At 35.6% G+C, this 72,089-nt stretch overlaps 3 protein-coding genes across 4 annotated transcripts; all 3 read left to right on the plus strand.

The window, feature by feature from the left end:
* The first annotated feature begins 7,737 nt into the window (after positions 1–7,737).
* cxcl11.3 (chemokine (C-X-C motif) ligand 11, duplicate 3) lies at positions 7,738–8,714 on the plus strand. Its single transcript, XM_056456982.1, has 4 exons — positions 7,738–7,832; positions 7,947–8,073; positions 8,175–8,264; positions 8,392–8,714. Exons 1-4 carry the CDS (start codon positions 7,775–7,777, stop codon positions 8,480–8,482), a joined length of 366 nt encoding a protein of 121 aa, XP_056312957.1. The 5' UTR covers positions 7,738–7,774; the 3' UTR covers positions 8,483–8,714.
* Positions 8,715–13,851: 5,137 nt separating this feature from the next.
* On the plus strand, positions 13,852–14,904 carry cxcl11.4 (chemokine (C-X-C motif) ligand 11, duplicate 4). The gene is made up of 4 exons (XM_056456983.1): positions 13,852–13,932; positions 14,164–14,290; positions 14,568–14,657; positions 14,745–14,904. The coding sequence occupies exons 1-4, from the start codon at positions 13,875–13,877 to the stop codon at positions 14,758–14,760; spliced, it is 291 nt and encodes a 96-aa protein (XP_056312958.1). The 5' UTR covers positions 13,852–13,874; the 3' UTR covers positions 14,761–14,904.
* Positions 14,905–18,189: 3,285 nt separating this feature from the next.
* On the plus strand, positions 18,190–52,424 carry flot2a (flotillin 2a). Of its 2 annotated transcripts, none has more exons than XM_056458208.1 (11): positions 18,190–18,411; positions 25,263–25,344; positions 31,271–31,361; positions 41,193–41,316; positions 41,539–41,657; positions 42,570–42,683; positions 42,796–42,915; positions 43,017–43,231; positions 45,835–46,018; positions 48,393–48,542; positions 50,839–52,424. In XM_056458208.1, exons 1-11 carry the CDS (start codon positions 18,363–18,365, stop codon positions 50,875–50,877), a joined length of 1,287 nt encoding a protein of 428 aa, XP_056314183.1. In that variant the 5' UTR covers positions 18,190–18,362; the 3' UTR covers positions 50,878–52,424. The 2 variants fall into 2 exon arrangements, with proteins under 2 accessions (XP_056314183.1, XP_056314182.1); XM_056458207.1 differs by lacking the exon at positions 31,271–31,361 and adding an exon at positions 31,945–32,035 and having other exon boundaries at positions 18,193–18,411.
* Positions 52,425–72,089: the final 19,665 nt, after the last annotated feature.

The raw sequence follows: 72,089 nt of genomic DNA on the forward strand, positions 1-72,089 counted from the left end.
GGTAAAGGCCTGGACATGGTTTTACTGAGGAACATTGAGAAGTTTGAAATCATCAATCCAAGTCCATCTTGTGGAAAACAGGAGATCATGTAAGGACAAAAACAATGAGTATATGGATATATTAACACATTCATACTGCTATTTTAACACATTTAGCTGATCTTTCCTTTATTTCCAGTGTGACCATGAAGAGCTCAGAGAAGAAATGCTTAAACCCAGAGTCTAAATTCACCCAGGAATTAATCAGGAGAGCTCTTGAGAAGATGTTAGTATTTTAACACTTTTTGTTGTCTGTAGTAATCAAATATGAATCTTATGGCTACTTCTGAAATTAAGCAATTAAATAAAAAGTCTAAAATGACATCTGATAAGGTGTTTGAGGTCTTTTCAGAATCCAGTAACAAGCCATTGAAGAACATCCTGATATCCACAAAAGCAGATGCTGTAAAACCACCATGGATGACAGTTAACACAATGTTGAGTGTGACTAGTTCTGTATAAACTGTTTAGTATTGTAAAAATGAGATTGATAATATATGCAACAGACTGTAGCATTATTATATAATATATTAAAGTCATTTTTGCATTTCATTTTTATTCCTGTTTTTATTCCCCAATAAATAGCACTGTTATACAGTCCACTTAAGAAGATTAATTGTGTTATTGTACATCTGAATGTCTACACTTTGTCAATAAATGTGATTTTCTTTGATTAAAGATATCTGTTCTTTTTTTAACTGAATTATCCAGATAATAAGTGTGCCCTTATAAAGATTATTTAAATTTCCAAATAGATATCAGACCACCACTCCAGACTTAAAGTACCTTTCACAAAGCACAAAGTATGTGAAATAAGAAGTATATATGAATGATGAACATGTAATGAGCAAAAAGAGTGAAACATGTCAGACATGGCATGGTCAATGTACAGTATTTATACACTGTATATGTACACAACATTTTGTGTTGGATGCTTCAACTTTCTAACATGGACAATTCTGACAATATTTTATATTTAGGTTAATAATTATATGGGATGATTACATGCTAAGACTGGTTACCATATTTACAATCCAAATATGTTAGGGATTATCAAACCATTTTAATCATCTTCAGTCATCAAACGTACAAATCGACATGCATTCTCCACTATATGTTAGCTGGTAATATTTATTGGATACAATGCCATTGTAGGGGTGGCGCAGTGGGTAGCACATTCACCTCACAGCAAGAAGGTCGCTGGTTCGAGCCCAGGCTGGGTCAGTTGGCATTTCTGTGTGGAGTTTGCATGTTCTCCCCGTGTTCACGTGGGTTTTCTCTGGGTGCTCTGATTTCCCCCACAAGTCCAAAGGTATACAGTAGGTGAATTGGGTAAGCTAAATTGTCTGTAGTGTATGTATGTGTGTGAATGAGTGTATATGGGTGTTTCCCAGTGATGGCTTGCAGCTTGTGTAAAACATATGCTGAATAAGTTGGCGGTTCATTCCACTGTGACGACCCCAGATTAATAACACTAAGCCGAAAAAGACATTTGGAAATTTGTTATTGCACATCATATCCAAATATCTTTTTAATATACAACTAAATATATAAACAACAACATCGATTGCATGATCATTCTTATGTGTAATAATAAGTATTCAAAGCAAAACCTTGGGGCATTTTGCCCCCAATAACTGACATATCTCACATTGGAGGCATTTTTATTATTTGATATTTAACAATTTTTTAGACACTGGTTTGTTTTGTGTCCTCTTTGAAGTCAAGTCTAGTTGCAGGTCAAGTGAAGTACTTGGTCAATCATCTTTTTGTAGTTTTGTTTTTGGTGCTTGTTTTATTTTTCCCATTTTGCGCCCGATAACGGCTGTCTTTTGTTTTCCAGCTCTGTTGGGTGCAGTTTGGGCTTGTTTTGTTTTCAGATAATTATTAATTTTGGTAATAAATACTTTTTGGGGGAAATTCCCTGGCTGTTCTGTTCTGTGACAGTGGCTGGAGGTCAGTTTGTGCATAAATGTGCTTTTTTTTAAAAAACACTACCCATCATTTCTGGCAAGAAATTGATATAGTAATTTAATATTTAAAGAGCTTATTGTTTTGTTTGGAATTTAGTTTTGTGAGTTGCTGTTGTCCCCAAAGTCACTTGCTGGCCAAAATATGAAGAAAGTAAAACACATGTTTATCTGCCGAGTTTGAAGAGAGCTGCACACCAAACAAAATATTGACCGCTTAAAACTTAATCTCTGCTTAGACTTTAGACTCTGCAAACAGTTCATTACAAATCTGCATAGTGCAACAGTAAAATATATAGTCATGCTTTATTTTGATGGTCTGTTTGTTGAATTTAGGTTACATACCAATTAATTCTCATTAGATTATAAGTAGACTGTTACTGTAGGTTGGGGTTAGGGTTAGTAAGTTGTCATGTACTTGCAAAGTTACTTATAGTCAGTTAAATGTCTGTTTAGCAGCACTATCAACATATATTAAGCAGACAGTCTACTAATACTCAAATAGACCATCAGAATAAAGTGTTACCAAATATCTAACAATATAATGAAAAAACATCTGTAATGAAAAAGGTTTATTGTGTAGAGCATGCATTATCACTTTATGAAGATGCAGAAATTGAAAGGGCATTTCCAGATTCCCAAAAGGACTTTCAGTCTCTGTTTCATTTTCATCTCTCATGTCTGATTGTGAAATTCAAAATGACTTCAGCACAACTGGTCAAAGTCCTATATAAAGAATTAGGTAGTGAAAATACTTGATGATTTTCCAGTTAAGAGAGAAGTGATTTCCAATATCCTGATTTGATGTTTGTTTATGCCGAAATTATTTGGTATTCCAGTATTTGAACTCTGATTAGTAACTGCATTTCATCAGTAAAATACTTTCATTTTTGAAATATTCAATCAACTCAATAAAACATTATTTTAAACTGTAATTGTTGCTAAACTGTAATATTTTTCTAAGCATATGTTGGTAACACTTTATAATAACTACACACTATGAATCATTTATTAAGCATTAACATCTAGTGAGTTCATTATTTGAATAACTGCAGCTACAAATGCTGTGTTCTTGACTTATAACCACATTTATAATGTGCTTAAAATTTTCTATTTTTCACCTTTATTGGATAAGACAGTAGAGAGAATTAAAAGGAAAGCATAGGGAGCAGAGAGAGGGGAAGGATCGGCATATAGGACCGCGAGGCAGGATTCAAACTCAGGTCACCATGATCACCGGAGTGCATGTGTCGACGCATTAACCACTACACCACTGGCACCTGAGGTTTTTAAGATCATTCAGAATAAGTTAGTAAATTATTAATAAACTTTTGAAATTAACATTTATATATCTTATGATTCAGGCATATAGTACTGGTTACCATGTATGTTAATAAATGTAAATAAATAAAATGTATTAACTGAACTTCAAGCAGTTTTGTGACCTAATCTAAAGTGAGGACTATTTATGCCTTATAAATCCATGACAATTAAAGGCTTGGTATCAAATGAACAATAATCTTTGCAATCTTATCTGAAAAGTAAAATTACTGTAAAGTTGAAACTGCTGAATAACAGGAGTGTCAAAATTGGATAAAGCAACAACAACATACTAATTTAACAATGTAATAGGATGCGATGTCTAAACTGTACAGTAATTTAATTTTAGATATTGCAAAGATTTATTTTTTATTTGATACAGTTTAATTTGTGTGTCGTTTATTTTCTATTTCCTAGAATTTAACTGAGCCTTTAAATGTACTTTATAAGGGATTTATAAAGCATAGCCCTCACTTAGATTAGGTCACAAAACTGCATGAGGTTGAGTTAATAAAGCATTTATTAACATACAAATTAACTATTAGTATATGCCTGAATAATAAGAATTATAAATGTTAATTTAAGTTAAATAACTCATTCTGCATGATCTTTAAAAACCAGCAACTTCCCTCAATAACTGGTTTGTAAATAAAGCAATATTTATTTAGTAATGAAAAATAAATACGTAACAAAGAATGAAAGTGCAATCATTAATCACATTATAAATGTGGATGTAATTCAAGAATACAGCATTGCATTGATACAATACATACTATACTGATAATGCCTGAAGCTCAGACACACTCTCGCAGTTCAAAACTAGATTAAAGACCTATCTTTTTAGTAAAGCATACACTCAGTGCATCACTTAGCGGTATGATGCATGAATGTGCTCCACACAGGTTTTTGCATCTCGTTTATATACACGATAAACAGAAGCTACGCTAATTATTCTCTTTATTCTCTATTTCCACCTGGGGATACTCATCCTGAGGCCCTCAGACAATGCAGCGCCACTGATTCGATCCAAGACCAGCGACGAGATGATCCCAAAGTTTCCATAATCCTGGACCAGGCCGTTTCCTGAGCAGCTGCTGTGGTGGTCATGGAGGAGTGGAGAACATGAGACTGATCCCTGTGATCCCTGGGATAGACGAGTCTCGCTGACGTCCAGCTTCTCCAGCGCCTAGACTGCAGCTCTGCACAAGACGTTTGGTCATTTCTCCAATGGTCATGCCCAACTGAGCCTGGTTTCTCTCGAGGTTTTTGAATTCTCCACTTTCGCCAATTGGTAAAGTTTTTTCCTCACCGCTGTTGCCACTGGCTTGCATGGTTCGGAATCTGTAGAGCTGCACATAGATGGATTTGCTCTTCAGATTATTAAACCACACTGAACTGAGCTAAACTGAACTGAACTTAAACTCTGAAAACTGGACTGACACTGTTTCGATTTACTATGATCTTCTATGTAAAGCTGCTTTAACAATGTACATTGTAGAAGCGCTATACAAATAAAGGGGAACTGAATTGAAAATGTGCTAATGCTTAATAAATAGTTCATAGGGTGTAGTTATTATAAAGTGTTACACATATGTTTTTTTGGTTCTTCTAAATAATACGACTCATCTCATGATCCAGGGGTAATTAGAGAAATCATATTGTTCAAATGCTCACATTTTGACCAAAACTGAGGTCAGCATTTCTTTCTCTTCACCAAATGACCTACAGTATAATGTTTATAGTGACTTATGAAAATAAAGAGGTAGTGAAATTATTTGACCATCATCCACAGAAAACACGCTTGGTCCCGCATGCTAGTTTGCCATTTCTTACTGACATTGCAAAATAAATTAAACATTTACAATCAAACCAGCAAATCCAGCTGATCTCAACCACACTTTTAAAGATCTTTAATTCAAGCATGTGTTGAGTATGTACAGTGAGTAAAAAAAAATATGTTGTCAGCAGTGGTGAAAAGTAACACATTACAAATACTCAAATTACTGTAATCGAGTAGATTTTCTCAGGAATTGTAATTTACTAAGTAGGTTAAAAATATGTACTTTTACTTTCCCTTGAGTACATTTTTAGTGCTATTTCAGTAATTTTACTACAGTTTCCATTACTCTGCAGTCACTACTATATTTTTCTTGTCTATGGAGATTTTAAGTAGAAAAATCAGTCCTGTGATTCCTGTCCAGTCAAATAGTACATAGACAGTAAATCGCTTACAAGCATGGGCACTTTAAAAATGCAGCAAACTGTTTGGAAGCATTAAAAGTGTCTAAGAAGATGTCCAAAATCACAGTGATCCAGAGAAATTTCCAAATAGTTTTAAAACAATAACTAAATGCACTACAGAATGTTACGTTTACCCATCCCTGCACAAATTTCATTAATGCATCAGCCTTTCACATTGTAATACTCACTACTCTTGAGTACTTTTAAAAGGACTATACGTTTTACTTATGCTTTGAGGAATATTTACAACAGATACTTTTACTCCACAGTACCTGCACTACATTTTGGGGCAAATAATGGTACTTTTACTTGAGGATGATTTTTCAGTACACTTTCCTCCACTGGTTTTCAGTCATTAGACAGCAGATAAATATTCGTCAAAATCATCTAGAAAGTTTTTCTAATTAGAAACGAAGACTTTCCAAAAAATCATTCTTGGTTCACACTGAAAATGATGACCAGCAGTCAGACAGAGTTAAGTCTGGTTTAGAGATAGATGCGAGATTGAGAAAAACTAAAGCTGTTTGAATAATGTTTCATATGCAGTATATACAGATCTTGAAGTTATTGAACGTATAGCAGATGGAATTATCTCAGATGTGTATCATGTGGAGTCATGAGGAAAAGGAAGATCCATTTTGTTATAAACAAGATGCAATCTATACACCAAAAACCTCAAAATTAAAGTAAAAACGTTAAAATGTTAATGTTTGTCATTTTGAAAATAAAATTCAAGATTATACTAGCAATCATGTATGTTTTTTTTTTGTTGTTGTTTTGTATTTTATGTTGGTATAATATTAAGGAAGTACAACTGTTCTGACCTCCATTGAAATGGACAAAAATATATATACTTGTTTTTTTTTTGTGGGGGGGGGGGTGGTCATCTTTAATGTATAGGACAGTAGAGATTACTGACAGGAAAGCATGGGGAGCAGAGAGAGGGGAAGGATCGGCATAGGACCACGAGGTGGGAATCGAACTCGGGTCACCGTGAGCACCGGAGGGCATGTGTCGACGCATTAACCACTACACCACTGGCGCCGGCAAAAAATTATTTATGTGTATGTGTATATATATATATATATATATATATATATATATATATATATATATATATATATATATATATATATATATATATATATATATATATATATATATATATATATATATATATATATACATATATACATACACATAAATAATTTTTTGCCGGCGCCAGTGGTGTAGTGGTTAATGCGTCGACACATATATATATATATTTAAAGGGTGTTGAATGTTTTTTTTTTATTTTTATTATTTGGTCTCATTTATAGGAGCCTCAAGAACTGTGAAAACATAATTTTACATTTCTCAGAAACTTGGAACAAAATTCAGCTCTGAAGGGGTTGCTCTGCAGAGTAGAACTTTCAACAATAAAAGTGAATAAAGCAGAGATCAAGATCCCATAATGCACAACCTTAAATAATTGGAAATCTCTTGTGAATCACAAAATACAGAAACTGTTAATGAACAGATATTTTTTCCAATGTAGATTAATCATCTTGTTTTCCATATCAGTTGTCTCTCTGAGATAATGCCATCCTCTATACTCATTCTTGACTTCAGTTCTCTGTCAATAAATTAATTTAAATTCTCTCATTTTGTCTTTTGGTCTGATGTTCTAACATGAGTCTTTGGTTATTTAGTCCGTTTGATTTCATCTCAATCTTAGTGGGTCTGTTTCTTTATGCAAACTACAAAGTTCATGTATAAAAGATGAGGGTTGACATAAATGCATCTGCATGTGTTGCTTCGTCAAAAGTCATAGTGAAAAATCAATCAGTTAATGTTTTTAATTATTTATTGTGTAATTTAAGAGTTTTGCTTTTGCAGAGGTTTGGCCTATGATGGTTTCCCACCAAAGAAAATTTTGCATTAGTATTTTAGTGTAATTATGAAACATTTTCTTCTTCATTCAGGGAAAGTTCAGCTCAGGGTGCCCTAAATCATATACCTTTTCTTCAAGAAGGTTCAGGTTGGTGTTTCTGAGAAATCATAATGAAAAAAGAAAAAGCAGAGGAAGTTGGGGCACAAATGGGAAGTAAAACTGAGGGGAAGCCCCTGATGCTCCAGTATTTAAGTGAGCGTCTTCAGTTCTTCAGTCATAATCTGACTGACCCAGACAAGCTCAGTTCATCCAGAACAAGAACAAGATAACCATGAAGACTCTTGCAGCTTTTCTTCTTCTGGCCTGCCTGATCGCTGGAAAGGTGAATGGTGAGTTTCAAAAACACATCAGGATCATTTCGCTCATGTATCTTTGCTCATGCTGAGGTTTTAAAGATAAATTAAATATGAAACATATTAAATATATATATATCTCATTTCCAGGTCAAGACAACACTTCGAGAGGCAGGTGCTTCTGTGCTGACAAAGGCATTAACATGGTTTTAATGAAGAATATTGAGAAGGTGGAAATCTTCCCTCCAAGTCCATCTTGCAACAAAAATGAGATTGTGTAAGCATATGGCATAACTTTTACATACATGTTTTTAAATTTATTTTCAATGAAGTTGATCAGCTTCATGTAATATCTGCATCACTTTTAATCTTTCACAGTGTGACTCTGAAAAACAGGGCAGGACAGAAATGCTTGAATCCAGAGTCAAAATTCACCCAAAATGTCGTCTTAAAGGCTATTGGAAAAAGGTGAGAATTTCTGCTTAAGTATATTTATGTATGCTTCACAGATATATTCACCATACACAAAACAGGCAAATTAAACGGACCCCCAAACTAAAATAATTATTAATTTAATTGTTTCTTGTGTTTGCAGGATGCAGCAGTCTGTGCCACACAGTACAACAACTGGCACAGTGGAGAGCTCCATGACTTCAGCAACATCAGCACCGACTGCCTTTAAATGATTCCTGACATGTCTGCTGTGTTTATACAATGCCAAAGCCAATTGTCTTTTACTTAAGTAAGCTTCAAAATATTTAAAATGTTTGCTAATGCATTAGCTAATTTTTTTCCTGACCACTGAACTTTGAAAATTCTTTAAATAGAAACATGTGCTCTTGAAACAAATAACTGAACAATGTGTCATATGTACAGTTTTTTTAATAGTTTGCCAAATGATAGTATTTTTGTAAAAAAAAAAAAAAAAGGGGGGGGGGGGTCAAATAAAGCTTTTTCTATCTACAAATGATGTGTTCTCTCCTATTTCAGTGTTGTTCTTGCATTCTACGATTCTAAAATGTAATTAAAACTATGTTCATAGTAAACAATAGCTCTGTGAGCATCAGGCTTTCATGATTATTACTAATGTAAACAGTGTTTAATAATAAATTAAGTGAATTGAACTCTCCTGTTTTGATGTCTCTTTACAGCACATACAGAATGTAATATTTAAGAATAACAAATAAATTCCCACAACAGTTTTACATATTCAAATAAGTTTTAAACCCCCTCTCAAGAGTGGAGTTCATGAAAGAAAAAGAAAACTTCAAAGTTTAGCCAAAGCTAACAGTGAAATTTAGTCTTAGTGTTCTATTTTAACAATCTTGACGCAAAGTTTAAAGCGCATGTCGCAAAAGCATTAAGGGCATGTCTGAATCCACTTTTGCTGTTTTAAAGACAGAGAAATATGGTCTGCGCCTTGGTGCATGGTCTAACAGAGTTGTGCTTATTCTCTTAATGATTTATGGGTGTGTTTTGAGCATAACGTACATTAAACAAATCAGAGTCTCATCTCCCATTAAAAGTCAGTCGTGTCACGCCATGACGCATTTGTAATTTACATGGCGGACTTCATAAGAGGAAAACTGAATGCTTCACTAATGAGAAAACAGTTAAACAGACCATCTGCAGTGCGAGGATAAAGAATGAGCCTCTTCTTTTCAGCCGCTTTACTTTCTCTTTACTTTTACTCCTTTACTTTTGTGGAGTAAGGAAACGGTAAAAACTCACTCCACTGAAGACATCAATTAGCCTGAATATTCAATTTTGTTTGTTAAGCGCAAAAGATTTGTTTCAAAACTATTTTTAAATTCAGTTCTAATTTTTCAGCAAACGAATAAATGAACAATAATAATGAAGTGTGGTCAAAAAACTGAGTTACATCCAAACACACGTCCTATTCTAATGCTCTATATCAGTGGTAGGGAACCTATGGCTCACAGGCCACATGTGGCTCTTCGGCCAAAAGTACGTGGCTCTCCAGCTCCAGTTGTCTCCCTTCAATAATATTTTACAGTTTAAAAAAATTATAACCATCGCTAGAAATCAGTTTTCTATTGAAAATACAATTACAATTTTTACATTTCGACCAATGTACGTGTGCGGTGCTGTGGATAAAATTGAATCGCGACACCAATGAAGGGCAAATGCGTGTGCGTGGTTACCATAAAAATATACGTTGTTTTGCACTTTATTTACTCAATAACAGTAAAATATAATTTTTTGTTCTTCGATAGCAATAATATATGTTCTTGAAAACTAGCCAAAATGATTGCCGCATACTTTATTATGAATTATTTGAAGTGTAATTTTTTTATAGTAGTAAAATGTTTGTTTATTTTAAATTATGTTGCTTTTCAGAAAAAAAACACGAGTTTATTTACCAGAAATTTAATTAAATTGTCCTTTCTTCATTCATGGACTTGCTCAACATGTGTTGCTTCATATTTGTTTAATTTTAGTTGTGCATGAGGAAAAGTAAAGGTTTTATTTAAACCTGTATTATTTAGAGTAGTAGTATATCTTGGGGTGCATATATGAGTATATATCCCCCAATAGCTCTTTACAAAAATGCATTTGCCAAAAATATCAGAAATGACTCTTTGCCTAAAAAAGGTTCCAGATCCCTGCTCTATATGGTGATGCACATGTCTCCAAAATCCAACAGGAGGACAAATCTGAACTTGTTTTTATTAAAACAAATATAAATATGCATAAAATAAATAAGACTGCAAATAATAATAACATTATACAAATGCAAATTGTCATGATTAAACAGAAAAAGCCCCTTGCGATGAAGCAGGTAGCTGCTTTTATATTTATGTAGATAATAATCATTTTTGTAACATTTTAATCCTTCATTTTTCTTCATATGTAAAGAAACTGTTGCTGTACATCCTGTGTGCATTAAGCAATGTGTAAGCGTTTGGACCAGCATAGGCGCATAACTAAAGCACTGTGTGTGGTGGACTTTAGACCAGCTTTCAGTTGGTCAATGGTGCAGCCTATTTCACTTCCTCAAAAATAGCAAGCACAAGCAATGCGCCTCAACACACCTCTTTTTTGGACAGGAGCACCCATGAGTCCACAAAGTGGTGCAAATAGATTTGCTATTTAAACAACGTGACACAAAATGTGAAACTTAAATTGTGCTGAAAACAGCAACAAATCAGGTCTGAAAATAGCAACACATCGTGCCAAACACGTCTTACGCCTTATTGCGCTGCATGATAGGGCCCTTAAAGTTTGAGCAAGAGTCTAATTCAAAATCAGAAGATAACAAATGCTCACTCCAAATGCAAAGAGTACAGCCTGCAATAGCATGGTAATAATCATATTTATTCACATTTAATCTTTTGTATTTGTGCTATATATAAAGGATCTGCAATAATGCACAATAATGCACAATAGTGCACAATAGTGACACAAAATAAAACACTATCACTCACATTAGCGGCATTACTGTTCTAAAGTAGTTACGTCATCTTTTTTTCAGTCTCTCTCTCTCTATGGAGAGTCTGCAGTGAATTGTTTGAAAATAATCTGCAATAAAATTAACAAAAGTACAGCATCTTACTGATGCAATCAGGAACTTTATTAAAAATAAATTGACTAATTGACTAAAAATAAATGGACTAACTCCTAAGATCTGAAGGAAATCAATGCTACTGTTTTCCACTTATGAATTAGGCATAGAACTTCTGCAGAAGAGGTTTTTCATCACACTATTGCATAATCAAATTATTTTTAAAAGGAGTCGCTTTGGCTGATTGGTAATAAAAGCTGATTTGAACTAAATAGGGAAGTTTTGAGTACTGAAACTTACATAATGATAGAGTGCCAGAAAATATCAAAGGGGTTTTGATTTCCTTATTAACGATCATTAGTTTGGCATTAATAAAAGCAGTTATAGTCATTTAGTTCAGGAGTGTCAAAATATATCCACCTTTTCCCGCATATGACTAATGTGTTTCAAATTATTGGTTTCAGATAAAAAAAACTCTCTATTAAAAAAACGTAATCATTAAGGATGCATACAAGTAGTCCGTCTACTAGTAAAAGTTGAGTGAGAGCGATGTTTGGCTTTGTGCTTTATTTATTTTATCTTACATTTTAAAAAAACATATTTTACTGCTTGGTATTTTAACATGACATTATCACAACCAAATCTCTGGCCAAAGCTCATTGTGTTGGGTATTTTTTCTTTATATTCCTTACACTACAGCAATATTCAACATATGTCTGTAATACTGCATCTCATCTCAAGTTTTGGGGGGTTTTCATGGTCTGCTGATAGTAATTTGTTTTAATTGTTTAATTTATTATAATTATGGTAATTCACGCAAACATCATGGGGTGAAGAAAAAAGGTGAATTCCTATACCTCAACTGAACACACCTAATCCAGCTCAAACTTAGATAAGTCTACAGGAAGCACATTTTAATGTCTAACAAATCAAATTCTAATGCATTTTTAAATCAAAACATACAAGCTGCTCCCTAGTTTGAGGAACTAAAATTAAATACTGTACTTCCACCTTTTAACAGAAGAAGCACCTAAAGGGACAGTTTACCCAAAAAACATTTTTACTCCCTATTCACTCATACTTAAGTGATTTTCTTTCTACTTTTAAGTGAGTTTCTTTCTTCTGTTGAACACAAAAGCAGATAATTTGAAGAAAGCTGAAACCCTGTAACTTCCACAATGTAAACAACTAAAAGTCAATGGTTACAAGTTTCCAGCTTTGTCCAAAATATCTGCGTTTTTGTTCAACGAAAGAAAGAAAGTCAAACAGATTTGGAACAAGCAAAGTCTAAGTTAATGTATTTTTGCCTTTTCTTGCTTCTATCTGCCTCTTGCAGTTGATGAAAATATTAGTCAGAATATAATGAGCAAAGAGGAATACAGAAATTCGTGTTAATTACAGGCTACAAAACTTTTAGTGGTGTTTTGACATGTACCATGGGGGAAAAAAAGCTGTGTTTATAATTATACCAGTCCCATTTACAAAATTCAATAAATCACAACATGACTTTCAGTAACTGAGACATTTAAAATAAATTGTGCAATTTAAATTAAGTGATAGTGAAAGCTACTAACCGCTGACAAACCTCTATTAAAACTGAAGTGCTGGTCTGTGCACTGGTTTGTGGTTCAGCCATCGCACAAGGCTAATATTCCAACCAACACCGCAGTTTACGCAACAGTGCATGTACACTTTCAGACACAATACACTGAAGGAAATTACAGACACATTATGCTGCCAATTATTACTTGTACCAAGGCACATGAATACTTTTGAAAACATTTTTTTTTGTTTTTTTACACTATTATGGATATATATATCCATATATATTGTCCTCAATATATTTATAGAAGTTATCTGTATGCTATATGTTATGCTCAGCATATATTTGTTAAATAATTTTATTGCAGACAGACATTTTGTTTTCAGTCTTATAAGATGATTCAGTGCAAGTGTGAAATGTTTAAATAAAGCCAACATTATCGAGACCTTTATCATGCCTTTTTAAACAAACCTGTTCGACTCACTGACTGATTCTGACATCACTCTTTATTATTTTATAAAGTCAATCAAAAATATTTAAGAAATATAGTATCATATAAAAAGCTTTAGATTGGTATACAGTAAATTGACATTTTACTGGCATTCACAAATAAGGCCCCACTGTTAATATATACAGTATAGAGTTTACAATGTGGAGAAAAAGTGGAGAAAAAGAACAGCCATTGTCTGCTGAGCATATACCCATAGCCTATTTAAGGACACAAGACAATAGCAAAAAAAATTAATATTGCAATTATGATTAACAGTCAAATATTGACACAATAATTTATATATTTTTTAATTGCATCATTCCTGTAAATGAGACGATTAACTGCTGCATGCAGTATTTTGAAAATAAACTGTTTCTGAGAAATGAGATAAGTACAGTTGCTGGACTGTCGAAACTGACCAATTTTCAGGGAGGGAAATACCCTTTTAAGGGAATAAAAACGCACCGACAAGAATAAACCAGTCACTTTACTCAGTCATTAAGCAGGTGAAAGCACAAGATGAAAACCTTCGCAGCTGTGGCACTTCTAAGCTGCCTGCTTGCGATAAAAGTGGAAGGTGAGTTTTTTCTGTAGAAATTCTAAAATTCTAAATTCTGGAGAATCTAGTTTTTCATGTTAATATTTTCAAACTATATTTGCATGGCATAGTAGCTACAAACCTACAACTGTAACGTGTAAGTTGACTTAACTTTTAATCCAAGTACTGCACCAAAAGTTGCTTTACAATTTTAAGTAGATTAAACTTTGCTTTACAGTTTATAATTGATGAACTGTCTTGATTTTTCAGGCCAGGCAAGAGCTCCAAGTATCAGGTGTCTCTGTGCTCACAAGGGTGTAAATATGGTTCCTCCAAAACTGATTGAGAAGGTCGACATCATACCACCGACCCCCTCTTGTGGAAACCTGGAGATTGTGTAAGTAGTTATAAGAAAATATTCCTCCTATATTGTACATCTGTGTTTGAATACGAAGTGTTCATTTGCAAAAACAGATAACTTCATTTATAGTTTTAAGATATTATGCTTTTATGCTGTGCACTGAAAAAAATGGATTGCAAAAAAAAAAAAAAACATTTCTGTAATGTTCTAAAAACTGTATTATGTGTTTTTTGCAAACAAACTCTTCATGCATTATGACTGACACACAGCGATTTGTCTTTTTTCTATTGTTTTTTTTTTCTTTTTTGTGTAGCGTGACTCTGAAAAATGGCGCAGAGCCTAAATGTTTAAGTCCAGATTCTAAATTTACACAGAAACACCTCATAAAGGCTCTTGAAAAAAGGTTAGTGTAACCGATTAATATTCAGCCTATATTTTGGTCACACGTTTGTACAGAGACTCATGATCAACTGTTTCTGATTATTTACAGGACCCTGCAGAAATAACAGACTACAACAACAATCTAGATGTTTTTAAAAGGAAAAAACATGATAACATACCCATGCAATCTGAAACTATAGCAGATTACTTTTTATTATTTGACTTTTTCCATTTTAGGATGTCTAATGCAGCCTCTTTATCTAATAAACATGATCATTATTAAGTGTTGTACATTTTAAGTGACACAAAATATGCATTATTGTGTCATACAGAATGTCATTGCAAATAAAGCTTTTGTGACTGATTTTTTTTGTCATTCTGTGGAGCAAACAATGCAAATTAAAATAAAAAGCAAGCATTAAAAACAGTGTGTTGTATAATTATCCAGTGTGCAAGAATTATGTTCAATTTCTTAACATTACATTTTGAACATTGTTACAAATTCATGAAACTCTTCTGTGAAGCTCTGTGTGGAAGGCGAAGATGTCGCTGCCTTCCACTGATTTACAGCTAGATTAAAAAAATGAAATTCAAAGCCAAGAAAATATCAGATACATCAAACAGATCAGATAAGAACATTCGAGACGATTTTTTTATATGCTTGTTGGTGTTAATTTCTGCTCTGGAATTTCTGTGAATAATATTTGGCAAGGTTGACTCTAAAGTTGCTACTGACTAGCGTTCTAGAACTATTTTAGAACTGCTAAAATAATCAAATAATCGTTAGCTTTCATATTGTCCTCATTCCCAGATCACGCAGTTGGACTACAGCTTTTTACAGAATACAAAATATACATTTATAATTATATAAATGATCACTTCTGTTGTTGTTGTTGTTGTTGTTTAATACTTAGTTTACTTCTTAATATTTAGGCTGGTGTTTGGTTAATGTTTACCACATAATTTAAGTGCACCGTTTGGGGTGGGGGGTGGTGGGATGGGTAATAAATGTAATGATCATATATGTCCAGCATTGGCTGATCAATCCATTATTTCTTCTTGGTGTGATCAAATGTGGTATTTTTGGGCAATAAAAAAACTAAACATTATTTTACATACAATAAAATATTTAAATATAATAAAACTGGTATTTTTACAAAGTTTGTGGTAATTTAATATGAGTGTTATCAGTCTGTGGAGTCAGCTCCATAGCCAGCATTGTGAAAGGTTCTTTTTTCTCAAAAAGTGGACCTTTTTGCAATTATACACCTCATTTTCTATTGAATTATGAAATTTAAATGCTGCATTTGAGATACATTTTAGGCACTATTCTGAATTAGCTTATCAGATTGTCATCATAACTACACTTTTTGACTATTTTAGCCAAAATAGTATTCAGATCAGTTTTAATATGGGCCACTTTTGGTGCTTCACGTCTTTTTATTGGTCATTTTTGTTTCAAGAATAAGGTCCAGATTTAGAATAAAAGTAACTTGTAAAATGTTTTCTCCATTTAAAAACAATACAGTAGCGAAAGACGACTTCTCTTCCATTAGATTGTATGTTTTCTTGCACAGCTGAATGTTGGACTCATGAAAAATAATAGTTTGCATTGGCCAAAACTGATTAGCACAAGTCACCCCGGAGCAACAGCCGACAGAGGATTCTGCTTTGTCTTAAAGCCTTTTTTGATGGGTTATTTTCACAATGACGACATAGCAGTCAAAATAGGGCAAATAAGCTCATGTATAGGACAAATTCTGGACCTTTGTCAGTAAAGGGTTGGTCTTCCGAACCACCTGAACCCACCTTGGCTACGGGCCTGTGTGTGAACGTTTGCATGTGTGAATGCGAGAATTGTGCCACATTGGTTCTCGCAATTGGAATTATGCACTGTTAATATTATAAGTCATGATGTTCTATATTTTAAGCTAAGATAACCATGTTTAAACTTAATTTTTAAAGGATTCAACTTTCTGTTTAATGTAAAATTTACTGTAATTAACTGTAAGTGAAAATGATGTGTAAGCTAAATTTGACTCTTTTTCTAAATTGTCAGTGGGATTTGTGTTTTTTGTTGTAAAATAAACTTTAAAAACTGCTTGTGAGAGTTTCCCATTCATTTTCAGTGCATGGTCCAATGATCATCGGTGTGACTTTTATTTATTTCTCTGTGTGTGTCTCAATTGTCCTCACTTTTGTAGTGAGATATAAAAATGACCCAATAGTGAGGACATTTGGTCATCACTAATTTAAAACGCTCATAAATTAGCCAGAACATGCTCTAATGACTGGCGCTTGTTTTTGTGAAGGTGGGATTTAGGGGTAGAGCACTAGGGGTTGGGTCATAGATAGTATGATTGTGATTAAAAAGAAAATGTAACAAAAATCCCGATATCACGTGCAGAATGGAAAAAACAAGCTCACTAAAATGTTATCTTTAAACATGCAAATATTGAATGTGCTAATTTGCATACATTTCTAGAACAAAAATCTGAACATTGAATGAAGTTCGACTTGTTTTGTTAAGTTTATGCTGGTCAAAAATTGTATTTTGTATAGTAAAATATTATACATAATCAGGTCAAAAATATAGACAAATATCTCTGTAAATTAGAAAACTGTAGTATCTCTGGAATGTGGGCTGATTTAAAGCAGTATGAAGCCCTCTACCGGAAGCCTTAAGAACGGCGCAGATTGAGTTCGTGTGTGTGTGTGTGTTTATCTTGGTTCAGTTCATAGATATTTACATTAGATGTCGCCTGCCGTGTTGTTGTCTATTGGAAGGAATGCGTCAATAGAGCCGCCATTTTAGTACAGGGTAGCGCTCCTTTGAAATGAATGCTGGTCGAAGCTGCAGTGGAGGACTGTAGTCATCCAGAGCCAGAGATATACACATATACACATTTATCTATCATCGGGAGTTTTCCCGGTGGTCAGTACGCAATTTTTGTTAAATAGGAAAATTATATTTTTTCCATTGATGGATCAGTGACCGCATGGGCATTGTTGACAAAGAGTGTGTGTTTGTGTGTAAATGTATTATCCTCCCTCCTGTTAGATTTGATCTAATGTGAATCAATCTCCGTTATGAACGACTCGCTCACTTAGCTGACAGTAATACAAGTTTCTGGCACCGCAGCATCTCGTTGTCATGTTTCTTTTGCATTGTTTGCTTATTTTATTCAACAAAACTAGCATACTCCAAGTATTTAGTGCAAGTTGGTGCTACTTTGCCTTATGGTCAGTGCAGTAAGTGACATCAATAACGTTACCCGTTTAGCACACACGTTCATAACATATAAAAACGTAAAAAACGAAATCTTACCTATAAAATATTCTGCCTTTGTGCTTTGTTTGCGCGTTACTACACCCGTAAGCAGCGCTAAAGTCCAGCATCTTCACGTAGTAACACTGTCTTGACTAGTGCGGTTGAATGACATTTGTTCTGGGAGCACTGTACAAATATGGCGGCGCTATTGACGCATGCTCAAAGTCCGTGTGCGATTTCTAGTTTATATATCTATGGGTTCAGTCGTCGTCATATCTCTGAAAGGGCGGTGCTGCATTCATACGAGGCGAGCAGAAATCTTGAATATGGTGTACGCACGACTGCATTGAATGCCCTCTTATCTGCTAGTTTTATTGCACTGTTCCGTCGTCCTCAAAAAAAGGAAAAAAAAACATTAGGTCTTTACTTGCTTTTTAAAGCCGTCCAGAAAGGAAAATGGGCAATTGCCACACGGTAGGACCGAACGAAGCCCTGGTAGTATCAGGTAACTTAACCCAGCAAACTGCCTTCTGTTTTTCTCAAAGCAGCACGTTACATGTTTTTATAACCCGCATGTGTTGTAATTATGTGAGATGCGGATAGCCTGTGATGTGTTTGTTGTTCGTAAATGTGTGAAATTCGACAGAGTGACAGAAATGTAGGCTTGTTTTCTCTAACATTGGTGGTTCGGTCGAGTAGTGTAGTGTATTGCATTGGTGTTTGCCTGTTGCATTGTAGTTTGTGTTGCATGACAAAACATAATCCATCACTCGACCTGGGTTGTGCGGCTCACTCGAGATTTTCCTGTGATAGCTTCAGTTCATTTCGACGTGTTTGGGCAGTGAGCCCTTCTCCTCAAAACCCTCTCGGTCTTGATTATCGATTGATCGATTGTGCAGTTGTTGTTTTGATTAAACACACGACGTGTTTAGCATTTTAAATGTCTGCGCTATGATTGTTATTATTTTCGTAATTAATACTGGAACGTTAATATCCAAGAACAATGTTAACATCGTCTTAGTTGTGTTTTATGTTTTATAAATTAATAAAACCCACGTGTTTCTAGATGTAAAAAAGTGGGCGTGTTTAATGGAGATTATGAACACACACCCAAGTGATTTAGACCAGTTAAATTGTGAAGTAGTGCTTGCGTGAATGATTTCTGGATTTAATTTACTCGGGTTGTGTTTGAGTTAAATGTTTACGTTGATTTCTTTTAAAAAGGTCTACCAACATTTGTTTTTTCTTCCACAAAAATATTATTAATCAAATAAGAAATGTTTTTATTTGTTGTGTTTGACAATCGGGGCGTTTACACCAAATATCACCTTCTTAACTGTTCTGAAAGGTAAAGGTAAAGCATTGATTCTATAAAATGAACATAAACATGGAAATCGCATCTTTTACTTATTTTGCTGAAATAACACTTCATGCTCTAAATTACCGCTTTCCCCCAAAATTTTGAAGAAATCAGAAGTTTTTTTTATGTCAATTGTATATTCACAGAAAAGTTTTCATGCAGTCTTTCTATTTTCCATATCTGTATTGTATAGCTATGTGTATGACTTTGTATCCATATTTTCAGTTCATATATATTATAATAAAATGAAAATAAAATAAACAAAAATAAATGCTCTTTCTGCCATGTTGTAGGAAATGTCGTGGCTTTCACAATCTTAAGGAACTTACTTATTACTGGATATTACGGTATTTGTAAAGTGTGGGAAAACACGCAGTAATAATCAGGTTGTATGCATGTGTATTACAAAATAATTTACTGTAACAATTATTTACCCGAAAACTGATTTACATTTATGGAGTCTTATGTGGGTGTTTGTAATTTGTAATTTCATACTGAATGAACATGTTTCCTGCTATGTGAAGTCATGTCACACTCATTAATGCCAGATGCATACTCCAAATGCCAGACGCATACTCATTCTTATGTAGGTATAATTAGAAACACACTTAACTTAATGTCAGAATTTTCATAAATGTGTCTAATTCACATTGTAGAAATGTTAAGTCTCTTCCATCTGTTTTGGCTTATTTTATTCCATTGAAAAACACAATTGTTTAAACCCATTGGAATCAGAACTTAATTAGGGTTTGATGTCGTGACTGAAGCTGCACTGCTGGTCATTGTTTGGAAACACACTGCCAGCCACAGTTTTCTCTAACTGTACAGTTTCCTGGACAGTCATTTCCTCGGTTTTTAACGTGCCCAAACATTGTGTTTCCCCTCTATCATTCATTATGAAATAATTTCACGTGATGTACTTCAGTGGCCTGAATCAACTTTCATTTAATTGATCTGGGATCAGTTGTGCAAGTGCTTTTGGCAGCAGCTGCGTATTGCACACTAATAGCTGATGACAGATAGGGAATCTGCTGAAATAGTTTCCAGTACCACCAATACTACTACATCGCCTTCAAATTAGGGCTGAGCGATGTGGCCTAAAATCAAAATCTCGATTTAATTGAACATTACAACTCAATTACGGTTAATGAACGATCATTTTATCTATTTGTATTTATTTACCCTCATAGTTCACTGACAAGTTTTGTACAGAAAATATGTTCATATATTACCAGTGAGAGATTTTTAGAATGTAGGGTGCTTTACTTGATTTTAAAATAATTGAAGGAAACACACACTATCTACTATCTATGATTATTTATTGAACATCAACGCTGAACAACTGAAATTCAACGCTCGTCACAGCTATCAAACTGACCAATCACAAAGCCTGCACTTTGCATCATCACGACATGTAGTTAGATTTTTTGAGAGGTGCGTCGGTATGCCACTTCAAGTGGACAGCAAACAGACCTGTTTTGATAGATTTCCATGGAGTTTGCCTTGCATATCTCACATGCCTATATCTACACTCTCTTACACGTTAAAGGGTCATGAAACCCATTGTCTCAGCAGTGAGTTTTAACACCTCGGATTAGAAAAAAGCTAGGAAAACGTGTGTTTCCAGCTGTGTTAAAATGGGAGTGTCGCATGTGGATAGAAGGAAGAGTTTGCTGAAAAAGAGAAGTTTCAATACGTATAAACAGTTCATTTGCACACTGGCATGAATTAATGTACAGAAATGCTGAAAACCTGATTACATCACTGTGTACTGGTGGCCGTTCACCACTCAGAAGTTGCATATTTATCTCATGACTGTAACGTTGCTTCAAAATGTTCAAAAACAACGAATTTGCTCTGAACTTTGGAAAATAACTAATTTTGACTCTTTGGTGAAATGTGTGTCCTAATAATGGTTTTAACAACGTGTTACACATAGTCAAAAATGTGTTTTAGGGTTTCATGACCCTTTAAACACTGTAACAACCTTCAGACAACATGCTGTGGTTGTTGTAACATTGACAGCCAGATGTAATAGATCCCACATTAAGCATAAATGAATAAATGTACATCATCTCACTAAAATCCAGGTGACCTTTTATGCTTGACAAATTGATATCTATATTTTCACAGATGAGTAGTCTTCGGTATTTTGATTCTCACACTGTAATGCCCGATTCACACGGGGCTTCAGTGTCAAGGCTTGACTAAGGGGCTGTTGGGGCTGACTATATCATCCTAGCAGCGTCAGCCAATGAAATTAATATGCAATCGGCTTCTGTCTGAGCTGGTGTATTTGCATAAAGCGATCTGATTGGCTGACAATTGCGTTGGCGCTTGAAAATTAAAGAAATTCTGCCGACGGATCCACAATTCAGTTCAGCAACGCTTGACGTCATCCATTTAAAGTGAATGGGAAGTGTTGACGCTTACGCCATTTGTTGCACACGCAGACCCGGGAAAATTGAAATCCCCGGCCCCGCCCACAAACACTGTAGCAAGAAAAAGAGGAAGACAAACACTATAGCAGATCCCGGTTGAATCAAGCCGCATAGATGCTGTGCGCTGAAGTGTGAGGGAAAGTTTACCCCACCCAAAGATGAGGCTGTGAAGAGTCAGTGGTTGAAGTTTATTTTTGAAAAAATACCTCAGTATTATAGCCCCAATGTTGTGCTGTGTTCCTGTCATTTTTCTGATGAGTGGTTTAGCAATTTACACGCTTACAGAGGGGGATTCATTGGGCGTTGGTTACAGGAAGGATTAGAAAAGACTATGGGACTTTGCCAGAGCTTGACAGGAACTTTACAGTACACTGTACACATAGATCAGTTTCTTCCTCCATTTCACAAGTGTAAGTAAGTGTGATTAAAATAGTTGCCTCCTTGTTTTTCCTAGCTTGCAAATTATTTATTTAATTGTGTTTTGTTTCTTGTAACCGCTTGTACTGTATCTGGTTAACTCTTTATATACTCATATTGCGTCTAAAGCCACATTGAAAACGCGACGCTTTGTTTACGGATTTAAATGCATTTGTGAGCTCGCGATTCACTGCTGTTTGTTGTTGCTATGGCCACCGTCATCTGTTCCTACATGTGTGTGGTGGTCAAGGTTCAAAATAGTTCAGCTTTTGCCACTGTGTGGATTAATACTGAATGTGTGTTGTTAATAGTAGAGTTATATGCTGGTGTTTAACTGCTTTGCTTTAATGCACTCCTGCATTAGGCTCACACATATACTCTGCACTCTGACTACTTCAAAATTGTTGATAAGCCGTGGTGGCCATTTCTTTCTGTCTTATGCTGAACGCAGTCGACCAATCACAACAGACTGGGTCATCGGACCAATCAGCGCAGATTAGCATCGCACTAAGGAGGGGTTTGGGAACAAATGAATTGCTGAATGAATCATATGGGAGTTGTTGGGATACTTTGGTATAAATAAATGCAGATTATAAGACCATGAAAGTGTTTTTTGACCTTGCATGCATATTAGACTGTTGTTGGAGACCCCCAAAATCGAAGTATGACCTTTTTTTAATGCGTAATAGGTGCTCTTTAACATTGCAGGTAAATGTTATGGTTTGGTAAAATTTTTTTGGCTTAGAAATTGTCTTAAATGTTCATCATGACTGCATGTTTTTGATGAAAATAAATGCATTTTAAAAACTCTTTTTTGTAGTACATTTCAAAATATAATTTGTTTGTCATGGCAAAGATGAATTTGTTGCAGCCGTTGCGAGTCGTCAGTGTGACATGATCTTTTTAGAAATAATTCTAAACAGTCTGTTGATTTTTTTGTTTTGGGCTGTAACAATACACTCATGTCACAATTTGTTACAAATCCCAATTTTAAAATCATGATACAAAACTATCACAGTAGTTAAACCAAAATAAAGACATCTTTAATTATTATTTGTTGATTCTAAAACATGTGGTGAAATTGCTAAACATAAATAAACCCTTTTATACTAAAATCAGGTAAATTATCTTAAACATTAAACTGTATATTCAATGTATATAATAGTTTAATGCACTACTGTTACTGAAACTGCATCTTTTTAAAGACTAGCCACAGGCACACAAGCACTCTCTGTTTCCTCCGTCTCCATGTTTTTGGAGATGCACTTTATTTAAAATGCTTTGAATTAGGGCTGCACGACTTTGGGAAAATATTATGCGATATGCAATATTGCTGTTGAATATTGTAATAATATTTCTTGCGATTTACCTTTCCCTAGAAAAATTAAAGTTTTGTTAGATTACAAAAAGTCTATATATGTGTAATGATCGTACAATATATTAAACATAAAAAAAAAACAGCAGCAATTTATAATCAGTACAACAAAAAGTTGAGCACAGCTGATAATAACCTTCATGTCTCTTATAAACTCCTGACTTTAGGCCAGTGGTTCTCAATTCTGGTCCTTGTGCCCCCCGTCCTGCACATTTTGTATGTCTCTTATATTTGACACAAGGATCAAGGATCAGTTCATGGATCTCTCTGTTAACGAGTTGATGATCTGAATACAGTGTGTTAAAGGGGAAATGAAGCACTTAGTCAAGTTTACATTATTTTGTACATTTGGAATCCACTTTAATTAAAAAATATTAAACAAACTCGATTAATGTAACTATTTAGAAGAAAACGGCATATTTTACTATAGCTTTTAGACCTGTGGCGCCACCATCTTGGAATATCGCTGTGTCTGACGTCACAGGGTTGGTTCCGTTCCCTCAGCTGAGCAGATACAGTGAAAGTAATGGACTGAACACGGAGACTTGTCGCCTACATATATTTAAGCTGAATACTAGTACCTTAAAAGTATCTAGTAAAATATTATGTGCTGTCTTCATAGCAAAGATAAAATAAATAAATTATTAGAAATGAGTTATGAAAACTATTATGTTTAGAAATGTGTTGAAAAAAAATCTTCTGTCCATTAAACAGAACTTGTCAGGAAAAATATACAGGGGGCTAATAATTCAAGAAGGCTAATAACTCTGGATTCGGCTTAGGCAAGGGCCGGTGTATGATAACCTTGGATAAAAATAGTCACAGTTTCACAGTACTGTGATTACTGCTCTAAAATATATCCTTTTTAAATGTCTAGGTAAAAAACTAAATCTTTTTCCCCCTTTAAACGCAATATATTTTAATTTGGGAAGGATTTAGAATATTTTGGAGCAGTAAACATGTCAGGCTAAATAATTCAAATGAATCATTGACTTCTGCTGTCTTTATTAGTTTAAAAATAACAGATTTCTTTACAATTTAAAACGGCATATTTGTATATCTTTTCTGCTGGAGATACTGTTGTCCTTAAAAACTAAAAAAGAAATCAAACATATGCCCTAGGAACGGTATAACAGAAAATGTTGCCGGTTTTAAAATCTTTTCCAGACTGCCGAATACTTTGAAAAGGGTTATCATCCCATGCCTACTTCAGCTGTATATATATATTTACATTTTTACAAAATTACACGGCAGTTTCCATGTAATTTAATTTCTTCATTAAAAAGTAGTACTGACTACAAACTCTTGAACAGAAGTGTATGTATTAACGCATTTACTAGCTCACAATCCATTTTGTTTAGAGCAATTAATCTAGTTGAATATTGACTTGAGCTGACTTCTATAAACATTTAACCACCGTGGTGGCATGGTTACCATGTGAGAGGGGGCTTCCCAGTGTTTACACTGCTTGTGGTTTTGTTCATGAAAATGTTTTTCAGTTTACAGCTTTTGAACTAGTTTAGTGAGGCTTGTATGGGGTTGTAACCTTTTGCAGGAGGTAAAATATGTTGACTGGTTGACAACAAGATGTTTATATATTTGATTGATTTTCAAACCATTTCAAATTAAACCGTAAGAATAAAAGCATGCTTACTTTTCCCTGTAGAAGGCCACAGAGGAATGCATCAAACACGTGTACTATAGAAAGTGCGATTAGTGTGGAATGTGTGTAAGAGTGAATATGGCTGTGTTTATTTTCTTAGGTGGCTGCTGTGGCTCTGATGAGAAAACGTATACAGTGGGCGGCTGGGCCTGGGCATGGTGGCTTATCACCGACATACAGAAGTAAGAGTCCATTTATCACATGTACTCCTCCTATTGTGTTTACTTGCTAACAATGTAAACAAATCTTTTTTTCTGCTTTTCTGAACAACTTTCTTTTCCATATATGTGCATTAAAGTTCCCCATGAATGGGAATGGGTCCGTTTTAGAGACGTGTCACAGCATGCTCATGTTTCCCTGGCTAGACTATTACAACCATACAACCTTAATTCATCCACTGTAGAGTTACTCTAAAGTGAACACCCTTGTTCCTGTTGTCTTGCTTCCTAGCATTAAAGACTGTCAGCTAAAAGTTTATAAATCATTGATTGTATTAAAAATAGCCGTTTCCTAGCTTGAAATCAGCTGTCCTCACCCTCCATTTGTAAAAAAAAAAAAAAAAAAAAAGATGAGAGAAAGATAAGAGTCTGCGATGGGATATCAGTTTACTAGACTGTTAGGCACTATTAAACATGCATCCTGTTATATATTTGGATATATTTCTAAATGGCTTCCATATGATAGACAAACACTGTTTGATATATCAAAATCAACACCCCAGCTTCATGTGTACATTTAGGGCTCTGTATCCAGGGCCAGTGTTTGGAAAAATAAACAGAGTTAACAATACTAAAGCGCTGACTGAAGTTCAGCTTCAGTGGTTACAAATGGACGACCCTTAATGACGCAGGTTCTGCTGATAAATACTTTAGACAGTCTATAGACTATTTTCAAAAATCTCTGGAAAAATGGCTTTTCACACTTATAACTGCTAACACTGAAGAAAATTAATCCTGGTTATTTAGGTTCCATGGGGTTCAACGCGATAAAGCAGTCCCATAATTCTTTGCTGAATATTCATTGCATTTTAAAGAGGAATTGATCAAAATAAACTCAGAAGAAATATATCATTTTAAATGTAAAAAGTCTGCGGGTGTAAGGATACATGGTCATATAGAGAAATTGCTAAATAAAAATGTGTCAATGCATATGGCTGATGTAAACAATATGATAAAACGATTTTATCCAATAGTCAGTTTGCTATACTCATAAACTATCATTTACCCAAAATGTCAGTTCTGTCTTCATTGCACATTGACGTATTTGCAACCTCTAAACCATACTTGATCTTGAGTGCTCCTCAGAAACATTTGCCTAGGCGGTAAATAACATGTAATAAATAAATAAGCTGTCATTTTGCTTCATACGATTAATGCACTGCAAAAACAATGCTTTTTACTTTTTCTTTTTTTTTTGTTTTTGTCTTGTTTCTAGTATAGATATAAATAAAACTAATTCTCAATAAATCATCCTAAATCAAGAAGCTCTTAGACAAATAAAAATGTGTTTTCAGAAAAAATAACTCAAAATTAATTCTTCAAGATTTAAGATAAGTCTTTTGTGTCTCCAGAATGTGTCTGTAAAGTTTCAGCTCAAAACACCCATCAGATTATTTATTTTACCTTTCAGAATATTGGATTTTCTGCTCTGAACACAATGTAGCTGTTTTTGTTGCCTGTGCCTTTAATGCTAGTTCTCCCCACCTACCGTTCCCACGTGCCTGTCAGAGTGTGCCTCAATCACTGGCTGTGTCAGATAAACAGCACAGTGACAGACATGGAGGCAGATTTCGCGTAACGTTTGTGAAAAATACTACAGTAAAAACTCACCCAATGATTATTTGATGTATTTGTTGTGGAGTTAACGAGAAGATGAGAACGATGAGTCACACACAATGTTGTTACAAAGTAGAAACACACACACACACACACAAACACACACTCGTTTAACTTTGCACTGTTTTTGCATGGCAAATGTGACAGGATACATGTTAATATCCACTGCTGTATGTATATCCGTTATGTTAATGTACAAAATAAACCTGATTTAACGTCCACAAACTGGGATTGAAGCATCTTCCTTTATAACTCTACTGACGTGCAGCTGTGGTGATAAAGACGGTAAAATCGCTGTATGTAATTCATTACAATCATGCACTGTTTTAAAACTGTTTTAAACTTATAAAACTGATTCTTGATCACATTTGATGATAATTGATGATCACAGAGAGCTGAACAGATCTTTTAATCCCAGTTGCTCTGCTCACGTCCTGTCTTGTTGATATAATTATACAAGTTACTACGGAGACATGTTAATACGCGGCTGTCAAATAATTCGATGGGCGGGGAAACAGCACTCCTACATCATGTTGCGGTGGGCCTCAAAATGGGAGGGATTTGGATTCTATTTGAACGTCAGGAAATTTATAAAAAGAGACTTAATGTCTTTATATCACCCCAATATGACTGTGGACACAATATACCTACACACAGGTCTGTCCAAACTAGTAAAATAATCTTGTTTTCAGTTCAGTTTGATTATTAACAATTTGATTATTTAATTTTTTAAATTTTTTGATTACTTAATTTAGACTAATTATTTTTGAAAACAAAAATAAGTGCTTCTTGAATTAAGAATTGTTAGATATTTGAACTAAAACAAGACAAAAACTGGAAGTAAGAAAAGCATTTGTTGCAGTGTATTAAACTATTTTATTTGCTGTGTGTTAAACTGTTTTCATAGTTCGGTATCGAGATATGCATCACATCGTTACTTGTTTGTATCGTTACACCCCTAGATGACACAAACATAAACTGGTGTACTCAGAGCAATGAAAGCACACTTTGTATTTACATTTACGTTAACTTGCATGGTGTGCTTTGAAATGCTGCTATATTAAAGTAAACTTATCCAAAAGGACGATGCCACATTTGAACAAATTAGGTCCCTCTTTCCAAAAACAACAAACAGTCTACAGGACTAAAAACACCCAATGAATAGAACAGCGTCTTTTCACTTTTTCACAGTTTCTGGCGCCACTTGACATTTTCCTCAAATGGTTTTATTTTTTAATTGAGCTTTATAAAGATGATGAAGTACAGTGTGAAAAGCTTATATGATTCTTATTTTCTAGGGTACACATTTTATTCCAGCATATTAGCCAGACATCAAGCCTATACATTAAGTCTGATAACTATACATCATTGTGAAAATGTATGATTGATTTCAGTGTCTTGTTTCTTCCTGTAATTGTTATTGACTTTACGAAGATTGTGCATGTGCAATCTATAATGACCAGCCTCCTTTTTCTCTGATGTTCCTCTCCTGTTCATTTCTTTAAGTGTTTGCCAAGCTAACCTGCCTTTACGCGCTGGACTCACCCGTGTGTGTCTCACCTTCTGATTTCTTTCTGGTATTTCACTGCTGGGGATTATAAGATTGTTATGCTACATCAGCTCAATACAAATCAAGTAGATTTTTAATCACACTTTCCTGTATGCACAGTGGACGGAAAATCATCTTTCATTTTACTACTTCAAATGCTGTCATTAAAATAGATATACAGTAAAGTTCCATGTCAAGCCACTGAACCAATGTGAAAGGCTTCTTTGGAATTCACTGAAACGGTTATTCAATTGACCAAAACTAACAACCATTCATTACAGGCAAGAAATTGAATGTGTTTTAGACTAGGGTGTGGCAAGATCTTTAGCAGAACCGCAGCTATGAATTTAAAACATTACAAATAAATAAAACGAAAGTATTAGGTTTCATTCTTTTGTATTATTAGTAAGCAACAAAAAAAGGATATAGTTACAAAAATAGCAGGTTACAGCAGCTGTTCGGTTGAGTGCATAGCTTGGAAAGCAAAACAAGGCTGAGTGGGATCTCTCTTACCATCCCCCCCTTTCCTCATAAAGATTCTAGTAATCTAGTTTGCTGGCAGCTCTAAAAGCTACATTGATCTAATTTAAAAGACTGAGCGATATGTAAGACTTGCTGCAGCAATCAGGCTGAAAGGAATGAAACATTCAGTTGAGAATCCTCCTGCATCTGCTTCTGCATATTGCCCATATTCAGACACACCCTGCTCCTTCAGTCACAAAGAGCTACACTTAATTAAAATAATAATAAAATAAAAAATATTGAGAAAAGGGATTGATGAGCGGCCATATGCACATGAGCACTTTGAGTAATTGTGCATACACTTTGTAGATATGTACTAAGTCTTGTATCCCAAAGTCTAAACTCTCCCATGTTGGATTCTGTTTTCAGAGGTCTTCACGAGTCCTAAAAGTTTTACCTGGCCATAAAGAAACCTGTTAGTCTACTGCACATAACCGACCCAGACCCGTATGTTATTTGAAAATGCCTTAAATGTAACCAGATCCATCCCTGAGCTAAGCTGAGCTAAAAGTATAAACACGTTTTTCAAAAAATAAAAATGTAGGCTTAACTACTGTTAGAACATTCTCCCTATGAATGTTCTAACAGTAGTTAATATGTGAAAAATGAGTCTTAAAAACAGAATTATCTGATCATCGTCCACATCGCTGTTTACATCACAGTTACATTACTAAGGAAACAACTGATGCATTTGTTTTACATTTCAAACCGTTCTGTTAGCAGAACCTCTGTTAAAAAATGAAACCAAGCTCTGCTGATTGTGGCTGAGGTCACATGCACGCATGTGTGTGTGTTTTAACCACCTTATTTCCTGCTTCCATCTCATCCTAGTTACAAAACCCATGCAAATTGCCATCGACTAAATACTGGGGGATGGAGGGGTTCTCCGAGTACGAAAAACTCTGGTGTTACACAAAGACCTGATATATTATATAATACATTGGGGCCCAACCCAGCTGACCATTTCAATATAGACAGGTCTTTAGGTCTCCGGTCCTCTGTGAAGACCTCTACTTTGGGGTGGTAACCTGCTGTGAACTGTCATTATAATTAGATTGTTGCAAAAATTTGCTAATATATACATCATTTTAAATTTGCTGGAATACACTACATGACGTTTACTCAGATATATAGTGGTATGATGACTTTTGTAATAATAACATATTAATTTTAATAATTATTAAAATATTACAACTATAATCGAAATTGGTGTCTGATACTTTATCCTTTTTCGGTACACATTACAACCTGAACAATTTGCCACAATCACCATAAATATTTAGAAAATAAAGAGCCTAAAGTAAGTAATGTAAGGTTTTCAGTGCTACTGTGCCCAACCAGGCAGCCCAAACTATGTACTGTAACAGGCAATGTGCAGTCTGCCCCTTCAACCCTCAAAAAAGCTATTTGAGAGTCATTACACTGTTCATCATGAGCCCTTTTCTGCCAGACTAAATCCTGGCTGTACCTATACCTCTGTTCCTGTAGCCAGAGGGCATTTTCCACTGCAGGTGACTGTCACATTAAGCAAAGCTGTGCAGTACACAGAAAATCTGCACATGAAGTAAAAGTTTTGGGTTTTTTTGCATTTATTTAAAACTGCTACAACGTTGCGTTTCTTATTTTCATAAGGTGCAGTTTTAGTTTTATATGCTGATAAGAAGATACCCAAGAAAATAGATCAAGTTTAGCTCCATCATTGTTTAAGGTAAAGGAAAGGTCATGCTTTTATGATCTTTAGTTAAAAAAAAAATCAAGGACATATCTTTCTTTTTGCAGTATAAAAACCAACCGAACTGTGACACCACTGTGTCATATCAAATGACCCTTGAGTTTTGTGAACCGTTACACCCCTATACAACACTTTATCAGAAACGTAAAGTGCATAATCATAGATGTTTAAAGGTGTGCTCTAGGGCATAAGTGACAAAAGGGAGCAAAGGCATAGCATGATGGATATACTGAAAAAGCATCCATTGGAAATCAGTCAGCGACCATAATACAGAAGATCTCTCCATCTGCAGAAAACAGCAGCTCCCTGATGGTCCGGATTCACCTGCGGTCAACACCAGCGCCCATCCTCCCTAACCTTAGACCCTGACCTCTGTCCCCTCCTTTCACATGTTAACACTTATAATATTGTGCTGTCCTGCCTCCTTTTCCTCCCTCCCCCCTCTCTGCCCCTCCCATGTCCCCACATAGACTCTCTCTGGAGATAATGACCATCCTCTGTCGCTGTGAGAATATCGAAACTTCGGAGGGTGTCCCCTTGGATGTGACAGGGGTCGCTCAGGTAATCACACTGAATGAAACAAGCCATTCAAATGAGAAAGTGAGAACGGTTTCAAGCACTCAGGTTGTGAAGGGCAGTGGCCTGGTTCCACACAATCACACACATGCTCTCATGCTCTCTTCCACACTCTTGCGTTGGTCTTCCTCTGCAGTGAAGGAGAGCCAGTCATCTCTCACTATCTTTGTCTGGTGTTTGGCCACGCAGCGCTCATGGCTCATGTAACTAATGGCTCACGTCAGCACGTTCTGACTGTTGGGTCTGTAATGGAGGATAAGCAGATCGCAGACAGTTTCTCTGGGATATTGCGGGTTGGTAAATAACAGGCAAGTGGTTCTGGGAATAATAATAAGAGGTTCTGGTAAATTGAGTTTACACAATTCCATTACAGCCCACTGTCTGAACAGCTGATTTGCGCCGAGTGTTTGTGTCTTCGTATTTGGACCCTGCAGTTTCATTTTGTGTTGTTTACCTTCACGTCTTTCTTTAACCCCACCTTCTTCCTGTTTTCACGCCGCTTGACATTCTTCCCGTAGTTCATAGCCAACGTTTTTGGTTTGTTTCCCTTTTTTTGCGTTTTCCACAGGATAACCCTTGAGATTATGACCCTGCAACCCAAGTGTGAGGATGTAGAGACAGCGGAGGGGGTAGCTATTACTGTCACAGGTGTGGCACAGGTAAACCACCTTACCTCACCTAACCTCAGCTCCAAATGCCTCTTTCAGGTTTGCCAGATTGGTGTCAGACCCAACACTCCTTGATCATGCTTTTTCCTCTCATTCCCTTCCCTTCATATCTGGTCCCAGAATTGAACCTTCCTCAGGGATGAACAGTGCCAATCATAGCCTCATGTCTCAGCAGACTGAAGGTCACTGATTTGTGTTTAACGTTACGAGCTGTTTTTTGTTACAGTAGGTCAGCCACACTGAAAAAATGGTTATTTTGGCCAAATGATCATTTTAAAAAAATATGCTTAAGTTAAAGCTTCCTAAGAATGACGTGAAGCAGCTTTATCTGTTAAAAATATAACGTGTGGCTCTGTTACAAAACCATGGGAGATATCTTGCTATGTGCTGCCTTCAGTACATAGGCAGCTAAAGCATATAGTTTGACTAGGAGCTACTTGTTTTCTTTGACTTTTAATACCAATAAAACTTTTAATACTAAGTCCTCATGAAAATCCTTTATTTAATTAGAACTTTTTGCTAGAAATATTAAAGGTTAAATCAAAATGTTTGTAAAGAGAAATTGAAAAAAAAATTATCAGAAGAGCTGTGCTCACTTTTTATATGATAACTAGAGGATAATGCACATATGGTCAATTGTTATTAGCTATGTTGCCATCCACTTATTTTTATGCGCATTTTGGATAAGCGCATAAAAAAACAGTTGAAGGAAACGCCAAGATGCGCATACATAAATACACATTAAAAACATATGCGCATAACTGAGTAGGATAAACTTTTTATTCGATAAGAAAAGGCGCGCATAAACTACAATGGAAATAACTTTACCGAACAAATTCCAGTATACGCATTAAAAAGGTCATGTGATTTTGTTATAAGAGATCATGTGATGATAAAAATGTGTGTGAATGGAAAAACCAGCAGGCTAAGCATACTGTAAAACATCTGAAATGTTGTTTTGGTCGTTCTAAAATGCCTTAACCATTTCAGTATTGGTGTTATTATATCATTAATGACCTCCAGACTCAAGAGCGTCTGTGCTCCGCGTCTCACACCTTCAAACACCACCACGTGTTCGCTGCGTCTCAGGATTACCTTCTGAGGCGCAAGTCATTTATTAAATAAAGAAAAGATTCATGCAGCTTCTCCTACCACCGCAAATTCTCTCTTTACTGTTGATATTTGGCGCCAGATAATCAGGAAGTGACTCGTTGGATGGAAGCGATGCTTTATTCGCACATCTTTTATCCGATAATCCAGTTAATTCACATTTTTTGATTGGAAACATAGTGTGCTTTCCACGCGTCAATAATTTGATGCAAAATAATTATTTGATAGGGCAACACTGTGGCTCAGTGTTTAGCACTGTTGCCTCACTGTTGCCACCACCACAGTCCAAAGACATGCACTATAGGTGAATTGAATAAACTAAATTGGCCGTAGTGTATGAGTGTGTATGGATTTTTCCCAGTACTGGGTTGCAGCTGGAAGGGCATCCGCTGTGTAAAACATATGCTGGATAAGTTTTACGGTTCATTCTGTTGTGGCGACCCCTGATGAATAAAGGGACTAAGCTGAAGGAAAATGAATAATTATTTGAGTGTAAATCTGTTCAAAATAGATTGATACTTAAGGGCGAACATGCAGTCACACTTCTTATTTCACAGCTTAAAAGAACTCCTGAAGTAATTATGGGGACAAGAGATATTAATTTGTGATAAAATCTTTACATTTTTAAACTATTAGTGTCTTATAAACCATTACAGCATGTTAAACAATGATCTTATCAAGAAGATAAATGCAGCCACAGTATTAAAACACTGTAAATATTAAAGTCTGTTATTTTCAATATAATTAATAACTATAAGCAGCATGGCAGCAGCTAAGGATTGTATGCAAGAGAGAGCAAGTCTATGACAACTAAATTACCTAATTGTACCAACCTAAACACAAAATATTGATTTGAGCATTTATATTTTAATTGACTCCCCAAACACAAAGGTTCTGCAATGAAAAACAGCATATAATGTCCTCTTAAGTTACAAGGATGATCATGTTTTATCAATTTTTACAGGATGTTACTGAGGGGTGCCATAACTGACCAATTAAAGTCAAGAATTCCATGTAATGAACATTAAGTTTAGGCTTGGAGAATAAATGAAAGCTTTCATTGACAACTATTTATCAGCGATCAAACTGTTTGACATAGAAGAACAAATCTCAGTAGTACTTGCAGAAATCCAAACGCCACGTGACATGCGAGAATATACAGTTGAAGTCAAAATTATTAGCCCTTCCCTTCTGTGATTTTTAGTTTTTATTTTATTTTTTTCATTTTCAAATATTTACCAAATTATTTTTTACAGAGCAAAAAAAATGTTTCACTGTTTCCTAGAATATTTTTTCTTCTGTAGAAAGTCTTATTTGTTTTATTTAGGCTAGAATATTTTTAAAACCATTTTAAGGAGGTTATTAGTAGTAGTAGTAGTAGTAGTAGTAGTAGTAGTAGTAGTAGTAGTAGTAAATATTTAGTTTTGAACATCTACAGAACAAACGATCATTATACAATGATTTGCCTAATTACCCTAACTTGCCTAGTTAACTTAATTAACCTATCTTGAAAAATATCTAGTAAATTATTATTTACTGTCATCATGGCATGGATACAATAAATTCCTTATTAGAAATTTGTTATTTAAACTATTATGTTTAGAAATGTGTTGAAAAATGTTCTCTGTGCTAAACAAAAACTGTGGAAAAATGTAAAAGAATGAATAATTCTGACCTGAACTGTATATATCCCATTTTGATCAATTTTAAGAATCTGAATTTTTTTTTTTGTTGTGTCTCAGATTTGACAGAAATTATAACTGGTAACGGTGATAGACTTGTAGGCAGTTGTGATATTTACCGATATTGTTCTTCGGACATCCCAACTTTGAGTACCCAATCCTGTTCCTCCTTGCTTTCTCTAACTTTGCTTCCTATCGAGCTACTTATTCTATTATAATGGATTTAAAAAACTCAAAAAACAAATCTTTATGAAAGTCTCATATGTTTCAAACAAGATGAGTGAATAATTGAATGCAAAATGTTTATATTGTAGTGAACGAACCCTTTAAACCTAATAGGTTTTAGAACAGAGCCTACATGTTGCCACATTCTTTGACCTTCATGTCGGATAACATAGATGATTGTAATTGCTTTCTTCCTTAAGCACCTAAAACGTTTCTTAAAGACTAAAAGAATGCTGATTGGTTTTGTTTTTTTAATTTGTTTGAAATTTTTTACCTTGACAGTTTTTTGGGAGTTCGGACCTCTCAATGTGCCAAAACTTTCTGTGTGCTTAACTCAAGTCACATGTTTACATTCATGAGCTTCTCCGTTTATTTGAAAACTTTACTTCTCAGAGGAAATTCTTATTTCCATTACTACGGTTACAGCTGAGCATGCGATTGAGCAAGTTTGTAACACTAATCCTCTGTCTTCTGCTGGTATTTTCGCTCTGTGATTACTTTAGTCTGTTGTTGCTGTGAACAGTGAGAGCATTGTAACACTAATCACCAGACCAGCCATTACTTGGCATTTATCTAGTGGAATCACATGTGATTGGATGAGGACCTCAAACAAGACATTCCACAGTTCAGTCTCCAACTCGCCAGAGTCAATGCACTCCTGATCTCTATACAGAGACTGTGTGATTGCATTCAACCCTTCTATATCGAAGATTATTTTATTAAGAATAAGTCTTTGAAACCCTGTTTAGCCCTGCATGTTCTATCCCCCGCTAATTTTAGCCAAACTCTGTAGGGCCTGCCTCTTGTGTTTTGTAAATGAAGGCCTTGCAGCTGTTGCACTAATGGACCCACTTATCTGTTGACCACCCACTCCTGCAATATCCTCCAGTCTGTTTTCTATAATAAATCAATCCCCTTTTTAGCCAGTGGACACTGATATAGAGGCAGATAATGCTAGCTCTATTGGTTTTTTTTCTCACGTTTAAGATAAACTTTGTTTTTCTTGTTAAGTAAACACATCTGGAAAAGCTTCAAGGAGAAAAAATCTGTTTTTTTTCCTTTTTTAACTCCCAAATCCCATTTTTAGCCTTGACTTACTTTAGTTTTTACCTCGTTGCATGATTTCCTTAATTTGCTTTTATCCAGTGGTTTCCCCATGAGCGCACTATGAGTAGTGTTGTGTGTTTTGTTTTTTAGTTTTGGGGAGTATTGTGGTCATCAATGCATGCAGCTTTCAATTGAAAGCATGTCGAGTATAGCTCCCCCTGTTGACTGTTTATGCTACAACACCTCATTGTCAATTTTTATTTGCATGTCTGTCATGAATGACTGGTGGTAAATGATAATAATAAAAATTTTAATTTCTGTTAAGACTTCACTCCACAATATTGGCATTTGCTATTTCTGTTCACCCCAAAACAAATGTTCAACATGGAAAATTCACTCCGATTTTTGACCAATGCATAAAAAAATGACAGACAGGCTGGATGAAATTTGATATTCAGCTCTTGGAAAAGCAGAAATAATATAGTTCCTCTGAGACACAGTGCACTGTGTAACTTATGTTTCGGACACCTGGGGATCTTCTTTGCTGGATAAAAAGCTGGATTTTTTTGCTGTGTGGTGGAAACTAGTTCAAACCACTTCTGCATAAAAATGTGAATGTTTGTGTCGGCCTGACAACACATTAACTGCTCATTCATTCAAAGTAAATATTTATTGCGCTGACTTTCCGCTATGAATATTTCTCTTGATGTGAACAGACCTTCAGTCCAATTGCTCTAAAAATGTAATTTACATGTGTAAATATGGTTTTACAAAATCACCATCAGCCAAGCTAGACCAGCCATTTCCATATGCCATTCACAGGGCAATCCACCTGTAACATTTGACTTCCAATCTGTGTGGTGAATAGAGCTGTGGCAAAAAATTGTTGGTGAAATTGATTCTGCATCGATTATGAGATTTTCATAATTGCATCACTAGTCTTTCTGTAATCGTTTCTGAGTTTAGTTTTAACAGTAGTTTTTAACCGTACACTCTATGGCTCGTGACGAAGAGTCATGCAAGTCTTTTTAGGTTAATGTAAATGCACCTGACTATGAACACACTTGTGATTCACTTAAACTTTTCCTGACTTGATTTAGGATTATTTTAAATTCAAATGGTTTTTGTAAGGAATTAGTTGTATTTGAAGTATGGCTATTTGTAACATGTTATAATGCCATACTGTTCAAAACGACCCCCAGAGCAGTAAGAGAGAATGGCGATGCATTGGAAATATGTCAGAATTGATTTCTCAAACAATTTTAAGCCACAGCTGTAATGGCGAATGTTTCTTCTCTACACCCGCATATGTGGTTGCATGCTGCCCTGTTTTTGCACTGCTTGTGATGAAACCACCTGCTTAACTGTTAAATGACTGCTCGACTGTGTGGAGGATGAACAAACCCCCTCCAGCTAGTGTTGGTTGAAGTTCACCTTTGACACTGCACTGAAATCAGCTTTCTTCTAAAGCATGTATACTGTTCCTATAACCAGGCCACTTTCATGATGTTTTTTTTCCAGCTTTGAAATGGGAAAGCTGGTTGTAGTTCAGTACAGAGAGACGACTTCTAGCTGAAATCTGCAAAAAACTCCTCCTCTCTTTCTGAAGCATGAGTTCATTCTGCTTTCCCTTTCACAGACTAGGAGAAAGACTGTTTTAAAGCTGTTCTTCTTGACCTATAATTCATAGACTTATCATTTGAAGTGACAAATACACGGAATAAGTTTGAAACATTGAATGTATTTAAAATTAGGGCTGCACGATATTGGAAAAATCAGATTGGAAATAATTTATCATTTTAGATCGATTGGGGTGATTTTTGTAGTGGAGTGACTCATGCGTAAAATATAATAAATAATTTTAAGCATAGAAATACTATAGAGCAAAGATATAAGTGAAATAAACAGTGCTTTATGTTATTTCTAAGGAGTCAACCTGTTATCAAGTGTGGAGATTGAATAATTTAAATGTAAAATAACACTGATGATCTTCATTATAGTTACAGATGTTAAATTTCTTGCTTCAAACTCTGCTAAGATATGGAAATGATAAATTTTCACTCCATTGTGGTTAAACTCTGCAGTGACTCCACATATTTGTTTCGCATGCGTGTCCTGAACTGTGGCTCCTGGTCAACTATAATCCCAGCGATGGCAATGCTAAAATGATATATTGTGCAGCCCTATTTAAAATATCATTATTTTCAGGGTTTCTGCTAGTCTTCAAGGGGGTTTTAATTAATTTGTCTGCAATTTAAGGGTCATAAACCAAAGTAGAAATTCTTACATTTACAAAAATAAATACCTTGCACAGTATTTTAGTTTTCCAATACAAACATTTACATTCCGAAATGAACACGCATGTGAGATATAAAGAATAAAGAATGTGAGAATAAAGAAATTAAAGCTTGTTTTCTGATTAATGGAATATGAAACTTTTGTTAGAATTAAGGGGAACACTTTACAAAAATTGTATTAATGCATTTAGTAATATTAACAATGAACATCATTTATTAAAGTGTTAATCATCTTTTTTTTTAAATAGTTAATGGAAATTAAAGTTATTCATTGTCAGTTCATTTTAACTCATTGTGTATTTTTAGTAGGGTTCATTAGTAAATGTTGATTAATATTGAACTATGATTAATAAATGCTGTACAAGTTTTGTTCATTATTAGTTCATGGAATTAAATACATGAAATAATGAAACCTTATTAGTCAAATCTGACCAAATTAAGTTAAAAGTTTATTTTGGTTTTATCATAAATATTTAGATATTCTTAATAAATCCTTAGACATTTGCACTGAAAATCAGAGCAAAATAATACTTAATAATAATAAAAAGCATCACTCTTTTGCAGTGTGATTAGAGAGTGCAGCAAAAATTCCATATTCTTGTGGAGAGTTCATTCAAAGGCTAAGCTATACTTTTGTAAAAGATTTGTACAAATCAATTGTGAATTATTTGAAAATAAATTTAAAGTGTTATTATTAATACAATTCTTTGTGTGCTCTCAATTTACATTCAGAGAACATGATTGCTTTTTTGTTTTCTTTTAATTCCTTATTAGGCTTTCATTTTCTTGTTCTAAAAATATATTAAAGTCGTACATTTAACCTTCATAAAAGCTGCAGAAACTCTATTTTTATTATTGGTTTGCATGTAGGCATGAACAATGTAGGCATGTTTCATGCATGTTACACAAATACCTTTATTATTCACATCAGGTTTGGTGTAAGCACCTTTTGCACTGATTTTATAAACTTAATTCACAGTAGAACATTTATTTTTGCATTTGTAGCTGTAGATAAATGCATAATGATAAACAGAAGTGTCTGCTTTTAAAATACTATTTAATTTAGGGTTTTGATATAAAAGATAGCAAAATGTATGCCCCCTTTTGAAAGCCCAAAGATTGTAAAACAAACTGAATCACAAATCTATTGTAAAAATGCAATGTCACCCAGCCCTTCATGCTGCAATGAAACTGTTTGTTTGTTTATTTGTTTGTTTGTTTGTTTGTTTTTCAGCAGTATTGCAACAAGATTTGCACATAATGACTTGCATTTATGCTTTTGCATGCACATTCATTCAGTGTGGCATGAGTACTGATTTTGAAGCATGTACATCAACAAACCACATTCTCATTACACTGTCCAGCAGATTTAATCGTGCTCAATGTCTGTCCCTTGTTACCTGGAAACTCACTAAAATGGATAAGTAGAAAACAGAAACTTCTGTGATCATTTACTCAGCCTTCACTTGTCACAAACCTGTTTGAATTTATTTTGGACACAAGAAGTTATTTTGAAAAATGTTGGAAACTCATAATCATCGACCTCCATAGTAATTGCTTTTTCTTACTATTGAGTGTCGGGGGTTACCAGTTTCTAACATTCTTTAACCCCTTCATACCCAAATTATGTTCCAAGTTTTTGAAAAATGTAAAAGTATGTTTTCACAGTTCTTGAGGATTCTATAAATGAGACCAAATTATACTTATAAAAATTCAACAACCTTCAAGTATATACAGTTGAAGTCAGAATTATTAGCCCCCTGAATTATTAACCCCCCTGTTTATTTTTGTCCCCAATTTCTGTTTAACTGCGAGCAGATTTTTTCAACACATTTCTAAACATAATAGTTTTAATAACTCATTTCTAATAACTGATTTATTTTATCTTTGCCATGATGACTGTAAACAATATTTGACTAGATATCTTAAGACACTTCTTTACAGCTTAAAGTGACATTTAAACGCTTAATTAGGTTAATTAGGTTAACTAAGCAGGTTAGGGTAATTAGGCAAGTTATTGTAATGCCGGTTTGTTCTGTAGACAGTCAAAAAAACAATTAGCTTAAAGGGGCTAATAATATTGACCTTTAAATGGTTTCTAAAAAAATTAAAATAGCTTCTATTCTAGCCGAAATAAAACAAATTAGACTTTCTCCAGGGGAAAAAATATTATCAGATATACTGTGAAAATTTCCTTCCTCTGTTAAACATAATTTGGGAGATATTTAAAAAAGAAAAAATATTCAAAGGGGGCTAATAATTATGACTTCAACTGTATGTTTTTGTCAAATATATGAGCATTTTAGTAAACATATCAATAAAAACGTTGTAAATGTAGCTTACGGAGTGAAGTGATGCAATGCTGCTTTAAATTAGATAAAAAGCTTGGATACCACAAAAAACATGGGCTTACATATATGATGCCCATTGCAATGGACATAGGGTCCGAATGGGTTAAAATATCTTATTTTGTATTCAGCAGAGGAAAGAAACTCTTAAAGGTTTGGAACCACTTGAGGGGGAGTAAATAGTGAGTAGGTTTTCATTTTGGGGTCAACTATCCCTTTAAGTTGACTGTCTGCTAATGTTCACTAAATAATTTATAAAGTTAATCTGTTAAAGGTTCTGTCTCTGAAACATTTTCACTGTAGCTTTTGCATCATTTCATAATGATCGGATCTGTTATCCTGACACACTTTTACTCCTAGAGCTGGATGTAAAGTGCTCATTCAGTTGCAAGTTGTGTATGTCAGTGTTGGACAGTGACTGTATGTGTTCTGCTCTCAGGTGAAGGTTATGACCGACAATGAGCTGCTGGGTTATGCTTGTGAACAGTTCCTGGGCAAGACCGTGGCAGAGATTAAAAGTGTCATTCTGCAGACACTGGAAGGTCATCTGCGCTCTATTCTGGGTAAGTGACTCTGAACACTTGCAGAGTTCTGACAGCACACTTGGATCTAAACTCTTGCCATAAGCAAAAAGAGCAGCTGTAGTTTGGTCCTTGTAGCCTCTCACTTAATTTGGCCTTTCATAATGCCAAACATCGACCAGTTATCTTTAGGATGGAGGAGAGAGGAATCAAGGAAGGATTGTGTTCTGCATGTTCTCACTAATATCAAACTTGTGTTTGCAGGGACTCTGACAGTGGAGCAGATCTACCAGGACAGGGATCAGTTTGCCAAGCTGGTGAGGGAGGTGGCGGCACCTGATGTGGGCAGGATGGGTATTGAGATCCTGAGCTTTACTATTAAGGTATGACTAGACTTTGTCTTTGAGTGTTTTTGTGTTTGTTGCAAATAAGTCATTAGCCCCTTTCACACAGCGATACCAGTAAATATCCGGAAAATTTCCTGAACGACTTTTTCTAGTATATAAAAAAAAAACAGCTGTTCACACAGGCAAGGATGTTCCGAAATTTTTCAGGAAAAGACCATTCACATATCCATTCCTAAATACCAGTAAATTCTGACATCATTAACCAGAAATGAGCTCTAAACGGCTGCGCTTGTATTTGTAAGCATTTGACTACATTTACAAACTCTGTGGATGGATAAGTATTGTGAACAACTTCGATAAAAACATATGGAGGAACACCCTCGCATGTCGAGATGTACATAATGTGTGTGTGTGTGCGTGTGCTGGCACTCACTGGCTGCTTCACGTGCACACGCGTCGAGCAACTGAAGGAAGCAAAGCTTGAAGGTTAATCATAAGCAGTTTATCATAAGCATTTTATCGATAATTTTTTACACATCTGGCATTAAGAAGGAACAGAAACGTTGTCTGACTCACATCTAGCAGCTAAATGTGTTTGGAAAAATATTTAAAGGCTTTTATTTTCATAAATAGCACGGGTGTGAATGTGTCTGAATGTTCTCATGTCAGCATGTTCTAAGCGTGAACGCGCTCTTTCTGGTAATTATCCTTCTGCGTTCACACAGCAGCATTCCGTCAAATTAGCAGTAATGTTACAACTTCTCTTTCCGGAAAATTGCCGGAACGAATTTACCGATATTTTCAAAAAGGCCCTTCTCACACATACAGACCTTTCCGGAAAATTGCCGGTAATTTTTCGGAAAGACCTGTATGTGTGAACAGGGCTATTGTCTTTTGTACCTAGTGTCAGGGTGATAATCTGGTTGGTTATCTGTTTTCGCCCTTCAGGATGTTTATGATAAGGTGGACTATTTGAGCTCTTTGGGCAAATCCCAGACTGCAGCTGTTCAGAGAGATGCTGACATTGGTGTGGCTGAAGCAGAGAGAGATGCCGGAATCAGGGTGAGCCTTTAGAGAAAATATATAAAATAATAATATTCTAAAGTCATGTTATCCCAAACTCTATCAAGACCGAATGTTTGAGTAAGCAGAAAATGTTTTTTTCTTGTCACAGGAAGCAGAATGTAAGAAGGAGATGATGGATGTGAAATTCCAAGCCGACACAAAAATGGCAGACTCCAAGAGGGAGCTGGAGATGCAGAAGGCTGCCTTCAATCAAGAAGTGAACACAAAGGTGGAGCTGAGTTATTGTTATTAGCTGTGAGCCCTCCAGATGCACTGCTCAATCAAGCAAGTGATGAGGCTGTATTCATTCTTTCTTGTCCTCCAACTCAGAAAGCTGAGGCGCAGCTGGCCTATGAGCTTCAGGCTGCCAAGGAGCAGCAGAAGATCCGACTGGAGGAAATTGAGATTGAGGTGGTCCAGAGGAAGAAGCAGATCTCTATTGAGGAGAAGGAGATCCTCAGGACGGATAAAGAACTGATTGCCACTGTGAGGAGACCAGCTGAGGCTGAAGCCTTCAAGATGGAGCAGCTCGCAGAGGCAAAGAAGTGAGTAAAGGGCCTGGTGAACTTTTCATTTGAGGGCAAATATCTGAGTTGCAGTAGGCAGGGTTGTAAATATGTCGTGCTTTTATGTGCACCCCTAAACGCTGATTTAGACTTTCGCCTGGCACCGCATCGCAGACCCCCACTGACTGCGTGCACCTCACAAAACAGACAAGGCTTTTATACTTGACGCGTTCGCTGTAGTGATATTCTTTAAAACGACAGGGGGCGGTCAAAAGAAACCCTGAATAAAGTTAGACGGATAAACAAGTTTCCAGACCTACGTCATATTATTAATATCATTCAAGATTTTAAAACTAATTATTTTTATAAATTATTTTAATGATTATAGAGATTTTTATAACCATTCAGGATTTTTTAAATCAAATCTTTGATGCATCACTTGCTTTAGTTCATATCTCAGATCGTTCCACCTGTTGAAGTTAAATATCAATGACAACAGAACATGGGGTAGCCAAAAAAAAGTACTCTTACTAAAAAATACTGACATCTTTTTTTTTTATAGATTTAGCCTACTCCACAATTCACACATTACTGTCTGGCTAGTTTGTGCCCTCTTCTTATATGCCAAGGCAATAATAGTCCAACGTTCCTGACCATTATCACCAATAAAGACTAGAAAAATGGGGCACCAGTATATAGTAAACCAATAGGTTCAAATGTTCTTTTCTAGTTATCAAAGAAATACTTTTGTTACTTAATTTTCGTTATGTAACTATTCAATTGTTTTAAATTCAATATTGTAATGTATACATCAGTGGAAAACCTATGAATGGTGGAAAAACATATTCTGTAATTGTGTATTAAAACCACCTAGGTCTCCACTTTGGCTTCTCTTTATGGTTTTAACAAACTTATCCGTCAAGTTTTTCTAAAATTTTAAGCAAAAAACGTTCCTCCTTTTCCACGGCAATTGCAATTTCTAGCCACATCTCAGTACAATTAAAAAAGGAAGACTCTTCAATCCTGCTTTGTGGACGTTAAATCAGGTTTATTTTGCACATTAACATAACAGATATCCATACAGCAGTGGAGATTAATGTGTACTCTTGTCACAGTGCAAAGTTAAACAAACACGCTGTGTGTGTGTGTGTGTGTGCGCGTGTGTGTGTGTGTGTGTGTGTGTGTGAATGAACTTTGTAACGACATTGTGTGAGACTCATTGTTGCAGAAATGCTTGAATTAACTCCACAAGCAACACATTAAATAATCATAGGGAAAGTTCTTACTGTAGTATTTCTCACAAACGTTACGTGAGATCTGCTTCCTTCATGTCTGTCCCTGTGCTGTTTATCTGACACAGCCAAAACAGAGATTGAGGCACATTCTGACAGGCACGTGGGAACTGTGGGCGGGGAGAACTAGCATTATAGGCACAGGCAACAAAAACAGCTACATTGTGTTCAGAGCAGAAATTCCAATATTCTGAACGGTGTAATAAATAATCTGTGTTTCAATGTTTTGAGCTGAAACTTTACAGACACATTCTGGAGACACAAAAAACTTATCTTAAATCTTGAAAAAGGGGTAAAATAGATGCCCTTTAATGCCAGCACTAGATTGAACTACATCCAAAACCGAACAAGATATCAGTGTTTTTGTCTGGGCTTTGTTGTGTCGTGACAAAGATGTGGATGTCCTCATTTAGGTCATGTGCACACCTAGAATTATGCTATGCTTTTGCTGATCCAATAATAAGTACGCAATGCTAAATAACACGTGTAAAAGGGGTCTAAATATTTTGAGCTTAGCCACTTTCTAGCACTTTTAGAGTTGAAAACACAGGAGCTCTCTGTATTGTTTTCTGTTGTCTCTCACGTTTATATGTAATGTGTGAGCTTCTATTGCAATATAATATATTGTGTAAAAGACAGAAACTGAAACGTGTCTTTCTACTTGTGGTATGACTGGTCAAAACGCATCTCAAAACCAAGTGTAAACAACGGTAAAATTGGTATATACAGTTGAAGTCAGAATTGTTAACCCCCCTTTGAATATTTTTTCTTTATTTCCCAAATGATGTTTAACAGAGCAAGGAAATTTTCACAGTATGTCTGATAATATTTTTTCTTCATGAGAAAGTCTTATTTGTTTTATATCGGCTGGAATAAAAGCAGTTTTTATTCTTTAAGAAAACATTTAAGGTAAATATTATTAGCCCCTTTAAGCTGTATTTTTCAATGGTCTACAGAACAAACCATCGTTATACAATAACTTGCCTAATTACCCAACCTGCCTAGTTAACCTAATTAACCTAGTTAAGCCTTTAAATGTCACTTTAAGCTGTAGAGAAGTGTCTTGAAAAATATCTAGTCAAATATTATTTACTGTCATCACGGCAAAGATAAAATTTATTAGAAATGAGTTCTAAAAACTATTATGTTTAGAAATGTGTTGAAAAAATCTGCTCTCTGTTAAACAGAAATTGGGGGAAAAAATAAACAGTTGGGCTAATAATTCAGGGGATTTTATCATTCTGACTTCAACTGTAGTGTAAAGGAGTCCACATTTATTTAAATTTATGACGCCAGAGAGGAAAGAAAAGGCCTGAGGAATTGATTCTGTTCTCTGCTCCTCTCTGTCAGGATAAAGAAAGTGTTGACGGCGCAGGCTGAAGCAGAGAAGATCAAACGCATTGGAGAAGCAGAGGCCGGTTCCATTGAGGCTGTGGGTAAAGCTGAAGCAGAGAAGATGAGGCTCAAAGCTGAGGCCTATCAGCAGTACGGGGAGGCTGCAAAAACCGCCCTCGTCCTGGAGGCTCTGCCAAAGGTCTGTAGAGTTATGCGAAACAAATCGCACTGTAGAAATCTCTGGAATTTCAGATATTAATTTGAATTGCACTCTCATGCAATTCTGTCCTGCTTGTTAAATCTGACCTGTAGTTGAACCAAAAGTTAAGATATAATATTAAGCATATTTTGAAGACGCTGCTCTGGGGGCAAATTATGAAAACATCCAAAATCATATTCCATGTTTGGTATAGGGCAGTTTTCTCACTCGGTTTCTTTCAATTATATTTTATTTTAGAAGGATTGTTTGAAAGTTGTGCACTAAAATGTGAGTAATTTAATTTCAGTAAAAGATGCGAAGATCTGTTTTTTCTTGCATACTGTTCTCGCTTACGCCCTCTTGTGTGCATAGCAGATAATACAGTACTTTTTCCTGTAAGAGTAAGTATTATCTTTAGAATTCAAATCAGATTTGAATATTGCACAAAATGAAGAAAGATACATGAATTTGGGTTTTTAGCCATGCTGACAACCCTAATTTGGTAACCAGAGTAATTTCAGTTAGAACCACATTTAGGACAAAAGCTTTTACAGAACAGCATTTCCTCCTGAGTGCATTATTGACTTCAAATGCATGTTTATTTCTATAGCGCTTTTACAATGCAGACTGTCTCAAAGCAGCTTAACATAGAAGTTCTAGTAAAGTCCAGACTTCAGAGTTAAAGTTCCGTTTAGTTTAGTTCAGTTCAGTTCAGTGTGGTTTAAATTTCACTGCTGAAAGTAGAAACAAAGTAAAACCATCAATGTGCAGCCCCACATGTCTCAATCCAAGCAAACCAGTGGTGAGGTGGCAAGGAAAAACACTTCATTATCTTAAATATAGATAGGGAAGTGTTGTTACAAAAACATCCTAGCTTGAAAAAAAATCCAATAAATAGTCTTAACTTTAGGGCAACCGAACAGTTGTCTAACATATAAAACAATTATGCCTATAATGGCCTGTTTCGACGGTTGTAAAGCGGTACGGTTCGGTTCAGTTTGTTATGCTTTTATGGCCGTTTCCACTAACAAAGGGCACCTAAAAGTGAACCATAATGTACCTCTGTTTTGGCAGACTCTGCAAAGGGTACCTAGCTTGAGAAAAGGATACCAAAAGGCAGAGCTAGATGCACAGCTGAACGATATTGGTTTACAGAGAAGCATCACTCGCAGAAGCAGGAGAATGAAAACAAAGGAACCGCCATTTTTATGTTTATCTATTTATAACAAACTTTTTGAGCTCATATAAGTAATATGCTTGTGATCATTGAAGGGCTTCTGATATCCGATCCTTTCAGAAAGAGACAAACACAAGAGTGAAGCCTGAAAAAAGGAGATGCCGGAAAAAACAGCAGAAAATGATGCTTTTGCAGCATAAAACATGACTTGGGAATGGACTATTATGAACTTTTATTGAAATTACTCTCTAACAGAGGTTACATGTGCTGCTGAAGATTAAAGACACATATGAGAGGTTTGCACTGACTGGGCTATATTTCGTGTTGTTTTTGAACACAAATAAGGACTAAATGCTGTATGCTGTGTGTAGTTTATCTGTAATCAGTAACATATAGGAGACTGTAAGGGGTTGTATGTGTTCATATATGTTGCATTTATTTATTTATTTTATATAATCACAGACATTACAGTAGGCTATCTCGTATTATCATTGATCTGCAGTTATAATCAAATCATGTTCATAGAAAGGTTAGTAATAAACATTTCTACACAAGCATTTATATGTATAAAGCATCTGTTTTGTGAGAAGTGCTTTTCATATGATATGTGAACGACCCGTACAGCTTTATTGTAGACATTTCCTCAAGAAAAAATGACATCATCTGAAACTTTGTCGCACACCACGCCCACCAAAAGGGTACTCTTTTGGCAGTGGAAACGCAAGCCTGTTAAGGGTGACCCGTACCGACCTGACCTGTACCCGTACTGTACTGTGGAAATGGGCCATAATTGTGATCTCCAACAATGGCATTACATTTATTGATGTACGACCATGAAGATGTGTTAAATTTTGATGACAAAACACTTATGATAATTACAAGCTGCCGAGCAACATAATACATTAACACAGTTAGAACTGCCACCAGCATGACAGAGACAAACAAAGCATCTCAGAGCTTTACCGGTTAAAGTGCAAGTGACCAATGGGTTACAATTTTTTGTTGTTGTTGTTTTTAACTCATTAGTATGGCCATACAGAATCTGCAGACATTTTATGCTATTTCAGCGGAGAATTTAAAAAAAATTTAATTTAACATATATTTTTAGACCTAAGATAAGACACTTTCTGTAAAAGACCCCACTGATGAGTAAGGCTGAATGTTTATTCCATTGTGTGCTAACTTGTTTCATCACAGATTGCAGGAAAGGTGGCAGCACCCTTGGGCCGCACCAATGAGATCGTGATCCTGAGTGGCGATGGTGGTCGTGTCACTGGGGAAGTGAACCGTCTGCTGGCTGAACTGCCGGTTTCAGTAAACGCCCTCACAGGGGTGGATCTGTCCAAGGTGAATATAGCCTTTCATTGTTTCCATTTTAATGAGACATTCACTGTTCATTACATCTACGCAATTGACCCTTCGCTAAGCCACACCTGAAAACGGCGCCACACACCAATCATGGCTTAGCAACCGTAGTTACTCGCAGGAGGTCTGTCAAGCTTTTGAGTGAGGGGAAACAAGCCAAAAGCGCTGTGCATATGTGGATTGTGCAAATCTGATACCGGTATCCTAAAAGTTTAGACCGGGTGGTGAAATTTTTTTCCCTTTCCAGGACTTAGGGGAGAAATGCCAGAGTGGATCAAGCTCTGTGAGGGGCGCTAAAAGAGCGGGGGTTAAGTTGGTTTTGTTTTCGATATTCCTGACATTCAGTGATAGACGCCAATAACTCGCACATCTCTTACCCTAAAAAGATCTAAACTGTCTCATACAAAAATACAAAGCAGCTTATGTTTCACAGCTGTCTTTTTCTTTTTTTTCCCGCTCGATATTATGAGCACTGCTCCGTTTAAGCTCTCACAATAGCTGTAAGAGCAAGCACAATCCAGTCATATTTCCATCTGTTTCAAGTAATGAATATTTGGATTACATATCAACAGAACAAAACCGAGATGTGATCACACTCTGAGCACTTGTGAACAATATACTTCACCCGCAGCTGTTTTTCAGTCATTCATATCCCTCATGTCCATGTCAGAGCTGAAATTCACTGATGTTTTTCGTCAGTCTTTTGGAGATTTTGTCATTGGTGAGGATGTTATAGCGGGTTAGTGTCTGCTTTTATATTTGGTGTCGGATTAATATTTGCTGATAGGGAAAATATATTTGTTCTTCCACTAACTGCGAATTAGAATAGCAACTGGATAAAGAGCACACAAACATTCTGACAGTTATAGGTACTTTACTTAATCAATGATGCTATTCAGCACCCCTTTCTGGCTGCTCTTTCTATGAATGAATTATGTAGAAGCCATGGTTTCCGCTACATTCATTCATCCATGGCGGGGCGCCACACCAAAATTCATCCCACCACGCCTACATTACAGAATGAATTCTTATTCAAAACATTTGGTCGTTTTTTTTTTAAATAGCGGGTTATAATTGCACCAAAAACGCATTAAAAGGTAAGTAAATTATAACAGCGCAACTGTAATCGTAGTTGTACTGTGCATCATTTGTTTAACCCTTTAAGGTGACGTGCTGACAGACTGACTGACTGACTGACAGTGCGTGATGCGTGAGGCCAGCAAACATGACATAGCTTTCAGTTATGATGAACACAGTTTCCATTATTATATTTTATTTATAGTTAAAGGTCTGTGGTTCTGCATACAATGACTTTATCTTGCTAGAGTTTGTAAACGTTTCACTTTACTTCAGGACACATCAATGCTGCACTGTAGGTCTATTGGAGACATTCATAAATATTCCTAGCAAATCTAATAAATGTGTGAGACATACTCGTTTCATAAACACGCTAAATCGCACTTCAGCAGCGTTTATCTGAGAGCGCACAAGAAGATCTGCACTTGAGCAGGGTGTATTTGAGGGTGCGCAAGAAGTTTTGTGCACGAGCGGAGGAAATCTGCGCTCCAGCACAGAGATTGACATGCTCGTAGGCTATTACATGAATGCAATCCCGACTTAATACTGCGCTCACGACATTTGTCAATAAAATAATAACACATGTAGTTGGTACATCTGTGTAAACTGCCCAACAGAGTCTGCCGCCACAGCTGGAAAAAAATCCTAGAGGAAACACTGGAAGCACTTTCTATGCGTGTTTCCTCGTCGGTTAGTAACGCTATATTTCATTGCACAACAATAGTCTATCAGGCTTTTTTGGCCAAAAAAAGAAAAATCAGGGTTTAATTAGTTATTATTAGATTATTTTTAATATTTACCTATTCTGCTGTGCATGAACTATTGTTAAGATGTTGAATGGTCAGCGTATGAGGCGGCTAGGCTAACCTAGCTTTAATTTTGATTAAACTATTTTCTAATCGGTTGCGTATCAAGTCGTAAATATACCCCTGTAATGCATACTGCCGTCCTTTTTTGTCTGGCTTTATTATATATCTCACCTGTTCACCAAATATGACTAATTATATCCCTGGGAATATCTGACACCACCGCATACTTATTGTAATGGACGTGCCAGGTACGGAAGCTTGACAGGCGTAGCAACAGTAACTAAGGAGGGTGGGACTTAGCGAAGAGTCAATTAAAGGTTTAAAGAAGGGAATTCTCACATGTAATATATTGTTCTGCCATTATAAACATTTGAATGAATGTTTCCCCACAGATCCCTTTGCTGCAGAAAATGACGAACCCTCAAGCTTGAACAGGCTTTTTCCACTGCTGCCTTTCCAGCCCTTCCACACTGATTGCCTTGAAAAGAAACACTTGAAAGCTGTTTTCTTTTTGCAGAAATGAGCAACTGTTCTGTTGTTTTTTATTAGACCCCTGGTGCCTTTCCTCTACAGGACCAGATTCCCTACGTGTGCTGTTCTTTTATCACTTGTGTCTTTTTTCTGTCTGTTTATCAGCCTCGTTTTTTGTTTAAACAACGTTACCTCAATCATGATCGTTTGATTAATCACAGAAAGGTTTCAAAACTCTTTATTGGGCAGCTGTATCTATGTGTATGTAGTGATATAGATAAGGAAGTCCAACCATTTTAATGGGTGGCTACGATTGTAATCATAGTTACATGTATGCAATGTATTAAGTATAGTGTAAAAGAGCCACTATGTAAGGCATGTTTAGTGGATTGATTAACTGCTCCTTTGAAATTGTGAAGACTTTGCTGTTCAGGACTAAAGGAAAACGGACTTTTATTTGATCTAACCCACACATTTAGGTGTACTCTTCACTTGTGCGCATCTTTTTATATAGTTCAAACGTGAATCGCTCTAGCATATTGTTTTTATTACTTCTTTTAAAATAAGGCTGTCTTGTTTTTTCTTTATAGACTACTGGTCTGGTCAAATGTTAACAATGTAGTGTATCAAGTGGTCCAAAAAGAAAAGTTACCTCACCCATCTTTTATTAGCTGCAAGCAAGATATTATGACTTACTGTTAAAGTACAGTTGAACATGAAGATATTCTATGCCTTACAGAGTTTTAACGTATTTCAGTTCAATTCAGTAATGCAGATGGACAATGAAACTTCTAAAGTACTTTCAGCAACAGTTAATGTTCAATGCATTTTTTCTTTCAGTTAATTATTAACATCCAGATAATGTGAGCACTCTTGTCGGTTATATGTGAATTTTAATTCCAGCTTCACTTTTTGCCCCATTTAGAAGTGTGTTTTGTTCCCTTTTTTTTTTCTCCAGCTTGCTATTTCATCATGAGAATAGAAATCAGCTTGCCAAACATCAGTAGGTCAGACAGTGTATCTGCGTTTATTTTATATTGCTGCTGATTTATAAATAATCTTTGCTCAGTTAATCAGATGCCAAATAAAACGTTCTTTTTTTACAGTAAAGTTTAACAAAGGTATTTGTTGACAAAAAAAAATCTGTTTGTCAGAACCAAGTCCGTTAAAAAATTTTCATTCTTCAAAACAAAGTGTTTATTTGACTTTTTTTCACCTGGAAAAAAAGGAAATGTGCTTTAAAAATACAGCCATTGTTTAGAAGATGTTGCACACATTTAAAATCTATGTTAGGCTGGAAAAAATCAGTTTAATCCAAGTCAACAAAAGCTTTGTTTCTGAGTTTGTAATGCTCACACTAACAATCACATATTGAGAATGTGTTCTATAGCAGTGCATATAGTTAATTCCCCTATATATTGTTGTAGGATAATTAAAAATAGTATACAATGTACTGTATCTATTTGAAAACATGTTTCTGATCGGTCAATAAACTCATCTTGATATATTTGATCTTATTTTGTGTGTAAAACTGATGTGAAAAGTGGTGTTTTGCATGACACTGGTACACAGTAGAGCAGAGTTTTCCAACCCTGTTCCTGAAGGCACACCAACAGTACACATTTTCAACCTCTCCCTAATCAAACACACCTGAATCAACTTATCATAACATCAGAAGAGACTCCAACACCATTAACCAAGATAATGGGTCAGAAAAGGGAGACATCCAAAATATGTACTGTTGGTGTGCCTTCAGGAACAGGGTTGGGAAACACTGCAGTAGAGGTTGTAGAGCTTTCAGATTTAAGGAAAACTTGATGATTTTATTTTATTGTGATGAATTTATTTATTTTAATAGTTTTGGGACTGGGCTAATTTTAAGTGGGCATTGAGTCTGTGCGCAAATTATTCTCATTAGGCTCAAAGCTCGATTCAGTTAAGGCCAAGGTAGGGGTGTCCCAATTCTCTTTAACATGAAGGCGTAGGGCTAAAGGGAGGGGCTAGATACCCTTTCCAACTGAGATTTTTCAGGACCACACTCAAAACCAAGGCGTAAGAAAATTTCCCAGAATACACCAGCCACAACGGAAGTATAGCTGCACCCGAAAGTAAAGAGATCCACAAATTAGTATTTTTTTTTTGTCATTATTACGAATTTTTACAACAAACAAGCACATGTTTTAATATATTCATAACCGCGTTTTACCATCATGCTTTTAAAAAAACCCAGCTAAAATAAAAAATGCAAAATTTGGCTGTCTATAATCCATAGTAATAACTCCTGTACAGCAGTCCCACAACATTATGACATTCGATGACACTTAAATACCCTGTCAGAAAAGTCTAGTGGCTGAGAATGACCTTTTTACAGTGTCTGCTATAATGTAAATGTTGTGTTTGTGTGTTTACATAGATGAATATGGCCAGAGTGTAAATGCACAGTACAGTTACGATCTTATTGCCACTTTAGATCATTATGATAACATAATATATGCCTTCAGTGATTTCCTGAAGATAAATATAAAAAAATAAAGCAACTGGAATAACTACAGCAGTCGCGATCGTCTGATCTCATATGAAGCATGAGATTGCGATGACGTGATGACACGTGCAGGTGCTGTAGTGGTGTCCCATTGCTTGATAAATTTTGAAGCCTTTCCCCTTCACACTCTGTCGTAAGGGCCAACGGGAAAGGGTAGGGGTTACAAAAATAGAATTGGGATTGGGCCTTTAAGTCCATTCATAATGATCGCATAATGTCTCAATGTTAAATTTAATGTCTTTCTTTGATACCAGCATTAACCTCACATGCTTTGAACGTTAGAGCAAAAATTCAAACCGACAGTTCAATTAAATGTAGGTCTGTGGCATATGCTAAACTGGATTAGCTAACTTAAGCGTAAGCTAGCTCAGTAGCTCTATTAAGAATAAGAAACCTGAGGCACTACTTTCAGCTAAAAAAAAGAACCAAAGACATCTTAACACGAGCATTCTGTTAATAGAAAAAAATGATTTCCTACTGCGCAGGTACTGCATGGGTATAATTAACAGGTGTAACATTAGACAGAGCCATAAGTAGTCAGTGATGTTTAAAGAATAAAAAAGTGAAGTAAAGAAAAATCTCCAGGTTGGAGGAAAGCCCTTTTCCCAGGTGGAGGAGTTCAAGTATCTTGGGGTTTTGTTCAGGAGTGAGGGAAGGATGAAACGTGAGATTGACAGGTGGATTGGTGCAGTGACAGCAGTAATGCGGTCGATGTACCGGTCCATTGTGGTAAAGAAGGAGCTGAGCCGAAAGGCAAAGCTCTCGATTTACCGGTCAATCTGTGTTCCTACTCTAACCCAAAGCTTATGACCCACAGGACAAGATCTTGGATGCAAGCAGCCGAAATAAGTTTCCTTCGCAGGGTGCACCCTTATGGATACGGTGAGGAGCTCTGTCACTCGGCCGGAGCTTGGAGTAGAGCCGCTGCTCCTTCACATCAAGAGAAGTCAGCTGAGATGGCTCAGACATCTGTTTAGGATGAATCCTGGACGCCTACCTAGGGAGGTGTTCCAGGCATGTCCCACCGGGAGGAGACCTCGGGGAAGACCCAGGACACGCTGTAGGGACTATGTCTTTCGGCTGGCCTGGGAAAGCATCTGGACGCCCCAGAGGAGCTGGAGGAAGTGTCTGGGAAGAGGGAAGTCTGGGGTTCTCTCCTAAGACTGCTGCCCCCGCGACCTGGCCACCGGAAAAGCGGTTGAAAATGAATAAGGAAAAAACGTACAGGTACAAAAATTCTAAGTATGAAAGAAACAACTAAATAAATAAAATAAGCAATAACCATACCAGTTATGCTTTCTAGGAAAAAAAGTGAAGTCTCAGCTAAAGATGATTTCATACTCCTTAAATTGTGAGATCAGGAACCACAGGCACATCTTTTATGCCTTTTAAAATGTAATTATTAATCTGTTTATCACATCACATCTGTGTAAACATCTGTCTGTTTGTGTTTGTTATAAAAGTCTATCTGGCTGTGCGTTTGAACATAAGGTTGACTCACTCGCAGGATCACAACTCCCAAGAGGGGAGATGCATCGCTCTTGAAATGAAGCTTGAGCTGAAGCCAGGTTGAGAGTTTTTATATAGCTCAAGCAATTCATTCAACATGTGGACGTGGTACAAGTTAAGTTAAAAATGTTATTATAATGTAGAATGCATTGAGATGTATGTACGTATGTATGTCTGCATGTAACATTGCAGAGGAAACATCAACCCTCTGTAGAAGACCATCCATGGGGCTTGAATTATGCAGTGTTTATTCTAAATATCGATCAGCAAACTTAGAATTTAGCCTCAGTTAAATTGTCTTACTGCTTGATTTCATATTTTCTTTACAGAAATAAATATTGAGAGGCTTTCTAATCCAGATACTATTGCATCCTTCTGCTGAGCCTCTTCTTAGTCATTTTGGTAACAGAAAATGACTCATGGCAACTCATGTGTTGTCTGCCTGCTGTTATTAGACAAGGTTTTTATTCATGTTAATCTTTAGTTACCCAGGGTAAGCTTTTAAGAGTTAAGGTTGGGTTACATGTGTTTTGGGGTGGGAGTAAACGGATATACCTTGTGCAAATTGAACTTGCTTGGTAAAGTGCAAAACACTGAGATGTGTGTTACATTTGCATGAATTGCATTGATTTGGAATAGCTTCGATTGTTTTGTTGTTGTTCCTGTTGTTTTTCACTAGGTGCAGAGAGTGCCTTCCTGTGGAGTGGTTCTGTGGAGACTGTGATGTACTACATCACAAAAAACAGCCACTTTGTTATTCAACAGCCATTGCTCCAACCTCACGCTATCAAAGGGGAAGATGGATGTTGCAAGACACTCTTCGACAGGTCTTTGACCTTCCAGTCAGTGGTCATGAGGCAGAGAGATGTCTAGATCGATGTCAGAAATGTAGCAAATTATGCCATTGATCTCTATATGCTGGCTTTGAAAAGTGGACAGGATTCAGAGGCACTTGTTTTCACATTCTACCATGGTTTTTCTGAAGAGGTAAAGGATGAACTTGCTATTAGAGACTGGGGCACAGGGCTGAAGAGACTCTGTCTAACTGCTTTGATGATGGAATTTGCGAAAGAGGAAGAGAACTCTACAACCAGGTAAAACCTGACAATTCCCTATTACTCCTAACACTGTTCAAGTTGGCCTACAGACAGAGGAAGAACCTACACTCTAAAAAAAAAAACAGGAAAATGTACTGGCAGTTCAGTTCATATATTTTTTTTACCGTAAATTAAAAACAGAAAACTGTTATTTGACAAAGTGCGCACATAAAAACAAAACAAAAATCTACTCATTTTTTGATGATTAAACTTCTGTAAAAACTAAAAACATTTTCTATTAAATTAAGGAGGTTTTTTTTTTTTTATTAAAAACTATTGTTTTTAAGGGTATACCAGCAGTTAAAAAGTGGATTTTGGGTGGGCTTTGATAGTATACCTACAGTAAAAAAACTGGCCTTTTTATGTTTTAATAATATATCTAGAGCAAAAAAAAAATGGACAGATTCTATGTTTTAATGGTTTATCTACAATCAAAATTTTACTCATTTAATGCTATTCAAGCATTATAAAAATGGTAAATGTTAAGTATATGCTGTCACGCTGGAAGACAAGGATGGTTATCTTTTATCAATTTTATTCAAAACAAGTCACTGAATCAAAGTGAGGAAGCTAGAGAGTGGTGTCAATGCTGTTAGCGATCTTCTTCAACAGCTTGTAATGTAAACATCTACAGACACACAGTTCATCAGGTAAATGGGAGATCTTCTAGTAAACACCATATGAGTAATCACTTCCCTTGATCACTTGGCTAAAGATCCAAAGACGCATAAGGAACATGCATGGAAGAAGAGGAGAAGGCGCAGGTGCGGACAACCATCCGACTTCAATACCGGCCCATGAGTGGAAGAATGAGGTGTGTTTATATAGTGTCCTTGATGATGGGAAACAGGTGCAGGTAATTAGAAATCCGGTGATGGTTCACGGGATTGGATGGAGGTGGTTTGTGAGGGAGAGCGGTGCATTTATAGCATTTTACTATAAATGCTAAAAGTTTTTTAATCATTTACTGACCCATTCTGAATGATCTTTAAAAACCATCAACTATTCGTAAATAACTGGTTTGTAAATAAAGCAATATTTAATTTAGTAATGAAACATTTAAATAAAACTGTGAAAACACAATCATTCAGCACTTTATACAAGTGCTTATAAGTCAAGGTAACAGCATTTGTAGCTTTATTTATAAACGGCTTTCTAACGTCTGTTAATGTAGAGTTAATGCTTAACCAATAATGAATTTACTATTTGCTAATGCTCAATAAAAGATTCACAGCATGTAGTTATTATAAAGTGTTACCAGTGTGCTTACCTTTAAATCTTCCAGGGATTCTGAAAGTCATTCAGGTCTGACAGATGGTACTGTATCTTACTGCTTGGTGCACTTTTTTTCTGCTTTGGACCCATGTTCTGAATAATTACCCAGAATGCTCCTGTTGTAAACACAACAAACATGTATCACCTTACTTGGCTTGTAAAAATAAAATCAACTTTAAAATTGATTGCATGTGTGCAGAATGAATGTGTGTGGATAAGAGTGTGCGTGTTAGAGATGCAAAAAGTGTTTGCGTGTGCATGTGTCACTGTGTGTGTTAGAGTGTGCATTTGTCTGTGTGCAGGGACATAGCAACCGGGGGCGGGGGCGGGGGTGCAGACCATTTAAAAACAGACCATTTAGAGACAGACCATTTAAAAACAGGTGATTAATAATTATATGAACGTATGATCTCATACAGCCGTCCCCCCACTTTTAAAATGTCCACTACGCCCCTGTCTGTGTGTGTGTATGTTTGTGTAGAACGCAGAAAAGGTGCAGAAAGTGTGTTGAAGTCAGAAAAAGAGACATTGTTTGAGAGAGTGTGTTAGAGATGCAAAATTTGTGTGTGATTGTGTGCGCGTGTGTTTGAGAGTGTGGGTTAGGACCAGTACACACCAAGCTGATGCAAAACAACTAAACAGACGAAATCAAGCTTTGTTGACGTTGGCTCGTGTCTGCACTGTAAAAAAAAGTTAAGAGTTCAATTGAAAAAAATTAAATCAGAGGCAAATGTTAACAAAACATTTATTAGACACAGAATTAGAAACAAGACAGGAGGCAAAACAAAAATAACGGTAAACAAGACGAGGATCAAAACATGGCAGGACACATGTAAAGCATACCTTCCTGTTTTTTTTTCAATTGAACTATGTTTGTTTGTTCTGATAATGTAGTATTTCTTGGTATCAATTTCCAAAAGAGGTGAAAAAAAAATTATTAAAAAAATGTTGAGTACACAAGAAAAAAAGTGAAAGGAAATAAGGATTGTAAGTTTTGTTCTCTCAACTTCAGGCATTCCTGTTCTACAGACAAACAAATGTTCAGTTGGCACCACTTAAAAAGTTTTGTCACAGAGTAGTTCACCTCTCCAGAAAACTAATAATCTTATGTTAACCCAACTAAATGTGTTTTGTATTACTGACAAATAATTTTATGTTAGTGCAGCTGAAGTTTTCAAAAATTGAGTGAACAAGAAAAAGCGAAAGGAAATAGATTGTTTTTTGTACTGGTTAAATATTTTTTACAGTGTGGACTAAAAAGCTGAGGAGAGCAAATGTGTGGAAAACAAACACACTAGCTGGACCAACGAAGCCCATTGGCCGACTGTCAGCTTGAGCTTGGTGCGTCCTGGTCCTTAGAGATGCAGTGTGTGTGTGTGTGTGTGTGTGTGTGTGTGTGTGTGTGTGTGTGTGTGCGTGCGTGTGTGCGCGCGTGCGTGTGTGTGTGTGCGTGTGCATGAAACAAATATGCAACACATGCATGCCCTTACCCACTACAAGAGTACATGGGGTGCTTAGCAGCTCTGATAAATCATCCTAAGAGACGGAATAGACAGAGGCTAAAATGTCAATATAGCGACTGCTAAATTTATGCTATCTATTAAATTACCCAATAAATTGTATGTTTTAAAGCCTACCCCCACCCCCTAAACCCAACCGTCACAGTACTGTAAAAGTATTAATTATTGTTATACAGTGTCATTAAAAAGTGCTGCTACATTAATGTGCATATCGCACTTCCGGCCGGCCGCGTGTCCAATTTAGACTTTACCGCTTTCCAAACTAGGCTTTACCGACTCGGAGTCGGTTCTTCTGCGCGAGTCAGCGTGACGTGCGTGTGCTCATCAGTTGAATCAAATAACGGACACAAGGCAACGGACATGGGTCGTACCTTATATTCGACGTTTCACATGTTTTATTTGTCGTTTTGCCCAGGATTTATGTTAAAAGTAACTTTAGATGTGCAATGTTTTACATTCGTTTCTCTAAATTCACACTTTACCACTTCGTATGTGTTTTTAGCCTAATATGTCGTCCTGTAAATGCCCAAGCCAGTGACAGCAGTTAAAATTTGAAGGTAAGTTAAATGAAAAGCTGTTTTGGTTATTTAATTGGCGAATTTTACATGATTGACTTTGCTTTATGACTTCAATGCTGTGTAAAAATAAGGTCATCTGTCAAATCGACTTGGAAGGAGCAAAAAAGCATATCTTGTTATAGGTTAGGGTTATGTGAAACGGTTCGCAAGTAACATGATGTTACAATAAAAACATGATTTTTATTTTCCTGTTTATTTAATTCTTTCCTCCTGCGTGCAAAAGTAACTCCTAATATTGAGTCAGGATTTGAAAAAGTTTTGATTCAGCATTTTATCTTACTGCTGTCAGATCTTCATTTTTGTAAACAGTAGGTGCATCCTAAATGGCAAACGTATGCACTATTCTACGCCATTTTGTAGTATAAATAGTGTAAGTAGTGCGTTCACACTCAAAACTCTAAAAATAATAAGTGCACTCTAAATACCCGGATGATGCACTTATTCAACCGGTAAAATGAAGTGTGCAATGTTGGACACTTCACGCAGTCAACGACCGCAGGTTTGTTCATGTAGTGAAAGGGTTTTTAAATCATATATTATTAAGTTTTTAAAATGTAGTCATGTTTATATTTATATTAGCTAGTCTTTGTTAAAGTGCAGATACGTGCGGTTAAATGAAAAGTTCACTTCTGGCTTCATCGGGTAGTCCCTTGTGCACATGCCCAGGCTCCAATTTCAGCATTATTTTGCGATACACCTACACCTTTAATACTCTGAGTGAGGAGTCAAAATTATTTATCGTGACAATTTTATGGTACAGATACTGTGGATTGAGCTCAGATTTTACCCTGGAATTGTACGTTGTAATAGTAGATACCAGGTGAGATTTCCTACAGAGTAACATGTTTTTTTCTTATATTTTTTTAATGGCAGTTTTTCTGGAATCTCCAGTTGAAGGCGTCAAGATCTTTAACCTGTGTCAGCCTGGACAGACGTCTATTCCAGTTCTGCCCACACCACACCAATCTTATGTATGGATCAAGCTTATGTATGGATCATGTTCTCTGAAGGTATTACTGGAGCAAAATAACAGCACCCATGACTGAGAGTGTTTTTTTCTCTCACAAACACACCAAACCACTGGATGTGCTTACAGTACAGTGTATTGACAATCTTTTAGCCGTTTCTTATGGTTGTATTAAAAATATTTTTATTATTACTAAAATTTTAAGGAATTGTCACAACACAATGTACATTTAAATTTTAACTCAACAGGGCTCAACATTAAGATTTTTTAACTGGCCTGGTGTGGACAGTGAAAAAAGATTTTTGCGTGTCCTGCCAAATTTTTCTGTAGCCCAGCAAAAATAAATAAATAAATAAAGATAATGATTTCTTAGCCACATATTTCAAATTATGTGTCAAAAGAAGACAAATGTAGTTGTGTATATAATCCAAAATCAAACAAAAAGTGCTTCAGGGGTAATAAACATGTCGTGCTCTTTGCTTAGGGGATACATAAAGATAAACACCTTGGACTTATAATTTTGTAGTTGTGTATATATTTACACTTTTAATTTAATAATATAACTTTTTTAAACAATTGATATTTTCATGAAGGTTGAAGATCCCAGATTATCAGTTAACTAAGCATAAATTGAGAGTCTTATTAAAGTATAATTAAACCATATTACAGAGTTCGTATGGCTGCTGGAAATTCTGGAAAATGCTTGATTTTTAACAGTGTTTTCAGGGTTAGAAAAGTGCTTGGATTTTGGACAAAGTGCTTGAACCTGCTTGAATTTGAAATTGTGAGGCTCGAAATTCGTTCACCTGATGCGCAGATTTAGGAGACATTCACGCAGAATGCATATTTGCACCTAAAACGCCAAAGCAGCGCTCGGGAATAGTTTAAAACAGTCGTCATTTTAATTCGCTGCAGTAAACAAAGCCCGTAATGCCTGCCCCGCCTTAAAGCTCTTCTGATTGGCTCACTGCTCTTGAACTGAACGCGAATGGATTGGTTAATATCAGCTGTCAATCACTCAGTCAACACTTTCCTTCAAATAACGGGGATGTAAAGGTCTGAGTACGAGAGAATGAAACAACACTGACAGATGTTAGTTTTACAAACCACCTGAAGTTATAAATAACAGCACGTCTGATCAGTGATCATGTGGTGAATGTTAATACACCATTTACACTTTTCGAAGAGTGGATAAAAGACTTCCAGTGGGTTAAAGTCCGCTATGAAAATGACTAAAGCCATTCACTGTAAAGCCTGAGGGAGCTTGCTTTGCAGGTAACAGCGTTTGCCACACATTTTAAGTATGAGATGTTCCATTTAATCCTTCATTTATCATTTATATATAGGTTATATAGAATGTCAAGACTACTTACAGAGAGAGGTGATACATTTTCAACCATTAAAAATGTTTTCCTTTAACCCCTTAACTGTTACCCTTGACAGGTGGGACATTTGCAGACAGTTACAACAGTACCTTAGTCCTAACCTAAAGTAATATAAAATATTAAAAAGTAATATTAATGAAAGCTTGCAAACTGTGGTTTCCATATTTGGTGACTGATTTTCAATACAGTTGACATAGGAACAGTTCATTAATTTGCAGCAAGAATATTCTCGGGCTGTGTGGCAAGGATTTAATTTGTTCTATGAATTTTGAATAGCAATTTACATGAAATATCATGAACGACTGGTCATGAAAGTTTGGTACTATACCCAAACAAAATCTGCCTGTAAGCTCATTTTTTGAGACATCAACTTTAGATAGAAAGAGACCAAACGTAAAAGATACTTTATCCAATAACTGAACTTTTTTTATGTATTTATTTTATCAGTTTTGGGTGAACTATCCCAATAAATCGATGCTCCAAAGTATTAAACAATTTAAGTTGAAATGTCATATTGTGTTTATTTAAAACAGCATAACGGATTTAATTGTGAGAAAGTACATACAGCATATATAAATGTAATTTACCGTGGTTGTTAGGTGCTGGAAAAGCATAAAAATGCATCTTGAAAGTGAATTTGTGCTGGAATTTGAAGTTGGAAAAGATGTAAGAACCCTGATATTAGTAAAAACTGTGTTATTGAACAACAATTATTTTCATTTTCCCCTACAAATTGTCAGCAGCCAGCACACGCTCTAGTACTGAGATTTTAAGTTGTAGAAATTCTGTTACATTCAAAAGCATCATGTTTTAGCTCTCTGGTATGAGCTGAGTAAAATTGGATATTAATAATCTGTTACTGACTGCATGTCATTATTCAGATTTGTGTCACAAAAACACATACTCACACACACACACACATACATACATATAATATCTCTTTATTAGCGCTCTCAAACAAATTATCACATTCAAAAACACATGAATAAGCACATGGATGTATTAAAAATGTTTATTACAAGCCACCTTTCAATTTTCAGCCAGTTTCTTGAATTTTTCCTCTTTATGAACAAAAACCTTTGGAACTCTACAAAAGCTGTTCGGCGTTTCTAATTTTGGCTGATTTAAACAATTATAAACAACACAAAACATCAATTTTAAAATTTTTCTATGTAAAAGAATCACTTCCTGTCCTTCATCTGAATTTCCCATGTCATCAATGACATCATGTCAAACAACCGATTATATTCACTTTTTTCTTTTCCTAGTTTGCTTCCACAAGAGCACAACAGATCTGCCCATGAGGAATTGGCAGCCCGCAAGCTCTTTTTAAACACACGGCAGTGTGCATCACATCACCTGTGAATGCAGCACAAGCCCTCGTGAGCGGTAATAACCTGTGTCGTACACGTGTGCGATCGTCCTCTCATTCCCCTGCTTTTTCTCATTCAAACACTTGTTTTTGTCAGTCATGCTGCTTCTCGATCGTTCGATCACATTTGCATTTATCCCATTTATTTAAGCTTTTAAATGCTAGGTAGTGCTGTTGCCTCACAGCAAGAAGGTCGCTGGTTCGAGCCTTGGCTGGGTCAGTTGGTGTTTCTGTGTGAAGTTTGCATGTTCTCTCTGCGTTTATCCTTCAGATAAACAAACAAACAAACAGCACGCATAGTATGTAACAAATAAATGATATAATAAAAAAATAAATAAATAAATAAAAAATGATAAAATTGTTAAACTTATCACTACAAACAAAATCTGGAGCATGGGTTTGTATTTCTATCATGCTTTAGAGGTTCAACTTTTGCATTTCTTTAACATTCAAAAATATATAATAGTCATATTTTGACATTTGTCAATCTATAAATAATTGTTGAAGTCCGCACTGCGATGTATCTAAGAATTTATCCCATTCATCCTGCCATATATATATTGAAGTCAGATTTATTAGCCCCTTTTATTTTTTCCCTCAATTTCTGTTTAACGGAAACTAAACATAATAGTTTAATAACTTATTCCTAATAACTGGTTTATTTTATCTTTGCCATGATGACAGTAAATAATATTTGACTAGATATTTTTCAAAACACTTTTATACAGCTTAAAGTGACATTTTAAGCCTTAACTAGGTTAATTAGGTTAACTAGGTAGGTTAGGGTAATTAGGCTAGTTATTGTATAATGATAGTTTGTTCTGTAGACTATCGAAAAAAAAATAGCTTAAAGTGGCTAATAATTTTGACATTAAAATGTTTTTATTCTAACTGCTTTTATTCTAACTAAAATAAAACAAATAAGACTTTTTTTCCAGAAGAGAAAATTTTATTAGACACTCTGTGAACATTTTCTTGCTCTGTTAAACATAAAAATTCAAAGGGGGCTAATAATTCTGACTTCAACTGTATGTGTGTGTGTGTGTGTGTATATATATAAATTAGGGCTGCACGATATTGGGAAAATATGCAATATTGTTGTTGAATATTGCGCTAAAAAATCATATCTGTGTAATGATCATAAGAAAATATTTTAAACATATAAAATACTCAACATACTAAAATTTACATTATGAATGATTAAAAACTTTGGTAGATATTCTAATTTCTTAATTACAATAATTAAGTCTTAACATGTAAACATTATTAACATTTAGGGATGCAACAATATAATGTTAGATTATTTGACTTGTAATTTTATTTTTTCCATTATAATTATTTATTTATTTGTTTGTTTTATAAAGACAGGCAAGGAAATATGTCGCTTAAAAGATGCTCTAGTTAAGATGCTGTGTGGTTAGATATGAATAAAAATAATGTTTGAGATAAATGCATTTTGTGTTTATGTGTCTATGGTAAAACCAAACCAGAAATCAGAATATCTACCGAGGGTTCTTTAAAGTCAACGGGCTCTATTTTTATGATCTAGGCGCAAAGTCTAAATTGCAGGGTGCAGAAGCATTAAGGGCATGTTCAAATCCACTTTTGCTATTTTAAGGACGAAAAAATATAAAATGTGACACATGATCTAACAGGGTTGTGCTTATTCTCCTAATGAGTTATGGCTGTGTTTTGAGAATAAACCAATCAGAGTCTCACCTCCCATTCCCTTTAAGAGTTGCGGTGCGCCATAGCACATTTGCTATTTGCATAGTGGACTTTGTAAGAGGAAAAACTGATCGCTTCACTAGCGAGAAAACGGTTAAGCAGACCATCTGCAGCGAGGATAAAGAACGAGCCTCCTCCATTTTGCCTTTACTTTCACGTTCCCTCTTTCGTGGATAAGGAAATGGTGTTGTAGCCTACACTCCACTGAAGACATCCAGGGCTGGACTGGGACAAAAAATCGGCCCTGGCATTTTGGGACAGAGCGGCCCACTACATTCAATCAAAATGCCACCCATCTGTGCACGCCCTTGAATATGTTTACCAACTCCCATTCTATAAAAGTAGGAAATAATGAGAGTTGACAAATTAAAAATTTATTTTTTTTAATTTATTATTATAATAAAACTATAATCCACACTGGACGTCCATCTTGTGTGTGCCTGTGTGTTTTGAGGGAGCCTATATTAAATAATAAACATAACAAAAACTGCCTGCGAATGCATGCAGTTAATGTTGATTAACCTAATAAAGATAAATAATAAAAGCAATGTGTCATAGACGCTTAAAAATGTTTAACTCAACAATGAAACATCAAACATAGATTAAAGATTGTACATAGTCAATCAAATGAACTTTAAACAATTAAAAAATGCAACAAATATTTGTTTGGGCCCGATCTACTAATACTTTTTTTTTTATATTTAGTTTTGTTTTGCTTAAGTTGCACACTAGTTTGGTCACGTATAAATATCATTATAATTATATTGTATAAATATTATTGTAACTATAAGCTTACATCATGCTGATGATCAAAAACAAAATGCCATGATATCTCATGCAATTGTCCTCTGACCGAGTGCATCTTAAAATACATGAATGACACTCCTCATAGAGCTTGAGTAGCACATTCTTTATGATATATAATTTGTAAAATAGACTTGCGGGTTAAGCAAACAGCATAGGAGGAAGTTGCCACGGGCCTTGGTGCAGATAAATAGTTTTTAAAAAGTATATTTATATAGACAGATCGGTAAATAGATAGAATAGACAGTAATATATTGATTTTTGCAACAGTTGTCGATCCGCTGAGCGCTGCAGACGCCTGCTCGCCGCTTCTGCTCTCACGCGCCCAAAATGGAAGTTTATGATTGGGTCAGCCCAATGTCAATAAAGAAAAGAACCAATGGGCTGCAGATTATGGCACATGGGCCGGTCAGATCATAAGAAGATGATCATCCCGGCCCAAAAAGTATGTCGGCCCAGCGGGAAACTGCCCGGTCTGCCAGATGGCCAGTCCGCCCCTGAAGACATCCATTAGCCTACATAATTCATTTCATTTGTTAAGCACAAAGATTTGTTTCAAAACTATTTCTAAATTCAGTTCTAATTTCTAGCAAACAAATAAATAAACAATAATAATGAAGTATTTGTCAAAAAACTGAGTTATATCCAAACACAAGTCCTATGCTCTGAATGGTTTAAAACCTGACAGGTGGGCAAATTTAAGCTTGTTTTTAATAAAACAAATATAAATATGCATATAATAAATAATAATAATAACATTATACAAAAGCACAATGAAGGCAGTGTTTTTTTTATTTATGTAGAAAATAATAATTTTTATAATTTTAATAATAATTTTATTCCTTTAATTCTAATGCACTCTGCGCTGTACTTTAGACCTGCTTTCAGCTGGTGTATTGCAGTCTATTTTAGTTTCTCAAAATAGCAACATGCCAACAATGCGCCTTAACACACCTCTTTTCTAGACCAACACACCCATGATCCACAATGTAGCGCAAATGGGTTAGCTATTTAAACAACCTGGCAGAAAACTGGAAATTAAGGTTGCGTTAGTCTGAAAATAGCAACACGTTGAGGCAAACACATCTTGCGCCTTATTGCGCCAAGGGTATGATAGGGCCCTTAGACTTTGTGCCTAGATGGTAAAAATAAAGCCCATAAAATGAACAAAAAGTGTTTGTAGAACAACAGACTTGTGAAGGAACGTAAAAAAATCGCTATAATTGCAGCACAAACAAGCAGAGAAAAACAAGTTTTAGGGTTGTTTTTATTTACCAGTTTAACTAAAAAAAGTATGGATGTTATTATTACTACTGATACCGCTAAACATTAACAACAGCACTATTTCAGCATAATATACAAAACTGAAGGCTATAAGAATAACAATCTGCAAAAAGAAAACTGTATACATACACATAGGGGTGTGACGGTAACCGCATCACCGCCTTACCGCCATAATGAGATGTCAACCGCGTGATGTGGCTATTACCGTCATCACCGCCCATTTTAACTTATTATTTATTTTTGCTTGTGAATCTTTCAGGATTGTATAGAAAAACAGAATAAACTAAAAAGGAATAAAAGGCCTGCCCTAAGTATTTTCCACTTAAATTACAAATTTAGATTACAAAACGAAAACACTGAATCCTTTTTAATAACCAGCATAGGCTGTTTTTATTTTAAGCTTATTTTAATAAAGCAGGCCTACTAACTCAAATCAATCGCTCCACAGAAAATAAGCATTTTTAACGCACCGCTGTAATTTCTATATCCCAATCCTTTTATCAACATTTTTAATACAAGTCATTATTTTAAAGATTATGACTTGAGAATATGATTTTACCTCAGCGCTGCACTTTTCTCCTTCGCCCTCGCGCTGAGTTCAGGTGACGGAGTGTTGTGAAGTTAAACTCTCCTCAGTTTATTGTACAGTGTCAAACTGGCACAATAATATCAGTATATTAATATAGGCTTTGCTAAAAAGCTGGTTAAATGTAGGTCTTTTTTTTACAGAAGCTATAAACAGACGCGCATGCTGCGACCACGGTGATGAGTCAACAATCGCATATATTTTGACTTATTTAAAGTAGGCTATAGGCTATAGCATATAATAATTTTGTGTAAAGACAGTTATAAAAACATGTAGCTAATATATCACAGTGGTTGTGTAGCAGTAATTACAGTGGAGTAATTAAATCCCTTTTTTTCCCGTGGAGCGAAACAAACACTGCAGTTGTGTAGCGGATGGGGACGCACAAAAATATACAATTCATATATTTTCGTCGGAAGAAAAATATTCTTTGAACGAATTTTGTTTTGTACAATTTGTATCTTAGTTTTTGTCGGTCAGTTATTTATAAAATAAACACGAATAACTAATAAACTTTGAGGTGAAGCGATGTGCCTCAGGGTCCGCTTATGCCGCGGCCAAAACACAAACCGGTTAAATACAATTAAATACTGTAATATAAATAAAATAAAAGTGAAATATTCAGTTTCGAATATTGAATCTTTGTTAACTGTATGATCAAAATTAAAACAGCAGCCTATACTATCACTCTTTATGACAAACATCCATTGATCGGTCAGTTTCGCTTTAGTTTAATCAAAGTGTTTGAACTTTTTGATATTTTAGGCAAAGTGGTCTGCATAACCAATGATCGAACTTATCCACCTGCGACCCACCCATAATAAACATCATGTAGGCGAGCTGGCTTTTTGATTACCTGAACCGTGTATTAACGGCTGCACCAGCATAATCGAGTTCTGCGTATTAATAGCAGTACCAGCAGATATAAGAGAGTTTATTAAAAAGCCTATATTAATATACTGATATTCCTGTGCCAGTTTGATAGTTTAACTACTTCACACTTACTCATGGTTTCCGCTAAATTCATTCTTCCATGGCGGGGCGCCACGCCAGGATTCATCCCGCCACGGCTACATTACAGCTTTTCATTCAAATTTTTTTATTATTTTAATAGCAGGTGATAATCGCACCAAAGCGTAATAAAAGGTAAGTATTATAACAGCGCGAACTTTTCTGTAACCGTAGTAGTGCTGTGTTTGTTTAACCCTTTAAGGTTACGTGCTGACTGACTGACTGGCTGACTGTGACAGGTGCGTTATGCGTGAGGCCAGCAAACACGACGTATAGCCGTTTTATTTTATTTCAGGACGCATTAATACCGGAGGCATTCATACATATTTATAGAAAATCTATTAAAGGCTGGAGACATACTCGTTACACAAACGCACTAAATCGCACCTCAGCAGCGTTTATTTGAGAGCACACAAGAAGATCTGCGCGCTCTTAAAGCGGCTTATATTTGAGGGGGAGGCAAGAAGTTTTGTGAACGAGCAGAAAAAAATCGGCGCGCAAGCAGAGATCCGCATGCTGTAGGCTATTACATAAATGCGATCTCGACTTCTAATACTGCGCTCACGACATTTGTCATTGAAATAACGCCACAGGTAGTTAGTAGATCTCTGTAAAAAAGGCCTGCCGCCACAGCTGGAAAAAACCCTAGAGGAAACACTGTGTATATGTAAATATGTATGTATGTGTGTGTGTGTGTGTGTATGTATATATATATATATATATATATATATATATATATATATATATATATATATATATATATATATATATATATATATATATATATATATATGTATGCATGCGCGCGGTTAACCGACATACCGCATGATTTCTTGCTTCATCACCGCGGTAACAGAAAATCCGTTACCGTCACAGCCCTACATACACATCTATACAATAAAGAAAACAGTATGGATTTGCATAGCTTTATTAAAACTTATTTTAAGAGAATTTCTGCTTTATTCTGTTTATTCTGTAGTTATTGCAATAGTGACTCGTATCTGTTTAGATATTACTAGTAAGCAGAAATTAGATACTAGTACTTATTAAATAGATACTGATACCAATTCATTAGATACTAGTAACTATTAAATAGATATTAGTAGTTATTCATTAGTACTAGTATTTATTTTATTGTTAGCATGATTCTAGCATAAATTGGCATGTTATTAGCATGATTCTAGCATGGATTAGCATGTTGTTTGCATGATTCTAGTACAAATTAGCATGATTCTAGCATATATTAGCATGTTGTTAGCATGATTTTAGCATGAATTAGCATATTGTTAGCATGATTCTAGCATAAATTGGCATGTTATTAGCATGATTCTAGCATGGATTAGCATATTGTTAGCATGATTCTAGCATAAATTGGCATGTTATTAGCATGATTCTAGCACAAATTAGCATGATTCTAGCATGAATTAGCATATTGTTAGCATGATTCAAGCATAAATTGGCATGTTATTAGCATGATTCTAGCATGGATTAGCATGTTGTTTGCATGATTCTAGTACAAATTAGCATGATTCTAGCATATATTAGCATGTTGTTAGCATGATTTTAGCATGAATTAGCATGTAATTAGCATGAATCCAATATACATTAGTATGTTATTAGCATGATTCTAACATAGATTAGCATGTTATTAGCATGATTCTAGCATTAATTAACATGTTGTTAGCATAATTCCAGCATGAATTAGCATGTTATTAACATGTTTCCAGTATGGATTAGCATGCTATTAGCATGATTCTAGTATGAATTAACATGTCATTAGCATGATTCTAGCATGGATTAGAATGTTGTTAGCATAGATGGATGGATGGATGGATGGATGGATGGATGGATGGATGGATGGATGGATGGATGGATGGATGGATGGATGGATGGATGGATGGGTGGATGGATGGTAGGTAGGTCTGTCGTTAAAGCTCAGCCATAAGTCAGTATGACAGTCTGATGGAAAGCTATGAGGTCACAAAGTTTATTTCATTGTTAAGTCAATGACAGACTTTTGCGATGGAAGTGTGGGACAGTTTCTAGGGTGCAGTATCTGGTAGTTAGGGTGTGGCTAGAAACTTAAAAGCTCATCAGTTATTGGTAGTTTAGTAGTCAGAGTTAAATAGGACTGTCTGAAGCAGTTATGAGCTCACAAAGTTTGATCCAATGTTAAGTCTATGGGATTTTTCCGACGGTCCCGGGACGTTTTTCAGAAAACCGAAAGTCGGATCAGTCAGAAAAGATATAGCAACCCGAGTCAGTTTTACTAGTTACATTTCAAACAAGTACTAGAATTGAAAACATTTTGAAATATTTTAAATGTTTACATTTTTGTGGTATTGTCAGGGGTAGCGCCAGAATCATAATGCTGTCTTATTGGCCCAAAATACTTTACGTTCACTGCATTGAGCACAGCTGATGTGATGTGACACTTCCATTTCTGATGTGATGAGAGGTTAAGAAAAACTGATCTATCAGAGAACTACATTATTAACTTTTTTATTTTGTATGAAAAATATTTCATTTACAAACAAAAATTCTCCAGTTCGCAGTTGACGTTTATATTAAATCTCTTTCAACTTATCCAGCATGTTTTACGCAGCGGATCCCCTTCTAGCCGCAACCCAACTATGGGAAACACATATACACACACATTCACACTACGGACAATTTTAGCATACCCAATTCACCTGTTCTGCATGTCTTTGGACTTGTGGGGGAAACCGGAGCACCCGGAGGAAACCCACGCGAACACGGGGAGAACATGCAAACTCCTCACAGAAATGCCAACTGACCCAGCCGAGGCTTGAACTATCGACTTCTTGCTGTGAGGCGACAGCGCTACCTACTGCGCCACCGCGTCGCCACCATAGCAACTATAGAACAGATTATTTCAATTACTTTACTATAGTATGGCTCAAAAAATGCTACAGGATTTGCTGTAAATGATTATAGTATTGTTTCATTTAAGGACAAAATATTAGAACATTTTTTTTACCAGCTAAAATTATTTTAAGTCAGTTATTAAATCATATTTAGGTGTAGTGTGACATTAGAAAAGATCAAATTTCATTTCTGCTATTAATTGTAATAATGCAGTGTCATTTTTCTTTGACAGCAGCCGATGCTCCACGCAGAGATCAGATAATTCAGAAGAACTGAAGAACATCTCCAAGACATTTCAAGAAACCTGTCTGCAAAGCTTTAGTACTGGAAAGGGGAAAGTTATAGATTCATGTGCTGTAACACTGAGGTTGCTTTCAAAAAGATTTCACCAGTGAACTCGTATGAACTAAATTAAATCAACATTTGGTTGGCATTTTGAATGATCTTTTTTCAGTCTTATTATTAGTTGTGTCTGTCTTCCACAAAATAAGGATGTACAACACCGCCAAACACCTTCCACAACAATGTTCTGGTTAAAAGGGTTAAGATTGAATACCCGATACATTTATTGATGCATTATATTACCATTTCATTATGTATAACATATTATATACCCATTCTCATT

The sequence above is a fragment of the Danio aesculapii genome, chromosome 5, assembly GCF_903798145.1.
Source record: "Danio aesculapii chromosome 5, fDanAes4.1, whole genome shotgun sequence".
NCBI lineage: Eukaryota > Metazoa > Chordata > Actinopteri > Cypriniformes > Danionidae > Danio > Danio aesculapii.

Coding starts and splice junctions, on each gene's coding strand:
- cxcl11.3 (XM_056456982.1), top strand. CDS start 7,775: ATGAAGACTCTTGCAGCTTTTCTTCTTCTGGCCTGCCTGATCGCTGGA. Junction 7,833..7,946: donor GATCGCTGGAAAGGTGAATG/GTGAGTTTCAAA, acceptor TCTCATTTCCAG/GTCAAGACAACACTTCGAGA. Junction 8,265..8,391: donor TTAAAGGCTATTGGAAAAAG/GTGAGAATTTCT, acceptor TTGTGTTTGCAG/GATGCAGCAGTCTGTGCCAC.
- cxcl11.4 (XM_056456983.1), top strand. CDS start 13,875: ATGAAAACCTTCGCAGCTGTGGCACTTCTAAGCTGCCTGCTTGCGATA. Junction 13,933..14,163: donor GCTTGCGATAAAAGTGGAAG/GTGAGTTTTTTC, acceptor TTGATTTTTCAG/GCCAGGCAAGAGCTCCAAGT. Junction 14,291..14,567: donor TGTGGAAACCTGGAGATTGT/GTAAGTAGTTAT, acceptor TTTTTTGTGTAG/CGTGACTCTGAAAAATGGCG.
- flot2a (XM_056458208.1), top strand. CDS start 18,363: ATGGGCAATTGCCACACGGTAGGACCGAACGAAGCCCTGGTAGTATCA. Junction 25,345..31,270: donor CTTATCACCGACATACAGAA/GTAAGAGTCCAT, acceptor GTCCCCACATAG/ACTCTCTCTGGAGATAATGA. Junction 42,916..43,016: donor ATCAAGAAGTGAACACAAAG/GTGGAGCTGAGT, acceptor CCTCCAACTCAG/AAAGCTGAGGCGCAGCTGGC.